Source organism: Thalassophryne amazonica, chromosome 14 (assembly GCF_902500255.1).
Source record: "Thalassophryne amazonica chromosome 14, fThaAma1.1, whole genome shotgun sequence".
Classification (NCBI taxonomy): domain Eukaryota; kingdom Metazoa; phylum Chordata; class Actinopteri; order Batrachoidiformes; family Batrachoididae; genus Thalassophryne; species Thalassophryne amazonica.
Genome location: NC_047116.1, coordinates 23,352,615 through 23,424,703, shown reverse-complemented (window position 1 = coordinate 23,424,703; position 72,089 = coordinate 23,352,615). Strand labels below are relative to the sequence as shown.

Genomic DNA, 72,089 nt, shown 5'->3' with positions numbered 1-72,089 from the left:
AGCAAGGTGGAGGGGTACTGGTATGGGCTGCTATTATTAAAGGACATGTCACACGTTATTTAATGTCCCAGTTAGCAACACAACATCAAAGTTTTCATGGTTGTAAGTCTATCCATGCACATGCGATAATAATTAGTGGTCTCTGATGTATTTTATTGTTAATTATCCCTCTCGCTCTACGTGTCAGAAGGTGGATTTCCAGAAACATATTACTCGGCATGTGGCGCACATTTTAGCAAACACAGAAACATCCCGATGGCCGACAGACAGAGTGAAACGAATGCTGCTCTGTCCGATGAAGCTTCTGAGCTTTCACTCGAAATTGATGGCTCAGATTTACATATGATGTACAGAGAGGAGATGACACACTTCAACCTGAAAAACGTAATTTTTTGAGAGCTTGTCGGATTTTGGATCCTAAAAAGTGTGCTGACTCTGCTGTCTGTGTCGACAGATGCTATTTTACTGCCACCTTGAACACGCACGTGGTACATTTCCACGATACTGTTTTGACAGACTGCCTCAACATGCAGATGTATTTCTTACATTGGTAAAATTTGAAATATGTTATTTTCAGGGGATAATGGAGTTTCTATCTAATGTGCCAGAATTGCGAGAGACCTTTGTGAGGAGTTGACGGTGGAGCTGCTGTGGTAGCATGCCAAAATAGAGTAGATGAGTGGAGACAGAGTCGCTTTTGGAAGTGGGCTGGACACGCCTGTCTTCACCAGCTGGGGTTATCCTTTTTCTTCTTATTCTAAATAAGGACCACAATGGGAAATTGTCTCATCCTGTGTCCAGCTGTGGTCAGCCCCATGCACAGAGGTGGGCTTAAACACAGCAGAAACATGAAGGACATTTGTCCACAGGAGGATGGCATGGACCTGGACATTGTTCTCCGTCTAGCAATCACCCGACATCCATGCGTGACAGTGCCAGTTGGGACCTCTTTGGTGACGTGGACCTAGACATTATTCTCCGGCTGTCAATTGTACGTGATCCTTCTTTGATGATGCTGACTTCACATGTTTAATCCTGGAAATCATTCTACAAGTGGGTGATTGCTTTGTTCAGTTTTTCCTTTTGTATTTTGTTCTTCTCAGTGGAACTGGTAGGCTTTGTTAATTTTATTTTACTTTGAGAAAGTCTGTCGGGTTCTGGTCTCTGTACAGGAGCAGCATGCTGCTTTAACTTTGTTATAGCTACCGCCATGAACATGCATGCGGACCTCTCCGCTGCTTTTCAGGCTGCTTGATCACACAGAGGTATTTCTTAGATTTTTCACAGTTATATCAATGACAACACTTACAAGCGTACACAAAGCTAAGCCTCTAGCAGACTTTTTAACAGGCTGCATTCATGACTAATGGACGTGCACAAGCACTGTCTTCTCACAGTGGAGAGCAGCTGCTGCTTTTACCGTGACTGCATCAAAATGAGCAGTTATCACTTGAAACGAGCCATCATAACATGACACACTTATGTAAACTTTGCAGTTAATCTGCAGCTCCATTCTTAGCATTAACAGCGACATTCCATTCAACAACGCACTGGGATATTTCCTCAAAGCGACATAAATACTGTCAGAAACACACCAAAAAATAAGTGCTCAGGAGTACTTTGTTTTCGGCAGTCTCCTTAGCTGTTTGTTGTGGAAACTTGAGACTGGTCACGGAAGTGCACAAACTAATCCCAGTGTATCATTGGATGGTCACTAACAGCCTAAATCTAAATTGTTATGACTTCTGTGTGACGTCCTTTAAAGATGAGCTAGGTGGATCTTTTCTGGTTGACGATGGGCATAAAATCAACTCCCAAACCTACTGTCAGTTTTTAAAAGATACTTTTTTCAGTACAGGAAAAAGTCTGCATTATTCAAGAAGGCCATGATTCTTATGCAGGACAATGCTCCGCCACATGCATCCAAGGACCAACAAAGGCCTCCGAGATGACAAAATAATGATATGCCCACCTTCCTCACCTGGTTTTAAACCTGAATGAGAACTTGTGGGCCCCTCTTATACTGAGGGAAAACAGTACACTACTTTGAACAGCATTTGGAAGGCTTTGGTTGCTGTTGCATGAAAAGTTGATCATCTTCCATAAAGACGGTCAACAGTTAATGAAAGAAGGTTGGCTATATTGATAACTGAATATTTTTGAAATGTAAAATGATTTATTCATTAATTTTGAGTTATTTGTTACACTTACTTGAATGTATTAAAATAAAGTGACATGGGAAAATTTTAGTTTCGCATTTACTTGCCGAATCGTGCACATTGATAGTTGGCTAATAATTGTGCACAAATATATATTCCCCCGAGAAACCCAAAACTCATCCTTCCTTTGCTAAACATTCAGGATTGTGGTTTATTAACATTTCGGACTGACTGAGACTGCTGAATTTGGTCAATGATAAAAATTAATCTTCAGGAATACAACTTGCTTATTTGTTTACAGTGTGTAGCAGAGTGTTGTTCCTTGCTGTGATAGCCCGACGGCCTTTCTAGGGTGTATCCTGTCTTTCATTCAATGACCAATCTATTTTGTGCAAAATAAATGTATTTTTGTCTTTGTTATTAGCCACATAAACTGTCAGCGTCAATCTCAATTTAGTGCGGAATAATGTGCATGTTCAGCTCAGCAACAATGCACAAACTAGACAAATGTGGAATCAAATTGAACCTAAATTGTATTTTAGTACAACAAATAACTGAAACAATACGTCACATGGTGATACAAGCACAAAATCCAGCACAAATTCTCCTTAGACATTGCTCTTTTGAATAAATTGACGGGCCACTTGAATTTTCAATAGGCAGCCACGTAGGGGTCAATTGAAGAATTACACAGGGGTTAAAATATATGAATGCTCCAATCATATTGAAAACGATACCATATTATTTGTCTGATCATAAAGATTCCAAAAAGGTATAGTTTGGTCTGTCTATGACTGAATGTTATGGAGTTATGGGGTAAAAAAAAAAACAAGAATGGTGACAAAGGTCAATTTCAGTTTGTACAGGGGTCAAAATTAAAAGTTGCTCCAATTTTAGTAAAAAAAAAAAAAATGGTGCAAATTGTTGATTGAGCTACTTGGATTAATAAATTGAATAGTTTTGGCTGTGTTGAATGCTTGGTCTCTAAGGTAAAGGTCAAATAATGTTGACAGCCATTGAATTCTATGACATGTGGCATATGTTACCCCATAACATGATAACTAAACATGATACATGGTGCAAACTATTCCTTTTTGAAACCCTATTAACTCAACCAATAATTTGCATCACCTTTGAACAAAATTGGAGCAACTAACTTTTGACCCCTGTACAAACTGAAACTGAACTTTGTCACCATTTTTGTTGTTTTTACCCCATAACTCTATAGAATTCAGTCATAGATAGTCCAAACTATACCTTTTTGGAATCTTTACAATCAGACAAATAATGTGGTATAATTTTCAATATGACTGGAGCAATTTTATATTTTGACCCCTATGTAATTCTTCAATTGACCCCTACATGGCCACCTATTGAAAATTCAAGTGGCCCGTTGGTTTTTTCAAAAGAGTAGTATCTAAGGTGTACTTTTGCCAAATTTGGTGCTTGTATCACCATTTGAAGGATTCCTCTGTAAATATTCTGTTATCTGCTGCACTATTTTGTGCACACACAGTAGTGTTTGGAGCACTATAAATTGTGGCCTCGTAACATATATTTTGTTTCTCACTATGGACCAACCTGTTCTCCACCTCTTGGCGTCCTCATCCTCCCCTGCACAAAGCGGATAGAGGCACACAGCGTGACGCTATTATTCCGTAGCTCTGCAATACCGTTTTGCAGTACATTGATAAGTTTTTCATCATCTCATGTTGTGGGGTCAACATAACTTTCCTTCCTCGCCTGCTTTGAATTCCATCTTCTGTAGGAGCCGCCTGCCTGCATCTCATATTCAACATGTCATCAACTATATTGCAAGATGGCAGATTCTTATCACTGGGATAATTTCGACTGGTACATCGAAAACAGTTCGGATGGCCCATCTCTAATTGACACGGAGATGATTGAAAGTGGCCCCTTGGGAAGACAGATCATGTCTTCAAAATATGTGTTTGAAAGAACCTATCTGTGGCTTATGTCTGAATAAATTTCAGTTCTCTGCAGGTTCTTTAATAGTTTTTAATGTGCCAAACAAAAGCTGGATCACAACAATATGTGACGCTGAAGTCAAACCTTTACTAACTCTGTCAAACAAGATTACATCTTCTTTACACGAAGCAGGGCTTGATTGTTTTTTCTGGCCCATACTGTTTAGATAAAAATGCACAAATTGGACCGGGTTGTGCGATGCTGTGGCGCTCTGCTGTGATTCCAAAGGCAGACGCAAAGATGAAAAGCTTCTTCCAGAAAAACCATAATCAAGTCATGTAAATACTCCTAATTTTTTCTGGTCACACAGAAGAAAATATTTACTGTACAATAGAAGTCTCAGGGGGGAATTATGGCCAAGATGTTGTGTGACAGAGAAAGTGTCCCGACACAAAGGAATGACGGAGTTTCCAAGTCCAGCCAGGCCACAAAGACATGCCTGAGACTGTAATTAGGTTTGAGCCATCCTGATGTGAAGGAATCCACTGTGAGAGTCACGCAAAGTGCCTGCACACCTTCATTCAATCCCGGAGACTAATAAACAGCATCGTGGTCGTCATCACAACACCAGATCGTTTGACAGATTCTTGGTCGCTCTCAACAAAGGAGACGCCGGCTTCAGACGGAGTTCTTAAAAGAAAATATTTTTCTGTTGCCACTTTATTAGGTACACTTGCTTGTTAGTGCAAGTGATTAATGGCGTCGTGGCAAACAATTCGCTGAATAAAAGCATGCAGACATGGTCAAAAACATGCAGACCAAACATCAGAAATGTGAGTTTTACTGTGGAATTACTGATGGTGCCAAAACCCACAGATATCCCACGACTCTCATGCAAAAGTCTCAACAGAGTATAAAGAGCAAATAAGATGGAAAAGGCAAAAGGCATCCAGTGAACAGCAGGCATCAGAGTGGAACAGCCTTGATTTGGCATTGGTCACATTATTCAGAACAGATCTGGTCACATGACCAGATTCAAACATACTGCGTTCACAGTACCTGATAAACTGACCTTAATCTGAGGATTGTGCCTGAACACGACATGGATCCGTTCATTTTGTGTGACGTGAACATCCAGTGCAAACACTCAGATTAGAGAAAGAAAAAATGAGTATAAATCACAGGGTCCTGCAATTTATACTCCAGTGCAATTTATATACCGGGAAATCACTTATTTCTTATTCATATCAATAATTAGAATGACTATTTCCCAGGAATCAAAACATTAAACATAATAAAGTCTAAAAATAGTAATAAAGTACATTGCAATGCACAAAAATCCCAAATTAAAGAGCTGATAATACAGAAAAAAGGTGCGACTTATACTCCAGTGCAACTTATATATGGGTTTTTTCCTCTTCAAGAGCCATTTTTTTAAAAGGTGCGACTTATACTCCTGAAAATACAGTAATTATGGTGCAATGATGCAGTTTGCCATTTACACACAGTTGTTCTACTGCAAAAGACGCTGAGGGTTTGAAGATGCCCAAAACCCCATGGCGGAACCCGAACACTCCGATATTAGGTCTATAGAGCATTGTGTTATACTAACACATACCAAACGGTACAACACTGACCAGATATTCCATCATATCAGCTTAATTTTGTGTCAAGTTGTCCCATATGACATCACTTCAACAAAACAGTCGGTGTGTCAAATGTGTACTGGATACGCAAAATACAAAATAGATGGCAGGTCCGAAATTCCAAAAAAGTACAGAGTGTAGCATCTAGAGATATGTAGCATTGATCTACAAACAACAAATCTGTATCAAATCAACAAGATCTCCAAAATGTGTTTTCATCACCTGGTTGAATTCACATCACAATATTCTTTGGCAAATCAATTGTCCTATACCCAGTGCTACTGTTGTGAAAGTGTAGTGACACAGACCCACAACAGGGGGCGCAAATGAACGGCGAATAGATGAGCCAAAAAGTAACAATTTAATGTTGTGAAATGTGCACAACGAAATACAGACAATCTCAGAATATAATTACAGTCAATACACAAAGGTGATGTGTGGGCAGGCTCGAGGATAGAAGACGTCTGTCCTGAGAAGAGCCGGAACCACACGATTTCCGCCGCCACTGAACCTGGTGAATACTGGAGCCGCCAAGTCCCGAATTCCCAGGTGATCACCGTCCCCGACTGTCGGATCTGGTACTGCTGGCGAGAACAAAGACAGTCAAGTGTAGGTGTGTGCACACCCAGTAACAACAGCGGTGGGAATGCCACCTCCACCTCTCACTCAATATGTGTTGCAGCGGTCCCTCAGAGGAAAAAGAGTGCCGTCCTGCACAGCCTCCACAAACGAAGGACCGGTACTCCTGCAAACACTCACAATAGACAGATTCAGAAAATACCACAAAGGCTGAGGATATTACCTCCAATGAAGTACGATATCTCGGCGATGAGGTGGAGATGACGTCTGGGTTTTATGGAGTGTGATGATGAAGAATGAGTGACAGCTGTCAGGAGTTAATGAGTAACAGCTGTCACTCCCGGCTCTGTCTGTGGCGGCAGCGCCCTCTCGTGCCTGAAGCCCGCACTTCAGGCAGGGCGCCCTCTGGTGGTGGGCCAGCAGTACCTCCTCTTCTGGCGGCCCACACAACAGCTACAACGTTGTACCTAACCAAGTGAAATGCCTCTTGTATCTGATCAGATTTTCCTACACACATCAAAGCCTCCATTGTTACAAAGTTCAGACTGACTTTTTTCTGATCACTGACATCATTTTCAGTTCAGTGAGGACAAACAACTTCCAATTTTCTACCATATATTTGCTTTATCAGCCCCATTTGTGGCATTTATAAGTTTTAAAGTGGTCAAATAAGTATTTCCACTCTGCTGGTTACTACTTTGGGTGTAGTAATGTTTCTGCCTTGGGCTAACTTGAATTTTACATGATGACCAAATGTTAGCAGGAAAAAATAGAGCATTCAAGTTGGAGTTGGAGCCACATACGCAGCCATAAACATCGATACCCGAGAGGGAAAGGTTGGTTTACAGTGAATTAATAACAATAACAATCTTTCATAAAATGGGTTCCTTGGACATATTGGACGGCGATGTGAAATGAGACTTGGTTATTATTCTATTATGGTTTCTCGACCGCATTTAACGATCTATCCGCGTAATTATGGCAGGCGCCCAGGTTGCACTGTCACAGTAAAGTATGGCACAGAAACAGCCATTGAAGCAAAACTTTTATTGAGCTGATATTAATTGATTTGTCCTGACCTACCCTAGATCCGGCCTCCCCAGACTCGGCTTCCTCAATGGAGCCATGCCAAGGTTCTGTATTAGCTCTGCATAAAAATAAATTAGAAGCTCTGGGGTAGTCTGTAAAGCCAGAGGATATTGTTCGATTTCAAGTTAGCCCTCCAGGAGGCAATTTAAACAACCCAGCATGCTAATCAACCTGGTATAAAAAGGCCCTTCTGGAGGGTGGCCCATTTCTTGTCTCTTTGCTCTCTTCCATAGTCGCTGAGTTTCTCCCCCTCTCCTCATCTTCAACGAAGCTAAAAAGGACTGTAGCAACCCAAGGAAGGAAAGGCACTGGGCCTCCAACTGAAGGAACATATTATGCCAGTGGGACACAGTCAATGATGCAGAAATGCTACAGCCATATACATTTTGAATGTGCCCTAGCAAATCATACAAGATAGATGTATGCCAGACATGTTAAAAAAAAGCCCTGGACAAACTCAAAATTACCAGTTCCTTTTCTTAGGCAGCATAAGGCATGTACAAGTATGCTGTAAAACGGAGTGAGGCAATAAATAAATGCAGTTGGGTATTTGGACACACTCAAAAGAAATGAAATGCTACGCTCACTTAATCTAGTTATGTTGACCCGTCCCATATAACTTGCTTGTTTAAATGGGGGAAAGTAACACAATAAATCATGTTCTAGGGCCAGTTGACATAACTAGATTAAGTAGACAATGCATTTAATTTCAACCAGAAAGATGCACAAGGTAAATTAAAGTTGAACATTTTAATACATTAATCTAATGAACAGACTGTTAGTGGATTAGTGGTTAGCACTGTTGCCTCATAGCAAGACGGTCGTAAGATCACTTTTTGCATGGCATTTTTGTGTTTGAGTGGGTTCACTCCAGGTGCTTTCTCCCTCTTTCAAAGAAAGGCAGGTTAGGTGAATTGGACACTTAAATTGACTGTAGGGACCTTTCGCCCATTGTTTGCTGGACAGGCTCCAGTTCCCCCATGACTCTCAATTGTAATAAACTGATATAGGAATTTATTGAATGAATGTTAGAACAGTCTTTGGCATAGGTCCCACTACAGCAGAGAGCAAAGGTAACATGATTTCAGGTCCTGCCATTGGAAAAGGCATGTCAGAGCCTACCCCGAGCAGCAGATAGGGACCAACTGGGGTTGGTGGTGTGGAGGATGGAGTGTCTGGTTGGTGAACTGTAAACAAGAGGTAAGTAAGAACTTTGATGTTTTAAGAAACGTGTGTGTGTCCGATTGGTTGAGAGTTAATGACTAACAGGGGACACACGCTTCTCTTTGGAGATTACAGCTGTTATTAATAAACTGCTTCTGATGATTACTAAAAATCTGAGTAGAATTTATGCCACAGACAGGATTTTTGTAATTTGTCTCTCAAGACCGCCCCTTAGTAAACTCAGAACGCGCACTGTGTGTAGGGCCTCAAATTGTGATTGTGGCCTCATTTAATTTGCAAATAATTAAGCCAGCACTTGCAATACCCACACCTGACTATAGACAGCGCGGGAGCATCACAGCGGACAGTCATAATGCAATTCAAGTGTACAGCACATCAACAAAGCATACAGTGCACAACCCAGTCTCACAGATTGTCGTGATTTAGCAAGCACAAAATATACTGTACATTAATCTATTGGTTCGTCATATTGTCACAAAAAGTGCAAAATTGTCATGGGAGCAGAAATTCATTCTAATTCATTCCATGATGGCTGCACGTAATTAAAAGTGCAGCGGGGGTGGGTGGTTATGGTTAAGGTTAGGGTTGGGGGTAGGAGTAGCGTTAGTAATAGTGAGTTAAAAAAAAAAACCTGTCACGAAGATTTGAATCATTTAGTGACGGGAGGATGAAAAAAAAAAACGTGAGACTGGGCTGACAGTGCATCAACAAAGTATTGAGTAAAGAATGTGAATACTTACGTCTATGTGATTTCTTAGGTTTTGTTTTTAATAAATTTACAAAAATTTTAAAAAATGTCATTATGGGGTGTTGTGAGGATAATTTTGAGGTAGAAAATGAATTTACTCTATTTTGGAGTAACAAAATGTGGAAAATGTGAAGTGCTGTCAATACTTTCCAGATGCACTGTAGACTTTCAGGTTTGGGTCAAGGGGTTTAATGAAGATATGGCATTAACCATTTAGGAATTACAGCCATTTCTATACACAGTCCTTCCATTTTCAGATGACAAACATAATTGGACAAACTAACACGTATGAATCTCAGGATTACTGTTTATACTTGGATGGAAATCCATTGCAGTCAATTAATATCTGAAATCTGGCGCTCATGGACATCATCAAACGCTGGGTTTCCTCCCTTGAGGTACTTTGCCAGGCCTTTAATACAGCCTCCTTCAGCTGGTGCTTGTTTTGTAGAACTTTCTGACCTGACTTAGTCAAAAACATGTCATTGGGTTAAGGTCAGGTGACTAACTTGGCCAATGAAGACTTATTGCATTTCTTTGCATTGAGAAGCCCTCGAGCTGCTTTGTGTCATTATCTAACTGCGCTGTGAAGCCCCGTTCTATCGGTTTGGCAGCGTTTGACAGAATCTGATTGAACTGTATAGCTGTAAATTCATTACGCTGCTTCCATCAGCAGTCACATCATCAATAAATACCAGTGACCCAGTTCCACTGGCAGCCATACATGTCCATGACATAACACTGACTCCACCATGTTTGATGGATGATGTGGTGTACTTCAGATCATGAACTGTTCCTTTACTCCTCCATACCCTTCTATTCCCATCATTCTGGTACAAGTTATCTTGGCTTCATCTATCCACAGAATCTTGTGAGCAGGTGTTATACTTTTTGTTTTCTGGCAAAGTTGGGGCAGGGTGGTGGACAAGTGTTTAGTGTGCTTGTTCCAGGGGAAAAGGTTCCTGGTTCAAGACCATCTCTGCCCATTCTCCACGTAATGTGTGAAGGCATCCAATGTAAAACTTGCAGATCCATCTCAGGTATGTTATGGTGACCTCACAGTGGAAAAAAGGGAGAAGCCAAGGGGACGTCTGGCAAACTCTAGTCTGGCCTTCCTGTTTTTAAGTGTTACCAGTGGTTTGCGCCTCGTTACTAATTGACAATATGTCTATCTCCACCAAAGTGTTCTTCACTTGGCTGGATGTTGTGAAGGGCTTCTAACCTTCATGAAGAAACCTGTCTGTTCCACTTTCGTTGTCAGTCAGAACTTCTGGTGTTGCTTAGCTCGCAAGTGCATTCAATCTTTTTGACTGATTATTTTGTTGTTTTCCAGCCTAATTATGGTTGCCATCACTTGCATAAACTCCTCTTTGGACCTCATAGAGAGTTCCAAAATTAGCCAAATAATGAGGGAGGTGGCTACACCTGAACACAAAACTGTCCAGTTACTAACAACTGTCCAGAACAACATCAAATTGATGAAATAGCTTCAAGTGGTAATGAACGGGAGAGGAAAAAATAAGTTGCATCTGGTAGGATACTGCAGGGGATTAAAGGAGAACTGACATTTTTCCACCTGGGCTTTTAGGGTTCATCTCTTAACCCAGGACAAACATGATTAGAATTGGTACACTATCAATTCAGAATGCAGATATACTGTCAGGAATTAACTGGTTCTAGATAATTGCACAGAGAAAGCTATAAACACCAGAGTAAAGTGCTTCTTGTCACCACTGAACATGCAGAAATAGTGTCTAGAAGTATGGAGAGGATCCCTGCAGACATGCATATTTACTTGACTAAATGTAACAAAACTTTTTAAAATGACCTTAACCTAATACAGTTAGCCGCTTACCTTAACCTCCGGCATGTTCAGTGGTGCTGCACTCAACTTAATCATTACATTAGTTATGGATCAGGGGCTCGTTCCTCTGCATGAAATAGGAATTCACCCAACAGTCCCCGTTAACTTGTAATGAATCAGTGGACAGTAGTGCAGCCAAATGCAGTGCAGGTTAAGGTAAGCTGCAAACTGTATGTTGCTTTCAAATTTCTTTTCATTTAGTGAGGCAAAACATGCATATTTACCCTCAGAGAGATCCTCTCCATGCAAGTAGTGATATTTTTTGCTATTCAAAGCCAGTTTACTGCTTTTTAGTTTACCCCCATGTAGTTACATTATGTAGCCAGTTAGCCTGGTGTTTGCGTTCTAAATCAACGCTTCTTCTCGACTTAAAAAAGAAACCAAAAACATCTAATTACATCTCAAAAAATGAAGTGTAGCTTTAAGAAGATGGCGTGAGGGAACTAAGCGGGACTCAATGAGAAGCGTCGTATCACAATCGACACACCAACACTATCCGAGTGGAACCACGCTGTGACCCTCGGCAGAGGCAGAGCGCTGGTCCTCACAAATAATTCAGTCCTCTTAATATCCCCTTGGTATTTATTGTGACCGCAAGAAATACGATAGCGTTCATTCTCCGCTTGTGTCCTGAACCCACAGGTCAGGTGGTAGCAGATCACAGGCTTCTCTGTGACTCAGAGGTTAAACTCATCATGCGTGACTTTTTCACATGGCCTATTATGTCCTCTTAGAAACCTACACCAGTTTGTCATACAGCTACAGGTCAACCCGCACCCCAGGCCTTTACATCACTGAGAGCTGCTTTACCGTCGTGCACGTGTTCTTGCCTCAATGCATCATTCCTGTCTGTGAACTATAATGCAGGTTATCGCAGAGAATTATGCAAGCTTCTGTACAATTCATCACCAACACACAATATTATGTGGTATTTTCTCCAGGACATGCTTTCATAAATCAAAACCTTTTTTAAATGAGGTCACATGTTTCATTTCTGCATTTGTTTTTTTTTCTACTGAAACTCAGTTTGTCCTTCAATCAACAACAAATGTCTCAGACATTTATCCAGTACTGTAAAGGTGATTTTAAAAAAAAAAATAAAAAATCCAGTTTTTAAGTGAAGTTAAGCGCTGATAAACGCTGCCCCCTTCTGACAGAAAAATATTCCTGCAGTTCCAGCCCCATAAACCCCCAAACAAAACAGCACCTTATCATAAACATAATCAATATTTCACATTTGTATAATTTAAGGAATCACACACACACATCAGTGAGTTCCATTAAAAAAAACCCATCATGACTTCCGGCTGACATTCAGAGTTTCAACCAACAAACATTCAACTATTATTTATTATTACCAATTTAAAGATATTAGAATATGCACTTTTGCTACAGCATAAATAAAAGCATAAGTTAGGGATCATACATATGCTTTTATTTATTTTTATTTTATTTAAGCGCTGTGCTCTAGTTGGATTATTAAACACTTTGGACTAAAATTTTAATTTAACATTCTCCAAGTTCTGTCCACTTATGTCAGAATCCCTTTCAATAATAATCAACACTATTTTTAAATAATCTATAAAAAACTACTCTCATTTTAAAGGCAATATTAGGCGCTATATTAAATCATTTAAAATAATTTTAAAAAGCTTTTAAAAAGCCTAATCTGTACAAGACAAAAACATTACTTTTTTCCCGTTCAAATATTTTTGATTGTTCAAGGGTAATTTGAGAATTTCTCTTGGTCAAACTGACTTAAAAAAAAAAAAAAAAATCATTATTTACACCTGAATATGTGCTATTTACATGCTAATATTCTAAAAGGCAGTGTACTCTAAGGAGTCAATCTGTCTGGAAAAGCTGCTCATAGTTTCATCTGTTCCACTGCTCATCTCCTAATGTTTTTTTTATTTTTTATTTATGTTACTTTAGTAACTCTGGCCATCTATCTTTCTATGGCTCCACCTCATTTCTTTCACCATTTGCAGTTGTTCCCTGCCCATTTTATCCAGTTGTGAGTCTACACCACAACTTCAGCTTTGTTTTGTCTTTCTTTATCGTCTGTCAAGGTCTCTGGCTCCTTTTCAGGGGGGCCTGTCTGGGCTTCGTTCCTATCTTCACCTTTATCTCCCTCTGGTCTGCTACTGTGTGACTGAACGGTCCTCATCTGACTTGTGTGTGTTCTCGCCCTCATGCTGCTCATCTGTCATATTTTGATCTTTATGAACGATGAAAGAAGCGTCTTCAGTGTGAATACCTGGAGACGCCGATAGATTATGACCTTTACTGGTTTCTTCCAGGTCAACTACTGTATGTGATTTACTTTCATCTTGGGAAACTGATGTGTGTGTCTCTGGAGTCAGCCCTGTTGTGTTTTGGTGGGTGTTTGCGTCCTTCTCAGATGGTTCATGTACGCTGGACGGCGGCAGATCTGAGTGTTTCTCCTCCAGAGAATCACCAGAACGGTCCAATAAATGAGACTCTCTGACATTTCGCTCTTCGTCAGTGACCTTATCAGAGGCCGCTTCTTCACTGTATTCACTCGAAGCGTCCTCGGGCTCTGTGCTTGGATCGTCTCCGGTCTGAAGGGAATAAGGCTCAGTTACCTTAAGTGTGCTGACCTCATTCTCTGACCCTGAAAGAGACAGAACAGACATCACACACATTCATACACATCATCGCCAAGTGTAGATCTGGTCGAGCTCGGTCAGTTGCAGTGTCCCTATGGTAGTGACACATTAGCACCGCACCAGTCTCCACCCTCATATGGTTTTGATCTGGGTACATTTGTCTTTAATAGTTACAACACATCAAATTCTGCTTTCTGGTTCTGCCACATATTGTCCACAACTATACAAAACCTGAAAACTGGTATCATCGGGGTAGATAACAAAATAACTGCAGGCGACAAAGTAAAGCCCCATGTTCATATAGTGTTTTTCTTCCCCTGATGGAAAAGCACAGAGAATGGCCAGGAATATTTCAGCCCCAAAAAGGTCCAATGAGGTCCTCCTTACACCCCGTCACACATAGCTCGAATGAGGCCGAATGGCGCCCGAATGAAAAGTCAACCCCTAGCCAGGAAGCATCGAGGTGCATTTGGAAAATGTCAGACAGCATTCTCAGAGAGGTCTAAACAGTCAGGCACAGTTGTGCGGCCGCCTTGAATGTTTTGCTTATGTTCAAAACAGTGGTGGCTCAGTCAAGGTGGAACGACTATTGAACGGCAGTCGAACTGCCGTCTGACCACAGTCTGATTGCATTTTAAACAATCGTACGGTAGGAAAACAGCATTTGTGACACTGTGATTGCATTTGGGGTGACGTTTGGCATGCTTCTGCACTGGCCGAATTTCCTGAATGTGCCTGAACGGACCATAGTGGTGTGAAATTCGAGTGCACCTTGAGTGCTGCTGGAACATATTCTGCTGAACTGCATTTGTACGGCTTGTAAGTACATTCTTATTGTTCTTACTGTATCCTGGCAGCTGTCCAGGTACTCTTACTGTCTACCACCTACATGTGTACTGCGTTCAGAGGCTCATGGGGACAGTACATGCGTGAATCAGTCAGGGCAGGTCGGAGCACAGTCTGGATATTCGGACGCCTTCTTATTCCCTCTTCAATGTGACATGAATAGTTTTTTTTTTTTTGACATTCTGCCTGATTCGGCTTGGCTCGTGTGCATTCGTATTGTGTGAATAGCAGCCCAAATGAGTACCCCTCCTCCACCTTGCTCAAAGTGATGGTGTGTGTCCATTGGTGGTCCAGCCATGGACCCGTTCACCTGGTCCATCAAGAGTCACTCATTTTATCTGTCCATAAAACCTTTAAAAAAATCTTTTCAGATGTTTCTTGGCCAATCCTGATGTTTCAACTTAAGATTCTTTGTCAGTGGTGGTCGTGCTTTGAGTTCTTTTTCTTCTTCTCTTTATTATTTAAACTATTACATCATTACCTCTGTTTCTTCTTTATGCTACGTCTTTGGAATAAGTACAAGAAGAAGACAGCCTCTGCTAACATGTTAGCAGAAATGTTTGGGATGACTTTGATGTGTGATTGGACAAAAGGCTGGATCTTATTTGAGTGTACTTTTTGAGAAAAATCCAGTTTGACATTTAATAATTGAGGATGGATTATTACACGTCGACGGAACGCTTTGAGCCCATTAACACAGAGAAACCAGAGAAAAGAGCACACGACGGTCTCGTATCCACAGAGCCATCCGTTTAGAAATGGTCCGGTGGCTTGTGCCGCATCATCGCAGCTCGAAGCGCGGCGCGCCGAGCGTCCTTAAAGCTGTAGTAACAGACCTTATTCTCTGTGAAGCCCGTAAAATTTTCACCGAAAGCCAGATAAATTTTTCTAATGGTTTCCAGGTGCCAGTCTCTAACAGCTTCTGAAAAAATTCTGATGGAAAAAAGTCCTTTTCATTCCGCCATTTCCAGACAATGAAAATCCGAGGAGGGGGCGGGACCACTCCTTCCCAAGGCGTGCTCACATGCGAATGACGTCACCGACAGGTGTGGAAAAACTCACGCATGCGCATGAAGGTTCAAGCATGTCTGACGTAAAAACATATGAATGAAATCCATATAGTTTTTGAAAAAAATAAAAAGGACCGTTACTTTATCGACAGACCTCATAATGTGGGGCCATTTTAATATAAAATTGCAGAAGGGAAAAGATTTGCTTCATGCTTTAAAGATCAAAAAGCAGTCCATCCATGGCTTGCTTGTTAGAGTCTCCTGAGTTTGGCTCCATCTACTTCAGATGGTATCATTACTGGACTTTGCTCTTCAGCAGTGGTGGATGATTTACAGCTGTGGGTGTTGTCTCACCAGAATGAATCAGCTTGACGTCTGACTTCGTTTCAGAATCCAAAAGTTGTTTCTGGTCTGATTCTGCAGCACTGTGTTTGCGTGCAGGATACTCGGACTCCAATTCCTGATCCATTTGAGCAACATGAGGCTGAGGAAAAAGTAGCTTGTTCTCCTCTTTTTCATCATGATTCTGGTCCAATTCTAAAACAGAGACAATTTCAATTTATTTCATTTTATACAGCACCAAATCACAACAAAGCTGCCTCAAGGGGCTTCACACAAGTGAGATCTAACCTTACCAACCACTACAGCAAGCACACAGGTGACAGTGGTAAGGAAAAACTGCTTCTGATGACACTGAGGAAGAAACCTCAAGCAGACCAGACACAGAGGGGTGAACCCCTGCCTCGGCCACTCTAACAGTTACAAGGATTTTCGCAAAGATTTACAATGCTGAAGAAACAGAAAATAGGAAATCAAACATCTGCTGCATCAGCTTCACGCATCGCATCTCGCGGTCAGTCCAGCATCAGGTTAATCCGCAGACGCCAATCCTGTGCATTGCCCTCCGTGCCTTGGACAAGGAGAAAAAAGAGCAGAATCAATCAGCCAGAAAAAAACGACACCTAAGGTATAATTCATCAGCATTAAATTGACAGGAAAGCAGAGAAAATACTACGGTGATTGCCGGCCGCTAGCCCTAAGCTTCACTAAGAGACAGACTAAATGTAATCTCAACTCATCTCTAAGAATAAAAACCAAAGATCAAACACATCTGAGATAACAGGAGTTTGAATGACTAAAGGTAGCTACTTTGCAAATGAGGAACTCCACAAAATGGAGCAATGACACTATAATGTGAGTAAAATTTGTCTGTCTGCCTGTCTGACCAATAGAGGTTAATATGAGTACTGAAGTCCGCGCCCCCAATGTTGCCTACTAAATGCAAATGTCCCTTCATGGACAGCGACATGACACCTCCTAACTGGGCAAAATATTGACGACGTGCTCAGATGTTAATGCATTTTCTATGCGGAAACACGAGTGAACAAACACAGGAAAAAACTCGCAATATGCGTGTTAAAATGCCATTCTGACCTGGATATCGAGCCAGTAAAATTAATTTACATTAAATTATGTAAGGAAACTATCAAACTTACTCTGACACCCACACATTCCCAAATATTAGTGATGAAAGTTACATAGATCTGATCTGTTCCAGCTGCGATGTTGCTGTGTTCATCGCTGCATGACTCACCTAACTACCTATCTATTATATATATATATATATATATATATATATATAAATAAAAGGCATGTGAATCATCACTGACAACGACTTGATACACTACCAGCGATATGATACATACTGCGATATATGACGATGCGATACGATATGTATTTGATGGTGATTCAATTCCTCACAATGCGATTTGGTGCGATACGATTTGGGATGGGTATTGATAAAATTTTATCTATCGATTCTGCTTATCAATCCGATTCTTTAACGTTTCCCATATCAATACCTCTTGTGAGTTTTCTGTGTACTAAAAGTAGGCTTTACAGGTTTTCTATGTCAACAACATTTATTGAGTCTTAAAGTAAACAAATATGAAATTGGTCACTGGATCCTTGATCTCTGGACATAAATAGAAATAAACAAAATCTATTTTCAAAAGCATTTCCTTTCAGATATTGACACAAATGTAACTCCATAGACTGAGCTGAGCTCTTCAGCCAGCTGTGCTGCACGTCAGGATGTAATTCATAAGAAAAGCAGGACATCTCATTTTGGGAAAAAACCACCCGGGTTTGGTCAGTTGTAGTTTACTGTTTGCATTATAACGTTTGGAAAGAGGTATCATTTGATTTAAAACAGTGATTCGCTCTCAAGTATTAATTTTGACCAAAATCTGTGCAGCTCTTTGGAGCTGTGCACTTAGTCCCACAAAACAGAGGACACTATTATTAGTAGTATTTCCTTTAGCTGATGGACAACTTCAGTTTACACATCGGCTGGTGTTCACGCCAGTGGACTTGCCGCTTCTGAAAACCAGCGAAGCAGAGAAACAGCAAACAGCGAGTCGAAGCTCTGCTGAGTTGCTTCAAGCAGACCCGCTGCAGTCTGCAATCACCTTAGAGAAATAATCCTTTTCCCGATAAACACCCTCAAAACAATGGCCGCTCCGGTGTCCCGAACCATCCATGGTGCATTCAATGTGCCTTGGAAAAATCGATGCAAGCAGGCAGCAAGTGATGCCACATGATTCAACCTGTCAACTTAATCGATGCACTCTCATCGCGCACGTTTGTATCTAGATACTGATTTGTATCAATTAATCTCCACATGCCTAATATATACAGCGAGGAAAATAAGTATCTGAACACCCTGCGGTTTTGCAAGTTCTCCCACTTAGAAATCATGGAGGGGTCTGAAATTTTCATCTTAGGTGCATGTCCACTGTGAGAGACATCCATCCATCCATCCATTTTCTTCCGCTTTATCCGGAGTAATCAAAAAAAAAAAAAAAAAAAAAAAAAATCCGGAAATCACAATGTATGACTTTTTAATAATTTATTTGTATGTTACTGCTGCAAAAAACACCTACCAACCAGCAAGAATTCTGGCTCTCACAGACCTGCTAATTTTTCTTTAAGAAGCCCTCTTATTCTGCACTCTTTACCTGTATTAACTGCACCTGTTTGAACTTGTTACCTGTATAAAAGACACCTGTTCACACACTCACTCAATCAATCACACTCCAACCTGTCCACCATAGCCAAGACCAAAGAGCTGTCTAAGGACACCAGGGACAAAACTGTAGACCTGCACAAGGCTGGGATGGACTACAGGACAAGAGGCAAGCAGCTTGGTAAAAGACAACAACTGATTATTTATTAGAAAGTGGAAGAAACACAAGATGACTGTCAATCTCCCTCGGTCTGGGATTCCATGCAAGATCTCACTTTGTGGGGGTAAGGATGATTCTGAGAAAGCTCAGAACTACACAGGAGGACCTGGTCAATGACCTGAAGAGAGCTGGGACCACAGTCACAAAGATTACATTAGTAAAACATGATGCTGTCATGGTTTAAAATCCTGCAGGGCAGCAAGGTCCCCCTACTCAAGTCAGGACATGTCCAGGCCCGTTTGAAGTTCACCAGTGACCATCTGGATGATCCAGAGGAGGCATGGGAGAAGGTCATGTGGTCAGATGAGACCAGAATAGAGCTTTTAAGAATCAACTCCACTTACCATGTTTAGCGGATGAGAACAACCCCAAGAAAACCCTCCCAACCGTGAAGCATAGGGGTGGAAACATCATACTCTGGGGGTGCTCTTCTGCAAAGGGGACAGGACGACTGCACCGTATTGAAGGGAGGATGGATGGGGCAATGTATTGCGAGATTTTGGCACCCAACCTCCTTCCCTCAGTAAGAGCATTGAAGATGGGTCATGGCTGGGTCTTCCAGCATGACAATGACCCCAAATACACAGAAACATAAGCGTAAAAAGCATTTCAAGGTCCTGGAGTGGCCTGGCCAGTCTCCAGACCTGAACTCAATAGAAAATCTTTGGAGGGAGCTGAAACTCCAAACCTGGCTGATCTAGAGAAGATCTGTATGGAGGAATGGACCAAAATCCCTGCCGCAGTGTGCGCAAACCTGGTGAAAATCTACAAGAAACGTTTGACCTCTGTAATTACAAACAAAGGCAACTGTACCAAATATTAACATTGATTTTCACAGGTGTTCAAATACTTATTTGCAGCAGTAACACAAATAAATTATAAAAAAAAAAAAAAAAAATCATACATTGTGATTTACGGATTTTTTTTTTTTTTTTTTTTAGATTATGTCTCTCATAGTGGACATGGACCTGAGATGAAAATTTCAGACCCCTCCATGATTTCTAAGTGGGAGAACTTGCAAAACCGCAGGGTGTTCAAATACTTATTTTCCTCGCTATAATATATATATATATATATATATATATACACACACACACAAATTATTAACTTTGACAGGATTCCAAAAAAGGTCTCCACCGTGCGACGTAAACAATCCACACAATCCAGACGGACATAAAGGCCACATTAATTAATTCCACATGGTCCGCATCAATTAAATCCATTTTTGTATAGTACGGACTAAATTCAGTCATGGAAAAAATAACAATAATAACCAAAACTGCTTAATTATGAAAGGAAATATTGCCTCCCTTCTTCCTCTGTTTGCGGACTCTAGTTCTCATATTAACCTCTGTGGTCTGACCCCTGACCCTCCCAGGTCTTTTGTCTGAATTCCCCAAACTTGATATGTGGATGAAGGTCAATACTGGAATTGCCCTTGAAGAGTGACTTTTCACAAAGATCAAAGGTTACTGGAATTAAAGTTCAAAATTATTATTTTTTTTACTCTGATATCCACCAAACCTAGCACACATATGCAGCTGGGTTCTGGAATTGCTCAGGTGAGATCAAATCTACAGAAGGTCACTTGCTGGGGTCGAAATAGTTGAAATTTTACATTTTTTCACCATGATTTGCACAAAAATAAAGGTGCATTCTGGAATTGTCCATCAAGGTGAATTTTACCAAAAGTCAGTAATTGGGTCCAAGGTTTTAAGGATTAAAATTGAAGTTTTTCACTCCAATTTGATAGTTCCTCTATTTTTGTTGGTTTACTCCTCCTAAAGTCCTTGGTGCTGAGTACCACTAAATGTGGCTTGGACCCCAAGGCGTTCCCAAGCCAGCCGAGAGATGCAGTCCCTCCTGTATAATTACATTCTGAAGTTGCCAATATCTTAAACAGAAGCATTCATAGACTGTGCAACTTTTTTAAACCACCATAAAATAACAGAATAACACAAAACATATGGCATATCAACGTGACAAATAATGACATTTTCTGTCAAGATCTTCTAAAAACTTGCCTGTTCTCTTTTTTTCTGAATATTTTCTTGGCTGGCCATCGTTCTGTCCTGTATTCTTTGAGTTGGGTGATAAAGACTCAAAAAGCTGTATATTCCTTTTGGCATGGCCTGTCAACAGTGAACAATCACAACCAGTAAGATCCATTTGCTTCAATCTGTTTACTCCTGTATACATAGATTTGATAAAATCCACTTGTGTAACCTTTTTCTGGCATGCCTTCTTGTGTGTCTGCATTAGGGTCATTTACAATCCCTTCATTCCATGTAAAGACAAAGAAAAAGGAACAGAACACAGCATTTAGTATTTTAAGGACATTAATGGACCTGCTTCAAAGCATCGCATATGAGGGTATTGTATTCAGCTCCATGTGTTTTGATAGAGTGAGGAAAACAAGTATTTGAACACCCTGCGATTTTGCAAGTTCTCCCACTTAGAAATCATGGAGGGGTCTGAAATTTTCATCTTAGGTGCACGTCCACTGTGAGAGACATAACCTTAAAAAAAAAAAAAAAAAAAAAAAAAAATCCGGAAATCACAATGTATGATTTTTTTTTAATAATTTATTTGTATGTTACTGCTGCAAATAAGTATTTGAACACCTGTGAAAATCAATGTTAATATTTGGTACAGTAGCCTTTGTTTGCAATTACAGAGGTCAAACTTTTCCTGTAGTTTTTCACCAGGTTCGCACACTGCAGCAGGGATTTTGGTCCACTCCTCCATACAGATCTTCTCCAAATCTTTCAGGTTTGGAGTTTCAGCTCCCTCCAAAGATTTTCTATTGAGTTCAGGTCTAGAGACTGGCCAGGACACTCCAGGACCTTGCAATGCTTCTTACGGAGCCCTGGCTGTATGTTTGGGGTCATTGTCATGCTGGAAGACCCAGCCATGACCCATCTTCAATGCTCTTACTGAGGGAAGGAGGTTGTTTGCCAAAATCTTGCAATACATGACCCCATCTGTCCTCCCTGCAATACGGTGCAGTCGTCCTGTCCCCTTTGCAGAAGAGCACCCCCAGAGTATGATGTTTCCACCCCCATGCTTCACAGTTGGGATGGTTTTCTTGGGGTTGTTCTCATCCTCTAAACTTGGTAAGTGGAGTTGATTCCAAAAAGCTCTATTCTGGTCTCATCTGATCACATGACCTTCTCCCATGCCTCCTCTGGATCATCCAGATGGTCACTGGTGAACTTCAAACAGGCCTGGACATGTGCTGGCTTGAGCAGGGGGACCTTGCTGCCCTGCAGGATTTTAAACCATGACAGCATCATGTGTTACTAATGTAATCTTTGTGACTGTGATCCCAGCTCTCTTCAGATCATTGACCAGGGCCTCCCGTGTAGTTCTGAGCATTTTCAGAATCATCCTTACCCCACAAAGTGAGATCTTGCATGGAATCCCAGACTGAGGGAGATTGACAGTCATCTTGTGTTTCTTCCACTTTCTAATAAATAATCAGCTCTTTGGTCTTGGCTATGGTGGACAGGTTGGAGTGTGATTGATTGAGTGTGTGAACAGGTGTCTTTTATACAGGTAACAAGTTCAAACAGGTGCAATTAATACAGGTAAAGAGTGCAGAATAAGAGGGCTTCTTAAAGAAAAATTAACAGGTCTGTGTGAGCCAGAATTCTTGCTGGTTTGTAGGTGTTCAAATACTTATTTGCAGCAGTAACATACAAATAAATTATTTAAAAAAAAAAAAAAAAAATCATACATTGTGTTTTACGGATTTTTTTTTTTTTTTTTTTTTTTTTTTTTTTTTTAAGATTACGTCTCTCACAGTGGACATGCACCTAAGATGAAAATTTCAGACCCCTCCATGATTTCTAAGTGGGAGAACTTGCAAAATCGCATAGTGTTCAAATACTTATTTTCCTCACTGTATATACCAAAATAAGTGAACAGACTGAGATCAAACCGAGTGGAATGGCCAAGGGTCAGCAATCGACGAAGCGGTGAGATTTTGACAAAAATCGGTTTAAAATCAAGGTCAAAGGCTAAGGTCAAAATAATGGCCCAATGTTGATATTCAGAATGACTATTCCGATGAAGTAGTAAAATTTACATCTATGTTATTATTAACTACAAATATGAAGTCATATATCACCCTTCAGTTGGTCACATATTTAATCTCAGATGATCTTGAAAGGTCAAACTCAAGAGCATAAGGTTATTATGTAGGGCATGGATGATCTTAGTTTGTTTTTCATGCTTTTGTAATTTCTGGGTGTTCATAGCATTTTGAGTAGTATCTCCTGGGGCTTAAAAGGTTTGGCAGCTTTTTGCTTGTTAGTCTGTGGAATTTGGCTCGGTGCACCTCACATGGCATCATGGCTGAACTTTGCTTATTGGTGGTGGATGATTTACAGCTGTGCGTTTGTCTCACCAGAATGAACATCTGACATTGTCTTGGGATCCAAAAGGTGATTCTGGTCTGATTCTGCAGCTCCGTGTTTTCTTGCAGTTGGCTTGTCCTCCTCAGTCTCACCCAAATTCTCGTCAGATTCTAAAACCACAGTGTGAGAATAAATTTAATAGCAACTCTTCTATAAGAATCAAAATTATTTTTATTTGCCTTACTGAAGACAAAGCAGAGTTATTAACCGTCTGACTGTGTACGCATCCACGTGGGCATTGTGTACATCATGACAAATACTCAGGAACTCTCAGAGTGAATTTTGGTACAAGATTACCTCACTAAGACCTCAAACACATTCAACATTCTAACTTTTTCCCATTCCATTTCCATTCTAACTGTACCTACTGGGAGGAGAATCTATGTAAACCTTATACGCTGGTCACACTTGAGGCCGAATGCCGGCTGAATTAAAATTCGACCCACATTTGGGAAGAGTCCAGGTGCATTTGAGGACATTCGACAGGAGTCTGAGAGCAGTCTAAACAGTCGGCCAACTTCCTGTAGCCGCCCCGATTGTTTTGCACATGTGCAAAACAGTCAAGGTGCAGTCGAGGTGGAAAAATATCGAACAACAGTCGAAGTGCGGGCTGACCGCAATTGGACTGCATTCTAAATATTCATACACCATGAAAACAGCATTCTGGTCACATTCCAGGGGCAGTTCAAAATGATCCGCCACGGAGCAAATGTCCCAAATGTGCCTGAACATACCATGAATGTGCCTCGAAAGCCGCTGGAATATACAGTATTTCCTCGACCCCCAATCGGACCTCACTCATATGGCAATGTAAGTGAACTCATCATTTTCTCACTGTATTCTGGCAGCTGTCTAGGTAATCCTGATGTGTTCCACCTATATTTGCCCTGCGTTTAGAGGTTTAATGTGCACGGCGTGTGCATGAATCATTCGGGGCGGGTCGCAGCACAGTCTGAGTAGTCAGATGGCTGTCTTCCACAATCCTTATTCTCCCCCCCCCAAGATGTGGCACAAATCTTGGATTTTTTGACATTCCGTCTGGGTCGGCTTAATTCTTGCCAAGTGTGACGGGGCCGTTAATATATGGAAAGTCATCTAGAGATGGGAACTGATAACATTTATCAATACTGATACCAATACCATTATTGGTTCTATTCTTTTTCAATTACATGATCAATTCTAGGTCAACTTTCTGTGTGGTTGGTAGATGCAGAGTTTGACATTATGTCTGAAATTATGACATAAAAGCTTGTCATGCAGAAATGTCAGGAAAAACATACCGCCATTGATAAGAGTGGCCTGTACATCTCACGCATTCAATTCTGAACTAAAACATTTGGGATAGATTCTCAAGTGCAATCAGTTCTGGATTCCCATCTGTATGTCTTAGTACACAAGGTCACCTCACTAACACCGTGGACTTGGGTGCATTTCAAATCTAACTATGGAGACACCAGGGGCTGAGTATCTGAAATCTATTTTATGCAATAAGACTACAAGGACTTTATGGACATTGATAAAACGTACTACCGTGCAAAGTTTCAAGGCTGGGTTTCCATGCAGGTTCTGACGTATATCACCCTGATATCAGTGTGTATCCTTCAAACTACACAACAGAATGAATAACATAACATCTCAGCCTCCACTGAATCCACAGTGGCTGCACTTGGAAGCTGTCTATGTCCAACACTGCAACATTCAAAGGCAGTGTAACATTTATAAACATCAGAAGATAACGTAATAAGACAAATATGTCAAACAAAGTGAGTCAAATGATGCCATTTGTTGTCAAGAGTCTAATCTTGCCTGTTTTCTTCTTTGCTGAATGTGTTCTAGGCTGTGAATTCATTCGCTTATTCTTTAACTCTGTAGATAAGGATGTATAGAAATCTTTATTAGCTTTGGTGATCCCTGAAAACAGTGAACAGTCACAACAAGTAAGATCAGATTGCTGCAGTCTGTTTATGAGGCAGAGTTATGTTAACTACAATAAAATCTGTGCAATGCTGTGTGTGATGCACACCTTCTTGTGTCCCTGAATTCTGGCCTTTTACAAACTTGTATTTCCCTGTTAAAAACAAAGAAACGTGGAATAAAGAAAAATGTTTTACAGTTTAAGTACATTATTCATATTTCAATTCAGTTTTGTATTGACTCATAGAATTTATGAGATAGTCCGGGTTGAAATTTGCTTTGTGGCCTGACATTCAGTACATATTCTATTCCCTGTGTATTTGGATTCATATACAGATGAAATTACATCTACATATTCTAGGCATTTATGCACAATAATAACTCATCAATATGTACAACTTGTAGTATACTGGGTCATCTCACAAATTCCTGGCTGTTACAAGTCTTTCAACAACACACACACACACACACACACACACACACACACACACACACACACACACACACACACACACACACCCACACACCAAATTAATCTACACTGACATTATTTTATAATCATATACATTTCCGAGCATTCACTGCTTGCTGCCTCATCAGAGGCCTGAAGACATATCTTACCTCTGTTTCTATCATGCGTCTTTTGGCTTTCCTCATCAGATGGTTCTTTTTTAGCAATGCATGCTGGAGCCAAACAGTTCAGGGAAATAAAACGAAAAGAGAGAGGCTTGAAACAGAGTGACTTGTGTTCAGTACAAATATTTATAAACTGTTTTCTAAGGTAGTCCTGAAAGAAGAAACTGATCATGTATTTTATGCAAGATAAAATTAACTGCCAAGTCTTTATTGACCATAAAAACTTCAGGGCATCAGTGAACACATGAGCGAACATATGCTGAAATAAATTAATAGTGCTGCTAAGTTACTGAATATTACAGTATATGTATGAAGAAAAAAAACTTTGATTCACTTTCTCTGCTGAATTTATATTTTGAAAAAAAACTTTTCTTTTTAACTGTACCTTTCAGTCGCTTTCGGAAAACCAAGACCAAGACCACCAAGACAATAAATATGGCTATGATTACTGGGATAAGCCAAAGTACAGAGGTGTCTTTGTCTGCAGGAAAAAAGCACAAAAAAGTCTTAAGTTTTTCATGCCACTGCACAGGTCCAGTACCCCCAAAACAACCTTTGTACTGTATACAGTACGTATACACTTAATGTATATATTCTCTCTTCTTTATACCAGATATCTGACAAAGTTATGGATGACTTTTATGGCTTTTTATGTGTTTGGGTGAAACAACAACTCAACTGATTGTAAAGGTTGTCAAACAATTAACCAGATGGCTAGCAGTTTATATATCCTTTAAGCCCCCGTCACAAATAGCAAGAAAACGCCGGAACGAGCCCGACACAGCAAATATGGTCATAATCTGGACGCAGTCGGGAAGGAAAGAGGTCACACTGTCGCTTGTCGTCTCCTTCCCAGCTCTACTGACCTCACGTGCGTGCCAAGATGCTGAAGAACAGATGCTGAAATGCTCACTCAGATGTGTGTTCATAACGGCTGAATGAGCCACTAAGTGTGTACTGTTGCCAGCCACTGCACACCTTTGCTGGCAGTGGGCCAAGCAGTCACACCATGCGTCAGATGGAGCCTTTTCAGTAAACTTTAACTTCTTTTTCTTTTTTGCTCACTTAAGCAGCACAACGCAACTCTGTACACTGTGATGTTGGTTGGATTATCACATGGTATTTATTTTTTGCCGTGGTTGTTTGCAGCACACAGCAGCCGGGTGAGAGGCTTTTCACCACAGGCTATGGTTCCTGTGTGCCCTGTGCTGTGAAACAATTCCGTGCTGGAGGTGAGTTTCATGTTTAATAATGTTGTCATGGCCTGGTGATACAGTTCCACGTCATAACTCCTACAAAGTTTAGATGGTGATCAGGTAATAATATGTATATTACAGCAGTGAGATCCGTTCAGCTCAAACATATGCAATGATGCATTACTGCGCATGAGACCACGGAGAGGTGCAGCGGCCAATGGTACTTTCGATTTGATTGTTAACACCCACTACACATGATGTATGCGTGGCACATACATGTTATTACATATCAGTATTTTCCTTTGCCCTCCCTGGCCGGGGTCCAGTGGAGGTGGATATACATGGCACAACATGCTGGCATGCTTTGCCGTGACTGATCCATGTCAGAGCTCAATCAACCGCAATCAGATTGTTTCAAATGCTGTTATGATGCCGTCATGTAGATTGAGATCAGATGACGCAGAAACTAGACACAGACCACTGTCAGATGTGCATCCCATCTCGATGGCGCCAAGAGTGTTTTGAACATGTACAACACACTCGGGACAACCGAGCGAATGGGACCACATACTGTATGTAGACTGCTCAGAGACTGCAGTCCATTGGTCTTCAAACCGCACCTCAATACTTCCTGATTGTGGCCGGATGTGTCATTCTGATGTCATCCGTCTCATTCGGCGTATGTGTGACGGGGGGTGTTACTTTCATCACTGTTTTGAAGTGTCCTTGAGCAAGTCAAATGACTACAACACCTGGCAAAAATTATGGAATCACCGGCCTCAGAGGATGTTCATTCAGTTGTTTAATTTTGTAGAAAAAAAGCAAATCACAGACATGACACAAAACTAAAGTCATTTCAAATGGCAACTTTCTGGCTTTAAGAAACACTATATGAAATCAAGAAAAAAAGATTGTCAGTAACGGTTACTTTTTTAGACCAAGCAGAGGAAAAAAATATGGAATCACTCAATTCTGAGGAAAAAAAATTATGGAATCACCCTGTGAATTTTCATCCCCCAAATTAACACCTGCATCAAATCAGATCTGCTCATTGACATTGACCCTATGCCATGACATTGACCCTATGTGTTTTTTTGCAAGGAATGTTTTTGCAGTTTTTGCTCTATGGCAAGATGCATTATCATCTTGAAAAATGATATCATCCCCAAACATCCTTTCAATTGTCCAAAATATCAACATAAACTTGTGCATTTATTGATGATGTAATGACAGCCATCTCCCCAGTGCCTTTACCTGGCATGCAGCCCCATATCATCAATGACTGTGGAAATTTACATGTTCTCTTCAGGCAGTCATCTTTATAAATCTCATTGGAAAGGCACCAAACAAAAGTTCCAGCATCATCACCTTGCCCAATGCAGATTCGAGATTCATCACTGAATATGACTTTCATCCAGTCATCCACAGTCCACAATTGCTTTTCCTTAGCCCATTGTAACCTTGTTTTTTTCTGTTTAGGTGTTAATGATGCCTGTCATTTAGCTTTTCTGTATGTAAATCCCATTTCCTTTAGGCGGTTTCTTACAGTTCGGTCACACACGTTGACTCCAGTTTCCTCCCATTCATTCCTCATTTGTTCTGTTGTACATTTTTCGATTTTTGAGACATATTGCTTTGAATTTTCTGTCTTGACGCTTTGATGTCTTCCTTGATCTACCAGTATGTTTGCCTTTAACAACCTTCCCATGTTGTTTGTATTTGGTCCAGAGTTTAGACACAGCTGACTGTGAACAACCAACATCTTTTGCAACATTGCATGATGATTTAGTCTCTTTTAAGAGTTTGATAATCCTCTCCTTTGTTTCAATTGACATCTCTCGTGTTGGAGCCATGATTCATGTCAGTCCACTTGGTGCAACAGCTCTCCAAGGTGTGTTCACTCCTTTTTAGATGCAGACTAACGAGCAGATCTGATATGATGCAGGTGTTAGTTTTGGGGACGAAAATTTACAGGGTGATTCCATAATTTTTTCCTCAGAATTGAGTGATTCCATATTTTTTTTCCTCTGCTTGGTCTAAAAAAGTAACCGTTACTGACTGCCACAATCTTTTTTTCTTGATTTCTTATAGTGTTTCTTCAAGCCAGAAAGTTGCCATTTGAAATGACTTTAGTTTTGTGTCATGTCTGTGATCTGCTTTTTTTCTACAAAATTAAACAACTGAATGAACATCCTCCGAGGCCGGTGATTCCATAATTTTTGCCAGGGATTGTATACCTGATGAATGCTTTAAAAAGAAAATAATTTAAGCAGGCATACAGAATTGACAGAATTGTGAGGCTTGGCCCGAAGATAAACTATGTCGATTTTTGTGATGTTTGGACAAAATTTGCCTCTTCTATGAAATTTATTATGGCATAAACTGCTGTCATAGAGTGCAATGAATGTGGTTTGAGCCAACGGTACCTGAGTTTTGAAAATGAGACATATAATTTAAAGTCTACATGTACAAACACACCCCCAAATCTGATCCATTGCTGTCGCTAGACTGCAGGAGGTGCAGATATGGAACTGAAAAGAGTAACAGGACTATTCCCAGTAAGTGTACCAAATTACGGAACTTTTATGAAACCATACAGTTGTAACGTTGACAGGAAACTAGACAGGCGGTTGTTCAGACGCATGTATTGACAGATGGAATGCGTTTCTGTATCTCTCATTCTGAGCCTATCGGCCTGCAGAGGACAACAACACAAATGTGGAATATTTTGTAAAACTGTTGATAAATTCACATACAAGGTTGTCTGAGTCTGGCCTTGGATTTAGACCCTGTGCTTGTTTATCGGACTCTTAACCATATACACTAGATACTTTTACTGCTCTCACCAGCAGTAAGAGAGCTCCTGAGGTGGAAAAAGTAAGTGACGACCCCACTACAAACCTCTAACACTCTGTTTGAAATAATCTGCATTAAATAATTTATCTGGATCTTGTTGCAAAAATGTGTTTCGGCAGGTGCCATATTAGTCCTGTTGGGAATTGTGGCTGTAAAATACCTCCAACTGAAGTTGCTCTAGAAAGTTGTAAACATACTGAGCTCATAAAGATAATCAGAAGCAGCTATAAACACAAAGTCTGAAATAAAAGTCTGTTCTTCAGATTTCATAGTGGTAGTGCAGATTTTTCTCAATGGGGGATTTTCAAGTTGCGATAGAGCAGCGCCTACGCACATGCATGATGACGTCACAACTCTGTTCGGTTAGGGAGACGTGGTTTCGTTCAACAACAAGAACTGTCAAGAAACTTTCTTGTGTGTGGAGGTAGGAACAGCCTTTTGAATGCTTGAATAACGATGCCAGTCACACAAAGAAATCAAATAATAGTGAAAACATGTTCATTTCCAGAATGTTGGTATTTTGGTCACTGAACTTTCCTAGCAATCAGTCACACGGCACTAATGAAGGACACCAAAGTCAAAAACGAAACAAGAAATCTGGACTCACGTTGACTTTTGGAGCATTGTTTAACCGGCGTCCAGCTTCGGTCGGTTAGCCGCTCCGTGAGGCGTCATAACAAGCTGTTGTTTCTAATGATGCCAAATACGCAAGCGAGACGATCCCTAACCGGAATTCTCAGTTTCAAGTGGCAGCGCAACTTGAAAATTGTCCATTAAAACCTCAAAAGTATTCTAATTGCAAAGATAAATTTAATTGAAATATTCCGTGAATATATGTTTGAAATGACAGCAGTATAATGTACAGCGGAAAGTCAGTATTTGTGTGAAGTCTTACTTGGGTAGCAATTCTTTGCGGTGAATGTTGCTGTATCTTCACTCAGAGGGTTGCTCACTGAACAGTTATACACATCCTCATTATGTTTTTCCCCCAAAGGTATCATTAACTCTGGACCAGGCTGCACCTTACCAACCGACCTCCATTCAAAGTTTAATAAAAATGGAAATGGTCCGGTTTCAGCAGAGCAGACCAGCACTGCCTGCTTCTCAGATATGGTTGATCTGTTGCTGTCGTTCAGCTTACAGGTTATGGTCAGCTTGGAAACTCTGTCTATATGAACACAAAAATACATTAATGAACACCCAAATTACTTAAAAACAACTGATCAAGATGTTGCAATGTGATACTTAATTCCCAAACAAACAAAATAGTGTCTTCTTGATCTTGGTTTTACATTGTGATGTCGTATCAGTGAAGTAGTTTTGACATAATCCTTAAAAGTCTACAAAATGAAATCCTGATCCAGAATTCGGATCTGGATCCAGATCACCTCCAAAAATGAATGGAGTTTGAAAAGGCCTAACACCAACACGTGGTGAAAAGTTAGAGGGGGGGAAAAAAAAAAAAAAAAAAAAAAAAAAAAAAATCTATGAAGTAGTTTTGACGTAATCCATAAAAGTCTACAAAATAAAATCCTGATACAGAATTTGGATCCGGATCCAGATCACCTCGAAAAATTAATGGAGTCTTAAAAGGCCACACCAATGGTGAAAATTTTGTGAAAATCCATGAAGTAGTTTTGGCATAATCCTCAAAATCTGACAAAGTGAAGCATACAAATTAAAATTGTGATCCAGAATCTGGATCTGGATCACCTCCAAAATTCAATGGAGTCTTCCATGGCCTAATATCTACAACCCCTGGAAAAAATTATGGAATCACCGGCCTCGGAGGATGTTCATTCAGTTGTTTAATTTTGTAGAAAAAAAGCAGATCACAGACATGACAAAACTAAAGTCATTTCAAATGGCAACTTTCTGGCTTTAAGAAACACTATAAGAAATCAGGAAAAAAAAAATTGCGGCAGTCAGTAACGGTTACTTTTTTAGACCAAGCAGAGGGAAAAAATATGGAATCACTCAATTCTGAGGAAAAAATTATGGAATCATGAAAAACAAAAGAACGCTCCAACACATCACTAGTATTTTGTTGCACCACCTCTGGCTTTTATAACAGCTTGAGGCATGGACTTAATGAGTGACAAACAGTACTCTTCATCAATCTGGCTCCAACTTTCTCTGATTGCTGTTGCCAGATCAACTGTGCAGGTTGGAGCCTTGTCATGGACCATTTTCTTCAACTTCCAAAGATTTTCAATTGGATTAAGATGCGGACTATTTGCAGGCCATGACACTGACCCTATGTGTCTTTTTTGCAAAGAATGTTTTCACAGTTTTTGCTCTATGGCAAGATGCATTATCATCTTGAAAAATGATTTCATCATCCCCAAACATCCTTTCAATTGATGGGATAAGAAAAGTGTCCAAAATATCAACGTAAACTTGTGCATTTATTGATGATGTAATGACAGCCATCTCCCCAGTGCCTTTACCTGACATGCAGCCCCATATCATCAATGACTGTGGAAATTTACATGTTCTCTTCATGCAGTCATCTTTATAAATCTCATTGGAACGGCACCAAACAAAAGTTCCAGCATCATCACCTTGCCCAAAGCAGATTAGAGATTCATCACTGAATATGACTTTCATCCAGTCATCCACAGTCCAAAATTGCTTTTCCTTAGCCCATTGTAACCTTGTTTTTTTCTGTTTAGGTGTTAATGATGGCTTTCATTTAGCTTTTCTGTATGTAAATCCCATTTCCTTTAGGCGGTTTCTTACAGTTCAGTCACAGACGTTGACTCCAGTTTCCTCCCATTCGTTCCTCATTTGTTTTGTTGTGCATTTTCGATTTTTCAGACATACTGCTTTAAGTTTTCTGTCTTGATGCTTTGATGTCTTCCTTGGTCTACCAGTATGTTTGCCTTTAACAACCTTCCCATGTTGTTTGTATTTGGTCCAGAGTTTAGACACAGATGACTGTGAACAACCAACATCTTTTGCAACATTGTGTGATGATTTACCCTCTTAAGAGTTTGATAATCCTCTCCTTTGTTTCAATTGACATCTCTCGTGTTGGAGCCATGATTCATGTCAGTCCACTTGGTGCAACAGCTCTCCAAGGTGTGATCACTCCTATTTAGATGCAGACTAACGAGCAGATCTGATTTGATGCAGGTGTTAGTTTTGGGGATGAAAATTTACAGGGTGATTTCATAATTTATTCCTCAGAACTGAGTGAGTCCATATTTTTTTCCCTCTGGTTGGTCTAAAAAGTAACCGTTACTGACTGCCACAATTTTTTTTTCTTGATTTCTTATAGTGTTTCTTAAAGCCAGAAAGTTGCCATTTGAAATTACTTTAGTTTTGTGTCAATTAAACAACTGAATGAACATCCTCCGAGGCCGGTGATTCCATAATTATTGCCAGGGGTTGTATGTGTGGTGAAAATTTTGTCAAAATCCGTGCAGTAGTTTGACGTAATCCTGCTAACAGACAGAGACAAATAAAATTCTAAACGCTGACAATTTTATTGTCCTTGGCGGACATAAAAAGTCTAAATTTTGCAGTTCTATCAAACAATGTCACAGATGATACAAGTTTTAAGGGAGTATGTACTGGTATGCTGACTGAAGGAATGCCCACTAGAGCTGTTGTCTATGAACTGAATGCTCGTTTTAATCACTTAAGACGTCTTCAACATTGTTTTCACAACTACAACTACCACATGGAAGCACATAGCCCAGGACTGCAATATCTGGCTTCTTTGTCAAACAGGTTTTTTGACATTCGACTGCACATTTTAGAGTGACTTTTTATTGTGACTACTCCAAGGTACATCTGTGCGATAATCATGCTGTTTAATCATCATGTTGCTATTCCACACCAACCATGGAAATGGATTAAGTTAAATGCTCGGTAATAAATTTTAACAAATTTGTGAATAAAATTCCGAGGAAAATAAGCTTTTGTGTGCACAGAGAAAGCGTGAATTTTATTTATTTATTTTTACTTCAACTTTTTGTTGCGTATATTTGGATTTTCTTCCAGTTTCTTTGGTTTCACATCGAATTGTCCGAGCATTCCAAAGATGTTGACACAGACATGTGCATGTCCTGGGTGCAGCCCTGTATAGATGCAAATGGTTGGTTTACACATGAACGAGCACCTGACAGAAATTTTCAATTCCAAGTTTATATAGCATGAATCAATAAAGGAAAATCATTGTAGATTAATATATTAATATTCTATTGTTGTAACTATTATGGCATTATTACCAGCACCAGCAACTTCATGTGCAAAAGTAGGTCCATGATGTGCAAAAACTGCATTAATACAAACTAATGCAAATAATCTTAGCAGTGGTGAGCCTTAAGTGAGTCTCCACTCCAGACCGAACCTCCACTAGCTCTACACTCTGAGCCAGATCAACTGTGTTATTGTTTCAGTTTTGGTTAAGATTAAAGTTAATGGAGGTTAGGGTTTTTGGTTTTCTCCACATTTCACCATGTGTATGGCTAACTTTAGTGGTTATCCACAAGTTATGAAACTCACACAAGTCTAACCACCATGGCAGTCCCGTTTTGAGACAGACCAATAAGATGAGAGATGTCAGACTTGGCTGAATCTTCTTGAAATTGGTCTAAAAGGCAGACTCACCCCCCCCACCCCCACCCCAAAAAAACTTTACACTGATAGTTTTCTTTCTTCTGATTTTTTATTTTTTTGTGCCTTGTGCAGTGCTGATATCAGAGACACAACAGCACTGCTACTATGCAAAACCACTGACGGTCCTTGTCAAGTTGCTGACACAAGTGCAATTATGCAATCCTCCTCTTTGCACTTCACAGTCACTGACAGAATGTTTCCATTTTGATAGATTGCACACAAAGTTCAATTCTTTTGAGATTCAGTTGGTGTGTGACATACCACATTAGTTTTTTTGTGTTTGTTTGAAAGGTTTTGTTATCAAGGAGTTTCAGAATTATGTAGCTTTTTATTACCTGAGGCCAAAATATGGCCATTGTGTATTTTTAAGGCTTTGCGTCCGTCCGTCTGTCTGTGTACAGCATGAGTCCAGTCCTATTACTGCCAGGGTCTTCAAATTCACAGGGAGCATTCTTGGGACACAGACCTTGTACAAGTTCAAAGTTGTTTAACCTTGACCTATTTTAAGAGGTCAAAAGGTCACATTCTGTTTCCTATTTTTATGCTCATACAGCCGAGGGTATTTTAGCATTGCGTTATATTTATTACTTTAGATTGAAGATGATTCAGTCACAGTATAACAATCCTAAGACTACAAAGACATATAGCTTGCATAACTATGAAGTTTATGTGTGGTTTTCATCATTTACTTGAAGAACTTTAAAATGTATAGTTTTGCTTTAATTAGGTAGAGACTGAAACTGTACCACCCACTTTATTACGATGTTTGCGTACAGCAATTTTAGGCAACTATTTAGTTTTTTTGGGGGGGAATTGTGATCAAAAATCAATTTTTACTGCATGGTATACGACAGATACGGGATTCAGCACTCAAAAAAAAAAAAAAAAAAAAAATCACATCGACACAACACACTAAATATATTTTCCCCCAAAATGCCTAACGCATTTTATTCTCAGGAATTTTCCCATTTTCTATCTTCGGAGTCTTGGTGGGACTAAAAACTGCACCTAAAACAGAGACTGATGGTCATCTTAACAGAGCTGGTGCACACTGGGTATATGGTACATCAAGCTTATGGATGGGAAAAACTGATTTGATTTTGGATAGGCTCAAATCAATGATAAAGGTCAAATTTCTGGCATCATGCTAACATACAGCACAATAGCAAATTTCCAGAAATGACTTCAGTTATTTTATTGTTGATTATTATAACCCTCTGGGGTCCGAGGGCATTTTTTGGACAGTTCACTCGCCTGGCATAAATTTTTTTATTATTGCTGTTAACAGCTCTCCCTGCATCCCACAATCAAGTTTTATGTCTCTTTTTTCAGGACAACCTGTGCTTTCATAATATATATGCTTTTGTTGTGTTTTATAAGTGTAATAAAGGTTTACAATCAAAAATATGGAAGGAAAAAGTAAAGCGGAAAATAATTTTCCACACATTTATTCAAAACACACAGCAAACTATAATAAACAACTGTTTTGACACTTTATAAAAGGTAATTTGAGGTCTTGTGTGAAAGCCTGTACAACAAAAAGGTTCAAACAATAAACACAAATGCACATTTTGAACAATATATACAAAATGGTCTATGCTTTTTTTTTTTGTCTTCATGGTAAAGGCAACAGAGTTATCCAGTAACATTCACATGCAAACTAGTGGAGCAATCCTGATAGTTACACACTCTGTTTGAGCATGTGAGATTGTCAGAGGCTCTCTGTCTGCTTTCACTGATCGCTGTGCGTAATGGCGCAGGGCGCATTTGGAGCCCAGTAGTACGTACTTATTGGAGCACCCAGGGGGCTATTCAAACGGGCCAACTAGTAACATATCACTCCTGAAAATGATCTTTGGCTTTTCACGAGGTAAATCTGCCCTACGATTGGATTTTGGAAAACCATGTGACGGTGAACCAATTCCGACTGGACACTCGTATTGCGCATGTCATCACACAGCTTCTATGAGGAGTACAAAGATGGCTGATGGCTGGCTCGAAAGTCCGCGGAGTTAACTTTTGTTTCAAAAAACAAACAACAAAAAACAAAGTAGGTTTCTATATCATATCATTAAAAGGTTATTTATAATTTAGTAAAGCTTGGTCTTAGGCGTCGTATACGACGGCATTGGCCCCAGAGGGTTAACTGTTTAATAGTCCATGTAAGCTTTTCTCTGTATACCTGACACACTGAAATGTGGGCATGATGTCGCTGTGCTCTCAGAGCACTTCTGATCTTGTTAATTTATTCACTTATATTACATATTTAGAAACATCTCATTACTGTTAAAGTTTTGGACATTTTTTCCTTAGGAATCTGATTCAGGAAAAAGCTCCATGGTCTCAATGGTCTCCCAAATGTGTGGCTGAAAAAAATGAACCCGTTCTTCACCATCTTGCTTTAAAGGCGCCTGGAATGAGCCAGAGGTTTTGCGCTTCAGGATAAATGAAGACATCAACAGCAGTCACACATTTGACTTTATGGGTTCTGTTAGGGTGTGTTCTATTGTGGGTGAAACCTGCTCAGCAGCCTCAACAACACGCACTGTCAGTTACAACGCTGCTAATCTCCACCTAAACAACACTCGCTCAGATGCTATCCTACTGGCACTCACAGGCCATTTACAAGATACATCGGCTTGTGCAAATTTCAGATCAACCAATCATGCGGTAGAAAGGCATGTAAAGGTATGCAGACACAATCAAAGCTGAGTTGTTGCCATTTCCTGACTGACTTGAAATGTGTAAAGACTCTGCACATTGAGATGTTATGAGTATTTCAAAAACTGCTGTTTCCCTGGAAACTGTGTACACCACAGCATGATTTAGAGCAGGGTTCAGCAACGGTGTGTCTGTGGCATGAAGGGCCAAGGCAGTGCACGTTTTCATTGAAAATGATCACCTCATCAGGGGGTTTTTAAATCAATGAACTCCTCTCCTCAACTTAAAGTCCTGATCCTCTATGAAATCACCTACTGAGTAGCAAGGAAAACCTTCCACTGTCTTGGTCCTTCATGCCCACCCCTGGGTTACAGTTCCAATCTGAAAAGCTAAAAACAAAAACAAACAATTATCACTAGTTCTGTGGAGGAAAATATTATACAAATAATGAGTGTTTATGAGTTGAATGAATGAAAAAAAACATTCATTATTTGTTTTACATAATGGCTAAAAATAGATCCTTGTTTGATATTTTATTAATTTATAAACATCAGAAAAGGGACTTACATTTTGGTGTTTGTCACTGGTGCTTTGACATCAACAGGTTCCAAACAGTCCAACACAAACTTTAAATAGGAGTCCAAAATTGTTCTCAGTCAGCTTGCCAAAACATGTAACGATGTAATCCCTGACGCAGTGCACTGACTTTGTGTACAAACTGCTGCCTGCTTTCCTCAGTCCAATGAAAATTCACCTCAGAAATTTGTCCAGCTTTTCATCCTAACGGCTATTCATGTCTCTAGATGGCTTACGGTGTAGTGGAGTTGGTGTTTTTTGTGTTAGAATTAGCACCGTCAATTAGCCGGTTCAAATCGTCGCCCATCAGAAAAACAAACTTCGCCATGTTTACCTAAACAGCATCCCAGTAGTGTGAGCACACGCGGTGATCGGGCAATGTAATAGCACATTTCATATAGAACCAAAATTGCACAGTAAATGAAACACAATGGCAAATGGTACGAATACTCCATGTCACGTGACATACAAACCACCAAATGACAAGCATCTACTCAGCCATTATATTTTCTGTTGTTTATAAATTAATAAAATATCAAATGACAAGGATCTTTTTCAGCCGTTATATAAAACAAATAATGAATGTTTTTACATTCTTTCAATAGAACGAATATTTACCATTCACCTCATGAAATTTTCGTACCATTGAACTCAAACATTCATTATTTGTATATTGTTCCACGCCACAGTAAATTGGATGAATGAACTATGAGGGCCGATTGAGAAGTTTTAGCCTGGCCCACAAAAAAAAGTAGGGTGTGGTTCTCCATCACATTCTGAGAAACCAATATTTCTCAACATGGCATCCAGTGAGTCAAAATTTCATACATTCTCGAAAAATGCTGGTTTCTCAGAATGCAAGAGATGGAGAACCATGTCCTACTTTTTTGTGGCTCAGGCTTAAAAACATCTCAACTGCTCCTCATATTAGCTAAAGAAAAAGCCATTCAAAAAATGGAGTTGTACTAATGTGTAATGATCATGATTTATGTTTTTAAATACAGGAAAAAAACATATATTTATGACCTGCAGAATAATAAAAAATATCTTGTATAAAACATGTCACACACAAAACTTACCTATGACCATCAGTTTATGAGATGAGTGCTTCAACATGTTGCCATCATCCACTTCCAATTCATACACCCCACTGTCATTTAGGCGTAAGTCTTTGATACTGAGCTCTGCAGATTCCCAGTCCAGAGTGATTCTATTTTCATATGGGCTGTAAACGTCTTCCACACTACCAGTAAACTCCACCACTTTGTTTCCATCGTGCTTCCACAGAATATTTTCAGGCCGTCCAAAATAAGGTGGAATCAATATGGCCTCCTTCCCCTTGAGTTTGTATTGTGGGGAAGTCTGCATAGCAACTGAATAGAAAGAATGATAAAATGCAAACACAGACATCAAAACTAGTCAAACAACTCACTGTGACTGGGTTATAAAACGTGAGCATACAGTGAAAAAATTAAAGTATTAAAAATATTAACACTTTTGTACATACTATCATTTTTAGAGCATAAAGTTAAACATATCTCAGTCAAATAGTTATGATACTTAAGTATGTGTACCATATAATTTAACTTTAGACATACCAGGGATGCATAAATAAACTTTTCATAGTTGAAGTGATGAATTAACCTGATCAGACAACAAACTGACAATGTCCATAGGCGGTCCATATAACAATTATTTTTATTATAAATTAATCTGTTGATTATTTTCTCAAATATTCAGTTTACTGTCAGAGATGAGTAAAGAAACCAGACAATACCCACATTTAGGAAGCTGAAATTAGAGAATTTGTACCTTGAACCCCTTTGCCCCCGTTTGTGTCCCATCGTTAAATGTCATTTTGTTCTGTCTGTTTCTTGTCCCTTCTGTCCGGGTCTCTGTGTTTTGTCATTTGTCTCTTTGTTGTCCCAGGTGGCATTCCCCCTGTTCACACTTTATCCACCTCTGAGTTCCACATTAGTTTTCTGCTTTTTGTTTATGAATTTAGTTTTGGTCATTGTTTAGTTCTTGTTGTAGTTTGTGTATTATGTACTTGCTTTCTTATATTGTTCTAAGACTTTACATTTGTTTTCTGCTGTTTCACTTTGTACACTGTTGAGCCCCATGTTTGTTTTTGCATTATGTATTGTAGTTTTGTGAGTCCGTTGTCTCTCTGTGTTTTTGGTTATTGTTATGTTTTATTTTTTCACTCACTCCTATGTTAAGTGCCGTATTACTTCTTGTATCTTTGTTCTCACATGTGTTCGGTACCGCCCCCCCTTAGTTCCGCACGTGTCCGTCACACCTGTCACTCATTTCCTTCATTATGTTGCCTGCTTTTTCCTGTGTCATTTGTCGGTTCATTCTGCTGGGTTTGCGCCATGACTATGTGTATACTTTTTGGATGTTTATTTTTAGCTGTCTCTGGACTTATTGTTTGTTCTTGCCGTGATTTTTTTCTCTGTGTTTTGCCACCTGTTTCCATCCTGTAGTCATCCAATTTGTTTGTTGCCACCCTGCCTGCATCTTGGTTTGTGGTTTGTAAATTGTAGCTGGGTTTTCCATTGTTTGGACTGGGTTTTTTCTGCTGTTTGGACTGTTTTCACATGTGTCTGGAGAAGAGTAAATCACCTGTCTTTTTTCACTACTCCCTGTTCTGGTTACTACCTGCATTTGTGGGTTAATTTGCTTCGAAACGGTCATCACAACAAATAACAAGAAGAACTGGAGATTTCTGACATCCACCAAGGGTTGACAAGGACTCAAAATAAAAGATGTGATTCACATCATGACCCGGACTTTACCTGGATCCGGATTCCACAACACAATGCAATAATTGCATACTGATCTAGAATGGTCCAACTGATCAAGATGTTGCAATATGATACTTAATTCACAAGCTGAAACAAAATGGTGTCTTCCTGATCTTGGTTGTACATCGTGATGTCATATGTTTCTGCTGCAGACCCTGCATATTGATCCGGATCACTCCCAACATCCAACAAGAAAAGGGTCTTCATTTGTACAATAACCACGTGACATAAATTTTGTCAAGATCCATCAAGCAGATTTGAGATGATCCTCGAAATGGTGAAAATTGAAGAAATGATCCCGAACCGGGCTCTTGATTCCGATGGCCTAATAGCTATCTGTAGTGAAAATTTCGTCTAAATTGGTGCAGTAGTTTTGACGTAATCCTTAAAAGCCTATAAAGAGAAATCCTGAGCCAGAATCCGGATCCAGATCACCTCCAAAATTCAGTGGGAGTCTTCCATGCCCTCATATCTATCTGTGGTGCAAATCTGGTCAGAATCTGTGAAGTAGTTTTGAAGTAATCATTCAAAGCCTACATAAAGTGAAATCTTGATCCAGACTCCGGATTCGGATCTGGATCATCTCCAAAGTTTTATGGAGTCTTTCATGGCCTAATATCTATCTGTGGTTAAAAATTGTCAAAATCCATGCAATAGTTTTGATGTAATCCTGCTAGCAGACAAACGCCGATGATTTTATTACTCAAATATCCAAATAGTTACAGACTGAAAAATTGACTGCTTGTTTTGCAGTAATTTATTGTGTAGGCAACGTCCTACGAGGACCCTATTGTAATTGCGCTGTTTATTATTATTATTATTATTCTCACTCTTGAAATCGAAATTTCGGCCTCTTCCCATGCTCAAAAACTCACCAAACTTTCCAAAGTCGTCCGGCCGGATCCGAAATTCGATATTTTGGGGGCGTCGCACATGGTCGCAGAAAAATCGCGAAATAGCGCCCCCTACAAATTTTCAAAAACCCCTCCGCATTGGGCTTTTTTTGTCGTAGCCTCAAAATTCGGTACACATATTTATCATGCCAGGACGCACGAAAAAGTCTCTTACTGTCATGGTGACATATCAACAGGAAGTCGGCCATTTTGATTTTGAGCAAATTTTTGCCATTTTTGGCCATTTCCACTACTTACATTTGAACGATTTCATCCGATCGTCTTCAAATTTGGTCAAAATCATCACAACACAATGCTGATCAAAAGCTATCCAAAGATTCCAATTAAGTCAAAAGGCATGGCTGCTAGGGGTCGTCAAACTTTGGCGAGCTTTTTGGAGCACGACATTTCACTTTGAACGGCTGTCATGCCCACATACTTAATCATGGATCCTTCAAACTTGCTGGACATGATGAGGGCTCCGCCCTGAACGTCTACATATCTTAAGTTCTCACCTGCGCCATAGCACCGCCCGGTGGTGGCGGGAAATGTCCTATTTTTACTTTAAGAGGTCCTGGTGTCACATACTTAACACAATCAACTTCATTCCACTTCTAAAACATGCAGAACAAGTTGGTGAACGTAGGCGATGAACGCCGTGAAGTTACGAGTAACGGCGTCCGTGTGGCGGCGTGCCGAATATTGCCCATTCGCCATGAAATTACGTTCTTCCTTTTGACGGCTTTAATTTTGTCACATCATCATGAAAATTGATATACAGGTCGAACACGACAACCTCTTACAATTCATGGGGCGTCGCCCATGGGCGGGCCAAAATGCCTCAATAGCACCCCTTGAAACTATCAAAAACCCCTCCCCATAGGGGTTTTTTTGGAGTAGAGAGATGAAAATTGGTACACATGTGTGACTTGCATAGACGTACAAAAAAGTCTCTTGCACCATGAGTCTACTCCAAACAGGAAGTCGGCCATTTTTAATTTTCTTCTCATTTTGAAATGATTTCCACATGTTGTATTTGAACGAACTCCTCCTAGGGATTTTGTCCAATGCACTTCAAATTTCTTTGACAACATCCAAAGATGATACTGACCAAAAGTTATCGAAAGCTTTTCTTTATGTTGAAGGGTGTGGCCGCTATGGTGCCGCCATTTTGACCCTTTGCCATGGAACATCAAGTCATGATAACTCCTTCATGCTTTGCCTGATTGACTTGAAACTTCACATGTATGATGATGGTTGGCCCCTGAACACACCCGGCCCCTCCGTTTGTACACTGAGCGCCCCCTAGTGGATGAACAATCAACATGTCATAACTCCTTGATGCACTGTGTGATTTGTTTAAAATTTTACCTATGTGATGAGTGGTTGCCCCTGTATGCACATGCCCACATGTGGTCACAAGGGCACCCACTGGCCTGGGTAGGCGGTTGCGTGGAACGAGGGCCCGTATATGACTGCTTGCAGTCCTAGTTATAATTGTTATGGTTTATGTCATTTTAGTGTATATGATGTTTTAATCATAACTGTGGTTCTTAACTTCGGATGTGGGATTAATATTTAACTTGACAACTGGTTCGGTTTAGACTAGAGGTGGGTGATACCAGGAATTTTGGTATTGATCCGATACCAAGTAAATACAGGCCCAGTATCGCCGGTATCAATACAGATACTTTTTCATATTTAAGCTTCATAGATCCAAAGGATCCAAAAGACCTAGGATAGCATTTCACCAAACATTGTACATGACAACAAAATACTTTATTATCACAAGCAACATTTTTGTTTAAAAAATATCAGTCAACACAACTTAAAACGAAATCTCCTGAGGTAGAGGGCTAACAAACCACAATACAAGGGTGCGCTGCTCCGTGTTGTGTGACACAGAGCAGCACTGCTCTTACAGACAGAAAGTAGACTCTGGTGAATCTGCGTGCAGCAGTCAGTGCGTGTGGGAGAGAAAAAAGCTTGAGTATCGATCTTTTTGCATGAGGATCGTTCAATAACAATACCAGCGTTGGTATCGATATTAGGATCGATCCGCCCACCTCTAGTTTAGACCAGTTATGCGCACATAAAGTGTTAAATCACAGACAGACTCACCACAGGAGCAGGTCCAAACCAAACAGAAGAGAAAGTGACGATATTCCATGACACCGACGGCGATGTTGCGAGAAAAACAGACATTTACTTTCACTTTCCCCCCAAACAGGTGCATAAACACAAAACGATAATGACTGACCGCCTTCCCCACACAAAAACCAGCACCACCACGTCAAAACACTATATTGCTTGGCTTTTGTTGTTTTAAAATAAGTTAACAAAAAAACGCTAACTTAACTACCTGCTCAGGTAAAGCCAGGGTGCTTCTGTATAAAAGACAGAGAGATTAGGCAGAAGGAGGGGCGGCGGGCAGGAAAAACTTCCAACGGGAATGTTCTCTGAGGCATACGGCCCTTCACAATAAAAGCCATATTTTGTAAAATGCTTTTACAACCCAACATGCTTTGTGTGACAAACCCTATTTGGATTGCGATTCGTTTTGTATGGGGAACTGAGGAAAAGAAATATTGGTGTAGATGTCAGAGACTGGAGTGGCTACTCAATAAACCCTTGAGAGGAATAAATAAATTAAACTTCAGCCCTTCAAATTAAAAAATGTTGTACAACTCAGCATGCTACACACACACACACACACACTATCTATCTATCTAGCTAGCTAGCTAGCTAGCTATACACAAAGTTGCTCAAATAAGTATTGACTGTCATCATTTTTCTCAGTAAATATATTTCTAAAGGTGCTATTGAAGTGAAATTTTCACCAGATGTCAAGAACTCAAGTAATCCACACATGTACAGATTTTTTTTTTTATAGTGCATCTGTTATTTTATATATTGATCTTTCCACACTGCAATTTGCACACACATATCTTTTTTTGTGTGGTATATTTGCTATTTTAATTTAATTCATCTTTGCTTTTTACAACAGCATTTTAGGGCCACATAGAATTTTTTTTTTAGACCTCGAGAATAAAGTCATAATATTACAAGAATAAAGTAATATTATGACAAAAAGTCGTAATTTTACGAGAATAAAGTTGTAATATTACGAGAACAAATTCATAATTTTCATATTATTACGAGAATAAAGTCATAATATAATATTTAGACTTTTTTTTTTGTAATATTACGACTTTTTTCTCATAATATTACGACTTTATTCTCGAAGTCCAAAAAAAAAAAAAAAAAAAATTCAATGTGGCCCTAAAACTGTCGTAGTTTTTGCATGCAGACAGTGGTAACGAAATTTCGTTACACTTTGACCCTTCACAAGTGATCTATCTTGTCGCCAATCTTTGATACATATGACGCATGCGCACAGTTGCTACGGCAGATACTTTCGCAATATTAATTAGCTAATCATTTTACACTTGATTCTATTTAATACTTAAGTTGCAGTCTTGCTTATTTTCCAAAATGTCACGTTTAAAAAAGTAACTCAGTGCCGTGTCAGCATGTGGACAAATGGGGATTTTATTTCGATATTTATGGTTTTTATGGAAGTGACGCCCATAGATGAGGTGAGTTCCAGCTCAAACTTTCGAAAAACTTGTGAAAATGAAGCGCTTGGGAAAAACAATTATACCCGTATTGTGACCTCACGAGTTTGTTAACGCTGTGACAGTTTTGTCTGAAGATGAAACGTTTTGTTTTCTCCGCACTGATTTATGGAGGTTTAGTACCTCGCCAGCAGTGACGTAACCAGGTGTTTCAGATGAACTGGTGACATTTTATTTGGTGACCGTCAGGGGTATGTGCAGTCTGTGAAGAGAACTCGCAACTGTGTTATTTTATTTTATTTAAGAGTACTCGAGTAAAAATAGATCTACACACAGTTAACAGTATTTTATAAATGAGTCGTTTCTTCATGAAAAAATAGTTTGTGCCTCTCCTGTGTTTAATTCCACAAAGTGACCAACAGGGGGAGCCATTGTAATAGACCTATCAAGCAGTCAGGTCTCTGTGTTGACTGAAAACATGATTCATTGGCTCATCAGTCACACATTCCACTCATTTCTTATGTTTTGCACGACACTCTTGGCACTTAAAATGTGTCCCTCACCATATGATCTTAGAAACATTTTAATTATTAAAAAATTCATCACTTGCATAGCTAAAATGTCTCCTTGTCAATGTGCACTTATTACTAGTACTAATATTTCACATTTGCTACCACTCTTCTTTGTGTGAGCCTGATCCTGTCCGATCTCAGAAGCAAGATAGTTCCATATGAGTACTTGATGGGAGATCTGTTAGGAAGGCTGTGTGTTTTCCAGCTGAAACTGGAGGTAAATTTGGCGTAAAGCTTGTGCCAAATTCCAGTGTGGATCTGAACTGAATCTGCTGTAGTGACCCTGAACAAATAACAAATACAGTGCATCTGGAAAGTATTCACAGCACTTCACTGTGTCCACATTTTATGTTGCAGCCTTATTCTAAAATGGAATAAATAATTTTTTTTTCGTAAAAATTCTACTCACAGAACCCCATAATGACAACATAAATTTTTTTTTTCAAATTTATTAAAAAAACAAAGAAATCACATTTACATAAGCATGCATGCACTTTCCTCAATACTTTGTTGATGTACCTTTAGCAGCAATTACGATCTCAAGTCTTATTGAATATGATGCCACAAGGTTAGCGCACCTGTGTTTGGACAGTTTTGCCCATTTAATTGAATTTACCCTAGGTGGACTCCAATTAAGCTGTACAAACATCTCAAGGATGATCAGTGGAAACAGGATGCACCTGAGCTCAAATTTGAGCTTCATGGCAAAGGCTTTGAATACTTATGCACCTGTGATTTCTTAGTTGTTTTTTTTTTTATTTAAATTTTTTAATAAATTTGCAAAAATCTCAAAAAAAAACCTTTTTTCATGTTGTCATTATGTGGTGTTGGCGTGTATAATTTTGAGGAAAAAATACATTTATCTATTTTGGAATAAGGCTGTAATGTAACAAAATGTGGAAAAAATGAAGTGCTGTAAATACTTTCCTTATGCACTGTATTTTGCATTTACCTTATATAATTTACATATAAAATTAGTGATTGAGTGATTGAGTGAGAAACTTTTCATCTTGCCATTATGGGGTATTGTGTGTATGATTTTGAGGGAAAAATAAATTTAATCTGTTTTGGGATAAGGCTGTAACATAAAATGTGCAAAAAGTGAAGCGCTGTAAATACTTTCCATATGCACTGTTTTGCATTTATCTTATAGAATTCACTTATAAAATTAGTGCTGTTAAAGGATAAGTTGACTTTTCTGTAACTCTGTTCATACTACAAAACTGTTGCCAATCAAGTAGTCTACTCACTTTTGACAACTGGATTGTTTTCAAGAATACAGTTTGGAAACATTACTTTAGAAAGAAATTCGAGAGACTGAAATCACAGGGCAACTGGCACAAGAGATAATAACTCCAGACATGTCTGTTTGCAGACAGCGGAGATAGCGAAGCTGCTACAGTACCAGCTACTTTTTTAAAAAACAGTGAACTGGACCTTTAATACAACAAAGCCGTATCTCAGAAATATAACAAGCGCTGTTAAGCACACAGAAGCATTTCTATCAGTCCAGTCACATCTGATTTTGCTTCTGATAACGTCCTGTGTTACCGTTGCTCTGACGGTGGTGGAATTTTGTGTATATGAGTGTAGGACTTCATGAGTGTCACACTGCCGTGGTGCGAGACACCCAAAGGTAGAACACACTCCTCAGTCAGCAGTCCTCTGTCCACATCCCAGCACATCACGGTGGAGATGATTTGGTTCTTGTTGTCCCGTCCCCCCGTGATGAAGAGTTTGTTGTTACATCCAGCAATGGCACAGCTTGCCCTTTCACCCAGAGGAGTCACAAGAGTCCAGGAGTCAATCAGAGGGGAGTAGCAGTACATGGCATGCATGGCGCCACCTGGTGGTAGAGAGAGAGTATTGGAGATTGACCATTTTAATGTGACGCACCTCCTTGTTCAGTACATCAGAACATATTTTTGATCAGAACATATTTTTGATAAGTCATTCTATCAGCAGAGATGATCTACAAAATAATAATAACAACAATAATAATAGTGTATCTCTGTGTTACTGACCTTTTACTGAAATGCAGTACATGCTCATTTTTATCAGGGTCAAAGGTCAAAACAGGAATTTCTTTTTATTTTCAGGGATAAAATGTTCAAATTGGTCAAACAGAGAGTTTTTGAGCAGCATAAGATCAAAATCTGCTGTCTTTCTGGCCTCAGTGGTTACTGAGGCGTAAGTAGCCGGTCAAGGTTGTTATGCTTGGTTGTTACCATGGTAACGCCTTAGTTTCTGATAGTAAGTTCTATTTGAGCATATACGTAGAAACTTGTCTATTACATGTAAGTTGACTTTAAGATTAAGACTGTGCAGCCATCAATTCCTGACATATGATGAAATGATAGGAAGGATGAAAAAATAACAGAAGTATAAAATCAATTAATAATGCATAAATAATTTCATTTTAAGAAAACAGCCATAAATCTCTTAAGTTTATTTCTATATTGCCACATATCAAGTATTATTTACTATGTTTATACATTTCTTCATTTATTTTTTCTTTATTACTGCATTTATTCATTTATTTCTTTTTGTATGCTGCTAAGGTAGGCAAGCCAAACCGCACCCAGTGCAAGATTGGGAGATGTCAACAACCCCCCCCCACCCAACTTTAGCGGTGACATCAGTGTGTGTCTGCGCGCGCGAGTGGGTGAATGTGAGGCATCATTGAAAAGCGCTTTGATCTTCTGATACATATAGAAAAGTGCAATATAAATGCAGTCCAGTCCATAGTGGTTATGAGTTGGGTGGAAATAGAGAACTAAATTCAAGATATTATTTTAATTCTAAATGAATTTTGAATGAATTTATTTATTTAGCACACACAGACCCAAAAATAACAAAGTGAACTCACAAAAAAAAAAAACAATCTAACAATGCACCCATGTGCCCGAAAAGGTGTAGGCAGAAGCAAAAACTTATAAATTATGCAGGCAGCACAGTGGCTGTTTGATTTGCACTGTTGCCTCACAGCAAGAAGTGCTTGGGATCGCTTCCCGCCTGTGCCTTTCTGTTTGGTTTGCATGTTCTCCCTGTGTTTGTGGTGTGCGCGTGTGAATCAGTTTGTCTGTCTAAATGTGGCCCTGTGACAAACTGGCATATCCCGCCTGATGCCCTATGACTGCTGGGAAAGGCTCCAGCCCTCGTGACCAAAGATTGGAGTAAACGGGTATAGAGAATGACTTTAATTATGCTCCTTTTTATGACTAAAATGTATTTATTTATATAGATTTATGCATTTATTTGTTGATTGGTTTATTTGTGTAATTTTCCATCCTACGTGTAACACCCATCGACTTGAGCAGGGATGAGTCATAGATGGACAGCTGGAAATGGGTGCGCTACACATGAGTTTTGTGATTAGCACACAAGTCGTGCAGGGTTGTGCCTATGTTGTCACACTGTGGTCGTCTCATTCTTGGATGAAAGTTTTCATAAATTAAAGCACATTCATGCATGTACAGCAAACATAACTAAATTTAAGAGGCAGCACTTTTAAACTCACCAACCACATATATGCACTTTCTGAATGTGACTGCATTGGTGCATTTGGTTTCAATGGGAATTGGTGCGCGTAGTTCCCAAGATTGTGTCTCTGGTTCCCAGCATTGAACTGTATCAGTGGCCAGCTTCCCATTGGGTCCTCCCCCAATTACGTAGATCCATCTCTCAAAGCTTGTGGCCGCAAAAGAGCTTACACCTAGCACAAGTGGTACCTCCTACAAAAAAAAAAAAAGAAAACCCAGAAGAGAATCGACATATGTGAAAAACATGGGGGTAAGTGTATATGAGATGATAATGATAATATCAAACAGCAGTGTGGTTCATAAGATTTGCTTCCTGAAAAAAAAATAGAAAATGTAGACACTTTTAAGGTTAGTACAAAATTAGTTTTAAATTTGCTGTATCATGTAGGAATTTGGAGAAATATTACTTTAATATTGTTAAAGTGCATTATATTTAATTGTATAATGATGCTAACACCTTGTGTTAGTTCAAATAAATCATATTTTTAATTATACTTGAACAGAACAAGATGTTACAAAATAACATCTGTAAATGCGAGCAGGTTTTATAGATTGTCTGAAAGCATCGAACCAGAGTAGTATGTGATAATATTTGCATCGCTCGTACGCGGATTGAGTATCCAGGCTGTCTGTGAGAGTAATGTACTCGTAAACTTAATGTCGTGGTCAGGACTGCCTTGGGCCCAAGATGGTAATAACCTTGACAGACAACTAGTATATCCCCACCTTTCGAAAGTAGCCATTTGTCTGCTGCAACCAGGTGAAACATGGGCATCCCCTTGGCCTCCTCCAGCCACTGGGGTCCTCAACACTGAAGAACCTACGTGTTGGATCGTGCCCAGAGAAATGCACCACACAGTCAAAATGTTGTAGCTAACGTTCCCTCACATTGGAAGTGATTAGTCATTTCAGTGGTAGACGAAGGATCCTATTCAGAGCTATAGACACTTCTCCACATTCAGATACACTTTTGATGGCCGAGTCCATAAAGTCATTGAAAGGCCAGATCTTGGTGTCGGTCAAAAACAATCACCAACGCAGACACTCTGCTTTTGAGGTGTTGCAATCAGGATATCATTGATTCTGCAAAGATCACAGCTTCGTCTGTGAAGTCAGAGTCTGTAAACTTGTCCTCGTCAACACAGGTGCTAAGCTCCTGGTTTCCACAATCCTAACCAACATCCAGGCCATGTCATGGGGCGGCACAAAAGTAGATTATACTGTAGCTACAAAACGGTGCATGTACACAGTTTTTTTTTTTGTTTTTTTTTTTTTTTAAAGTGTGGTGGAAACATGGTTTCCACTTCTGAAGAAGAGAACAGGTTTCAACATACTGAGTGTTTGCATCACAGTAAATTCCTGTTTACCTGAGTCCAGCGATTGTGAAAAGGATCATAAGCCTCTACGCTTGTCAGTCTGTGAATGCCATCAAATCCACCCAGTGCATAGACCTTTCCTGCGTGGACTGCCATTTTGTGTCTCCAGCGGCCTATTTTCATGGGTTCTATTGCAATCCATTTGTCCAGAGCACCGTTATATTTCCAAACCTCGTGCTGTGTCTCTTTGCCTCCTGTAACAACAGAACTTTTAGATCATTCTCACAAGCAATTTAAGTTTTTTCTTTTTTTTTTTAGATGAGATTAGAAATAGATTTGTGGCTGAAGTAAAACTTTACAACAGCAAAATTCTGAAACATCCTTTATATCACTATTTTTTTACTGCCAGCCACAACAAGGCATTACTTAAACATTAGTGACACAAAGGAGTGAGACTTCGCCTGGTCTCTACATGGTGACACTGATTGCTCTCAGTAAGGTGTGAAAACCATGGACTCATTCTGAACTTTCACAGTGTACTTTGGGAAACACCTGAAATAACATGACATATAAATGATGTCACATTTTCCTTTTCATTCTCTCACGTTGTGCTTTAAACATTCTCAGTTTCAGTGACCAAAGGTCTGATCATTTGTCAAAGTAATGATCTAACTGAGAAGATTCAAAGGGGGAACCAACAAACCAAAAATAAAAACGGTTGACAAAACATACAAGAAATAAAATTTATTAGAAACATAACCAGTAGATCAGATCCCAGAATGTGGGCTACAGTCTCCTAATTGGCTGTGAAGGTACTACAGGTGGCCATGAGAAGAAGGAAAAGCAAGTTCTACGTAGGCTCTGAGGCCCGCTGGTGCCAGTGGGTAGTTCTGGATGCCGTAGCGTGAACTGCATGAAAGTTGTTTACTACCCCTGAACAGGACACCAGTAGGCTGGTTTCCATTACCCTCCAAATTGCGTGAACTGAAGGAAGGAATCTGAAATATGCTTAATGGACAAACATGTATTTTGAAAAAAATCAGATATTGTAAAAATGCTTTTATGCTCTTATGAGGTGGAACTTCAGGTGATTGGAGAAAGCCATATTTTGAAAGTTGAATCAAAACACTTTTTTTCACTATTCCTGGTAACAAGACGTACAGAACGCATCAGATGACATTCGAAAATACATCATAGTATGTGCGGACAAAGCTTTGCGAGATAATGTTGTGGCAGTAATGGATTTCAAAAAACAATGAAATGGTGATATTTAGGGGAATTACCCTTCCATCTCTCCATAACTTATGGATTTTACAGCTCTCATCATGAGAGGATAAAACCCAGCAGTGGCATTCAGTAACGCATTTGCACAACTGTTTTTTTTTTTTTGGTCAACATTCAGAAATTATTGTGAAACCTTTATGCAGATATGTAATGGAAACACAGCTAGTCTGACTCAGGTTACTTTCACAGCCAAGTTCTTTAACCATTTACAGCTGGGTGGACTGAGACAATGTGGATTGTCTTGTCTAAGGACACAGACAGGTAGAGTAAGAAGGAAAACCTGGTGTCGCAGACCAAATGGTCCACCCTAAAAATTGGTGCGCCCTGCCTTCACTGCGCATGCATCATTTGGGACCACAGCAGCTTGTCTGAGACTGAGTCTCTACACCCAACGCGATCAAAGGGAATAATGTGATTATTAACCATCACATGACAAATTAAAACCTCTTAAATCATTCTAAAGTCAGTTTTAAGTAGAAATGAAACAATTTTAAGCAGAAATGAGACGATAATCAGTGAGTCAATACTGACACTTTGAAATGATGGAGGCGTAGTAAACGCAGCAGTAACAGCTCCTCTGGCTGTTGTGACGCTCTGATCACTTCCTCTGTCTTTTGTTATGAAGTAATGCTGAATTATGAGGAAATGATTGTTGCACAAAAGCTTCAGATATCTGTCAGTGAGATAGATGATGACTGGAGTGCAGTTTTAAGCAGAAACGAGGTGATAATCAGTGAACCGCAGCTGACGCACAGAAATGATGCATGTACAGTGAAGGCAGTGGGGACCAAGTTTTAGGGGGGACCATACGGTCGGCGACACCAGATCTACAAATTGGTAACCCAACTTCTTCACCACTCAGCTACCTGTTCTACAGGTAGTCAAGAGGGGGAGGGTCCACCGGTCCTAACCTCTTTATATTATTTGATGGTGTATATTACCACCCCAAACTGATTTTAAAGTTCCAAAATAAATGTAACACTTTCAAATAGCTAACAAACCAGATCCAGTTTTGTTCAGTTTACAAAAATAAAACATAAGATTCTGTTAACATACACAATTAATCACCTTTAATTGTACTGCTGTCTATAAAAATGTTGAATTGAAAATCAACAAATAATGGTAACTCACCATAATTGTTTTTTTTTTTTTTTTTTTCACACTTTTGTAGCATTACTTAACCTACTTAGTGCAACATATAGCCTACCATAAATGTAAAAACAACTTCAACATGGTCTCTTTAATATTAGGAGTAGGACCAGTGAACCCTGAGACTAGTGGAAAGTTCCCGTCAAGAGAGGCCATTAAGAATAACTAAATATGTCTGATTTTTAAAATGGAAAAAGTGTTTAAAAATTACAGAAATATATTTGATTTTAAAAATGCAATTATAAGTATTAAAGCCATGGGATTAAAATGATTTGTTATTATTCACATGTCTGACCCATCTTTACACCTTGGAATACTTCATTTTAGCTTCATGTCAATCAAAAGTGTGATTAAAGGTTTGGGTGGGCCACAGAAGGTTTTCAGAATTTAACCTCTTAAACCTGACAGTCCCCAAATTTGGGGAATTGCCCCCTTTTGGAACATTTGAACGCTCATAACTAACCAATGCTGACACCGACATACACTTAATCATACATCAAAATGTCAAGTGAAGTCTCCTCTACAAAAGTATCCACTTCAATCACATATCAACTAACCACAGCTGAAACGCCAAGCAAATAAAGACATAAATCGGAATAAATTTTTTGGGCTAAAAACCTCATTTACTCCTATGATGTATTATTTACTTTCAATTTTTTTGCATCCACAACATCCCATCCCCTAGGACCTGTCTTTTAGCTGATCCAAAGTTTTGCATTTTTGACCTTGTACAAGCTGAGAAATAAATCATAATGTATGGATATGTGATTTTGGTGAAATAGGCCCTAGGGCTTATTAAAGTGGTCCTTGGAGGGGTTTTTTTTATGTTTGAGAATGGCTGCCATGGATGACATCTATAAACCCGGAGTTTAGATCTGACCCAAGGTCCAAATCAGGTTCTTGTAATTTTACCAACTGCAGTGCCCACGTTCAGTGCAGAGTTTGGACCACATTTAAAGGAGGTGATTTTAAAAGAACAGAATGTAACAGAGTCAACCCAGGACATAAGCAGTTCCTTTAACTGCCAATGGCAGAGAAAGATGACAGCTTCTGATATGACTGGCAGAGGGTCAGTTCTACAGAAACAGAATTACGATCAGGCCAAATTTGTAGTTGCGAGATAAAATATGGCCAGATTTTGCTGTTATTGTAACTCTATTACCATAGAACTGCCCCTTTTGTTTTTTTCCCTCTTTCATAACATATTAAGAAGTCAGTGCCTGCTTCTGATAATTTGGTGGATCAAGGACAGATTTGAATTCGTCAAGCCCCTGCAGTTGACAAGCAGTGCGTCTTTCACTTCTCAGATGAAGTGTTAAGTTTCCAAATGAAGTGGGTGGTGCTTTGTAAATATAGAACCGTAACTCTTACCAGATATGTAAACTTCATTGCGGAATGTGATGCAGGCAAACTCCACCCATTTTCTGTTTTGCAACTCATCTTCCATCTCTGTGATTGGCAGTTTGGCAACCTCCAGCCTGCTGCGTCTAAGAGGGTCGAAACAGGTGACGGTGGCAATGAAGTGTTCGTCTTTCGTGCAGCCTCCAATGATCAGGAACACCTCAGACAGGAAGTGCTGCACGCGGGGTTTGGTCCGTTCATTTACCACCTTAAACAAACAAAAAGTGTCACAGGCAGTATGTGAATTGCGAGAACATGCGACTGGATGTTTTTGGGTGACACCAACCTCTACGCCGGAGAGGTGATAAGCTCGAGCCTCCTGCAGCAGTGGGAACACCTCATTGCAACTGCGAATCAGCTCATCCGTCTCCACTTTTTCCACAAAGTATGCTGGCTCCAGTAACGGCAGTCGTACATGTGAGAGCAGCCTCGCCAATAAAGAGCAGCGTTCTTCCTGCTGCGCTCTCATCCAGCGCATCAGCGCCTCAAAAACATGTTCCTCACACGACACATTCAAGTCGTCCCTCTGGAGGATGTTCTCCAGAGCATCTGCTGGCAACTCCAGGAAGTCCTGCTGCTGGACTACCTGAGAGAACTGTGAGATAATGTATTCCTGAACCTGGGTCTTCAGGCCATTCAGGGCGTGACTGTCAGCTAGATTGAGGATGCTGATGCAGCTTTCTAAATGCAGAGACTTGCTCAGGAAGCCAGTACATGCATCCACCACTCGCATGAACTAGAAAAGATGAGGTCAGGATATCTGCCATCAGATTTCAGGTGGAAATTGTGCAAATGCAACGATATGCACAGACAGACAAACATAGACACATGCTGGTGCAGAGTTTCTTAGTCATGTGTTTGACAGTTCGATGTTTACGCCAAGAAGTGAGTGAACTTCAGCAAACAGAAAATCAGTGAAATAGTTTTCTTATATTGTACTACTGTGCTGGGACTATATTTGGATGGTAACACTATTTTTTTTTTTTCATTTTGCCTCTGTTTATCATCACAGTGGACTTGAAATGAAACAGTCAAAATGTGCTTGTAGTGTAGACTTTCAGCTTTAAGGGGTTTTACCAAAAATTTTTGCATTAACCATTTGGAAATTTAAGCAATTTGTATAGGACGTCCATAGATACATGAACATTGTCTTATTACTTACGGCCTCTGAAAATGGAGTGAATGTCGATTAAAACAGCTGTAATTACTAAATACTCAATACAATGTTTGAAGACGTAAATCCTATAATATATAGTCCCCATTTGTGCCAGTACTTATTCCTAGATACCGTAGTGTGAAGCAAATGAGGGTCTAAAACTTCCCCTGGATGGAAAACTTGTCCATCACTAAGCCTGTTACCCAATTGTAGTTGGGTGGACTGGGATAACACAGATGATGCTTTTTGTCCAAGGTCACAGGTAGGTATCATGACCATGAATCAACCCCGGGGTCTGTATGTTCGTAGCCCAACACCTGTCCCATTGTGCTGTCTGCATTAACAAGCACATCTTGATGGGTTCACTTCAACAACATTCTGATGGTGTGCACACACAAAATTACAAAAATTATTACTGCCTAATTGCTTATGTACCTAACTGGTATACAACCCCTGGCAATAATTATGGAATCACCGGCCTCGGAGGATGTTCATTCAGTTGTTTAATTTTGTAGAAACAAAGCAGATCACAGACATGACACAAAACTAAAGTCATTTCAAATGGCAACTTTCTGGCTTTAAGAAACACTATAAGAAATCAAGAAAAAAAGATTGTGGCAGTCAGTAACGGTTACTTTTTTAGACCAAGCAGAGGAAAAAAAATATGGAATCACTCAATTCTGAGGAAAAAATTATGGAATCACCCTGTAAATTTTCGTCCCCAAAACTAACACCTGCATCAAATCAGATCTTCTCGTTAGTCTGCATCTAAAAAGGAGTGATCACACCTTGGAGAGCTGTTGCACCAAGTGGACTGACATGAATCATGGCTCCAACACAAGAGATGTCAATTGAAACAAAGGAGAGGATTAGCAAACTCTTAAAAGAGGGTAAATCATCACGCAGTGTTGCAAAAGATGTTGGTTGTTTACAGTCAGCTGTGTCTAAACTCTGGACCAAATACAAACAACATGGGAAGGTTGTTAAAGGCAAACATACTGGTAGACCAAGGAAGACATCAAAGCGTCAAGACAGAAAACTTAAAGCAATATGTCTCAAAAATCAAAAATGCACAACAAAACAAATGAGGAACGAATGGGAGGAAACTGGAGTCAACGTCTGTGACCGAACTGTAAGAAACCGCCTAAAGGAAATGGGATTTACATACAGAAAAGCTAAACGAAAGCCATCATTAACACCTAAAGAGAAAAAAACAAGGTTACAATGGGCTAAGGAAAAGCAATCGTGGACTGTGGATGACTGGATGAAAGTAATATTCAGTGATGAATCTCGAATCTGCATTGGGCAAGGTGATGATGCTGGAACTTTTGTTTGGTGCCGTTCCAATGAGATTTATAAAGATGACTGCCTGAAGAGAACATGTAAATTTCCACAGTCATTGATGATATGGGGCTGCATGTCAGGTAAAGGCACTGGGGAGATGGCTGTCATTACATCATCAATAAATGCACAAGTTTACATTGATATTTTGGACACTTTTCTTATCCCATGAATTGAAAGGATGTTTGGGGATGATTAAATCATTTTTCAAGATGATAATGCATCTTGCCATAGAGCAAAAACTGTGAAAACTTTCCTTGCAAAAAGACACATAGGGTCAATGTCATGGCCTGCAAATAGTCCGGATCTTAATCCAATTGAAAATCTTTGGTGGAAGTTGAAGAAAATGGTCCATGACAAGGCTCCAACCTGCAAAGCTGATCTGGCAACAGCAATCAGAGAAAGTTGGAGCTAGATTGATGAAGAGTACTGTTTGTCACTCATTAAGTCCATGCCTCAGAGACTGCAAGCTGTTATAAAAGCCAGAGGTGGTGCAACAAAATACTAGTGATGTGTTGGAGCGTTCTTTTGTTTTTCATGATTCCATAATTTTTTCCTCAGAATTGAGTGAGTCCATATTTTTTTCCCTCTGCTTGGTCTAAAAAAGTAACCATTACTGACTGCCACAATTTTTTTTTTCTTGATTTCTTATAGTGTTTCTTAAAGCCAGAAAGTTGCCATTTGAAATGACTTTAGTTTTGTGTCATGTCTGTGATCTGCTTTTTTTTATACAAAATTAAACAACTGAATGAACATCCTCCGAGGCCGGTGATTCCATAATTTTTGCCAGGGGTTGTATTATATACTAGCTAAGTGAAGGTAGGTGAGCTGCACTTTGATTTAAGTTAACATGAAATGATCAAAGAGAGCAAACACAGTACTAGTTTCTGCACCTAATTTATTTATTATTTTTGTTTTAAGATCATTTATTCAAATATAGTAAGTAAAATGTATTTATATAGCAGAGACACAAAGTGTTTTACAATAAAATATAATGCATGCAAGAGAAAGCCATAACAAACAGTAAAACATGCACAAAAATCATAGAAAATATGAAAGATGGAAAGGATAAAAATAATTTTTAAAAAGTCCCAGCTTTTCTCTATGTCGTGGGTAAGGAAACTTTGGGAATCCCAAATGATATCATATGGAAACCAAAACAACAAAAATGAATATGGCTGCCCTTGGTGATGAATCTTATGTGGCTAGAAGACTGAACATTTTTCTGTTTTACTACAAACCCTCCCTAGTGTGGCAATATCTGCAAAATTTATTTGGGCCCTATGAGCTGTTGGAACAGGCTTCAAATTATGAATATAGCTATCACATGCTTGCTAAATTTTAGGTGCAATTTTATTATCGTGTGCCCCACGTGCCTAATATCAGATATTGATGAGTGAGACTGGTTTTCTTCTCCTGTCTTTAGTCTTGACCCTAAGACTAACCCTGTCAACTGTTCCAAAATAATTTTGTCCATTAAAATGTAACACAAGAAATTTTAAAATTTTTCATATTCCAAATGGCGTGATGACATAAACATTCGATGTAAACCCCAAAATTCGGACATCGGACATGCTGTACATGTTGGTAAAAGACTTTCCCTCCTAAGCAGATCTTCACCTCTAAAAGTTCTATCTGTGAAATAGTTTCCTGGAGAAATGAGGTTGTCCACATCGCCATTTTGCAGTAAATCGGGTCAAAATGTCAAATTTCTTCTCAAAAACATAAAAATGTTGGAACAGACATGTATGTACACATACACAACAAATGCACTCAGCTACACAGCTGTGCTGTTATTTTAAACCTGTATGGAAAATTGATCCTGAGTGTAAACAACTGAGTGTAACTTTCACTTCCCCCTCTGCGGATGTGTCATGAGTGTCTGATTACAAGAAAACGATCTGAATGAAGATATGAACAAACAGTTGACTCTTAAATGTCTCTGCATAACTGCAGTAAACGTCACTGAAATATCAGCTGCCACGTTGAATGTATAAATAAATGAATTATGTTAAAAATAGTAAACTCATTCAATCTATTCTTGTGTTTTGGTAATATCTGACCGTACAGAGAACTGAAAATTAAATTACCACCAGTTACACAGAACACACACAAACTATTGTTATGGGTGAGAACTGTGACCCTATTTTTTATCATTTTGTTAGTTTTGCTTCATTCATGTTTTTACATGGTTGAGAAAGTTGCGAAAACCTGATGCCGATCGGTTTTCTTTCAAACCTTTTAGATTTCTTAAATAAATTAAATTCAGTGCCATATTTTGAGGACATAAGTTGATAATTGTGAGCCAAATTTACCAGGGGTGATTAAGAATTTTTGAGCCTGTCCCAGGAAAAGTAGTTTGTAGTTCTCTATCTTTTGCATTCTGAGAAACCAACATTTCTCAAGAATGTGTGTTGACTCACTCCGTACAATGTTGAGAATTGTTGGTTTTTCAGAAGGCAAAATATCAAGAACCACAAACAACGTTTTCTGCATCAGGCTCAAAACCTCTCAGTAAGCCTTCATATACGTTTGGCGTTAATGTTGTCAATAAGAGACTTGGAAAAACAAATGGTGATTGATAAGGGCACCCAGATATTTTTATCTACAGCTGAAGTAATCTACAAATTGAGAAGTGTTTTTTTTTTTTTCAGAAAACTATAAACTACTTTGAAAATTAATTAATCGTTTGTCATTTATTGCATAAAAGCAGAATGTGATGCCCATTATTGTCCCATGTTTTCTGTTACTGTAATTTAAATGCATGTGGATTTTAGACTATGATTAAAAAGTAAATAATAATTTAAACTTACTTCCTGTGATTGTGGGGAAATTGAAACAGGCATGTTTTATTCTTCTGTCATTTAATACAATACAAAATGAATTAATGAATATTAATTAATATTGCAAGTAATCAACAGTTGTGACTTTATTCATCTGTTTCATTAACTTTAGTTTGAGTTACTGGTTGACTGGAACATTTTGTAAGCTTGGTTTAGCAGCATCTAGTTGTAAAAAACAAATAACCAAAAAAAATTTTTTTAAATGAGTCTTAGCATCAAAGAAGAGCCCATAAACTTGAAGATATTCATTCATTTTCATTCAAGCAAAAAACAATTAGATGAAGAAAGAAAGATGGAAAGAAAGGGGGAATGCACCTACAAATCCTGATATGAGGTCATTAGTTTGTTTTGAAATGGTAAAAGTGCACATTTAAAAAATAATATTGTCAAGTGCCTGAGATGTAGGATTTTGGAGGGGATGATTGACGATTGAGTAGTTATGAACCATTTAAATGATTAGTGACTAAATGAAGATGTAAAGTAAATAACAGTGTCATCAACATATAAATGCACATTACATTCAATAAGAGCCTCGGTGAACAGCAGATGTAGGTTGTTCAAAGCAGACTAATCAGCTACATTAATTTTTTTTCCCCACAATTTAAAGAGAACAGTAATTCACCTGGAATTGACTGGCAGCCTCCAGTATTCTCTGAACGTTTGCGTGTGTGATGGTGACTTGGCTGGTGTATGTATAATCCAGGAGGGCGCGCATTGTCCCACTGTCCAAACCCTTTATTTCCACACGCTCTTCACGGCTCTCCTTCAGACCGCTGCAAAACATGGCCCTAAAGAGGAACGCAGTTATTCAGACAAATCTCCTGTGGACATCCAGATCTATGACATGTTGCTAAATAATTTATTTATTTTACCTGAAATACTGACTGGCAGCGGCGATTATGGCTCTGTGACAGAGGAAGTCTTGTCCTTGAACACACAGCGTCACGTCAGTCAGCTCTCCATTCACTCGCAGAGCCTCGATCCCTCTCTGTAGCTCCAGAGGTAGGCCTCCGTCCTCCCACCGGAGCTCATTTTCACCTGTCAGCTGCCCTTTGTCATCTTGTCTGGAGTCCTCTTTAAGAAGAGGCAAGGGACAGTCGGTGGTCCTCTCCAGTGATTCGCTCATCATTACATTGGCAGCACTTCAGCAACTCTCCACTAACAGTGTTGCTTCTACAGGATGCAGCTTCAGCTACACCAGAAAAATATAGAAAAGAGACCCATGTGGTTTATGCTTGCAGCTGCTCTGTAGCGCTGAGATGTGGATTTGTTTTTTCCTGTCGTCTTCATACTTCCTATTCTTCTTGTATGAGGAACAAGTGTCTGTACCAGCATTCGTTTGACAGTACTTCCTCTTCTGATGAATAAATATCCTTTACCCTGTTTTACTTTTTTTTTTCAGTGTGATAACACCAAGCATCAATGACTGAATAGAACATTTAATGTCCACAACTTTTGATTAGACTTACTGAAAGTGTTAATACAAGTGTTTTAATATCTTTCACCACCAGGGGGCTAAATCAAAAAGAATGAGTAGAAATTTTAGTTTCAAAACAGTTGAGTCCACATTTAGCACAACTCCTGATGTCTTCCTTGTGATAGACACCGGAACGCATTTGAAACATTCATGTTCCACTGCCTCTAAAACATTTCAAAGCAGTAATTTGTAGTATTAATGAAACATGTTTGGCACCATCTCCAGCGATACATTCTATTCACTCTTTAATTGTGGTTTTGCTTTCCTGTTGTGATGTCTGTTTTGTTCCATATTCCTTGTGGTCACTAGCTTGTTAGCTGGGCAAAGCATATTGTTTTTGTCCCTACGTTTGCTAGCTCGTTAGTTAGACAGAGCACAGCAGTGAGCACACGTGTCCAGTATGCAGGAGAAAAGACAAACTAAATGCGAGTTCAGCCAGAGCTCTGAATTTTTGATTTATTCCGATTCCGCTAACCATACACCAGGTGACAGACACTTTTATATAACGGCTGAGTGGATCCTTGTCATTTGATTGGTGGGTTATATGTCACGTGACATGGATTATTTTTACCATTTGCCATTGTGTTTCACTGACCGTGCAATACTGTAGTTCTTTTTTAGCATGCCATTTTGGTGCTATATGAAATGTGCTATTGCACGCCCCGACCACCGCGCACTACTGGGGGCGACGTTTAGCTAGACATTGCAGAGTTTGTCTTGCTGGCGGATGATGATTTGAAGGAGCTAATTGATGCTGCTAATTCTTCTAGCACAAAAAAACCCTCCCAAATCCACCATGCCATAAGCCATCTGGAGGTATGAAGAGCTGTTAGGATGAAGAGGATAAAGTTAGGATGAAAAGCTGCACAAATTTCTGATGTAATTTTTCGGTGGAGTGAGGAAAGCAGACGGCAGTCTGTACTCGAAGTCAGCACATGGCATCACGGATTATTGAGAACAATTTTGGACTCCAATTTAAAGTTCGTGTTGGACTGTTGAGCACCAAAATGTAAGTCCCTTCTCTGTTTATAAATTAATCAAATGACAAAGATCTGTTTTCGCTGTTAATATAAAACAAATAATGAATGTTTTTACATTCCTTCAAATATTTTATATTTACCAACTAAATATTTAAGAATATTTAATTTGGTGAAAGCTTGAATGTCTTTCACCTCATGAAATATTCGTACCATTGAACTCATAAACATTCATTAATTGTATACTATTGGATAGTACATAGGCAAAACAGAGTTGCTCTTTCAATTAATGTGGTGCATCAGTGCTCAACAGATCTAACATCGTTTGTCCTCTTTATGTTTTTTTAACTTGGAGAGTTGCAAGATGAAAGCATTTATTGTTTGAGTTATTGTCTATGCAACCTGGCTGGGTGAACTCACTCACCCACACATCTACACTCAACAAAAATATAAACGCAACACTTTTGGTTTTGCTCCCATTTTGTATGAGATGAACTCAAAGATCTAAAACTTTTTCCACATACACAATATCACCATTTCCCTCAAATATTGTTCACAAACCAGTCTAAATCTGTGATAGTGAGCACTTCTCCTTTGCTGAGATAATCCATCCCACCTCACAGGTGTGCCATATCAAGATGCTGATTAGACATCATGATTAGTGCACAGGTGTGCCTTAGACTGCCCACAATAAAAGGCCACTCTGAAAGGTGCAGTTTTGTTTTATTGGGGGGGATACCAGTCAGTATCTGGTGTGACCACCATTTGCCTCATGCAGTGCAACACATCTCCTTTGCATAGAGTTGATCAGGTTGTCAATTGTGGCCTGTGGAATGTTGGTCCACTCCTCTTCAATGGCTATGTGAAGTTGCTGGATATTGGCAGGAACTGGTACACGCTGTCGTATATGCCGGTCCAGAGCATCCCAAACATGCTCAATGGGTGACATGTCCGGTGAGTATGCCGGCCATGCAAGAACTGGGACATTTTCAGCTTCCAAGAATTGTGTACAGATCCTTGCAACATGGGGCCGTGCATTATCCTGCTGCAACATGAGGTGATGTTCTTGGATGTATGGCACAACAATGGGCCTCAAGATCTCATCACGGTATCTCTGTGCATTCAAAATGCCATCAATAAAATGCACCCGTGTTCTTCGTCCATAACAGACGCCTGCCCATACCATAACCCCACCGCCACCATGGGCCACTCGATCCACAACATTGACATCAGAAAACCGCTCACCCACATGACGCCACACACGCTGTCTGCCATCTGCCCTGAACAGTGTGAACCGGGATTCATCCGTGAAGAGAACACCTCTCCAACGTGCCAAACGCCAGCGAATGTGAGCATTTGCCCACTCAAGTCGGTTACGACGACGAACTGGAGTCAGGTCGAGACCCCGATGAGGACGACGAGCATGCAGATGAGCTTCCCTGAGATGGTTTCTGACAGTTTGTGCAGAAATTCTTTGGTTATGCAAACCGATTGTTTCAGCAGCTGTCCGAGTGGCTGGTCTCAGACGATCTTGGAGGTGAACAATGCTGGATGTGGAGGTCCTGGGTTGGTGTGGTTACACGTGGTCTGCGGTTGTGAGGCTGGTTGGATGTACTGCCAAATTCTCTGAAACGCTTTTGGAGACGGCTTATGGTAGAGAAATGAACATTCAATACACGAGCAACAGCTCTGGTTGACATTCCTGCTGTCAGCATGCCAATTGCACACTCCCTCAGATCTTGCGACATCTGTGGCATTGTGCTGTGTGATAAAACTGCACCTTTCAGAGTGGCCTTTTATTGTGGACAATCTAAGGCACACCTGTGCACTAATCATGGTGTCTAATCAGCATCTTGATATGGCACACCTGTGAGGTGGGATGGATTATCTCAGCAAAGGAGAAGTGCTCACTATCACAGATTTAGACTGGTTTGTGAACAATATTTGAGGGAAATGGTGATATTGTGTATGTGGAAAAAGTTTTAGATCTTTGAGTTCATCTCATACAAAATGGGAGCAAAACCAAAAGTGTTGTGTTTATATTTTTGTTGAGTGTACATTTCTGCTGTCCAAGCCCTATGGTTCCCTATACCAGTGTTGGGAATGACATACGATTTCAGCTATGTTTTAGTGTACATCAACACATATATTTTCCCAGTCAGTAAATCATTGAATTTTCTTTTGGTACAGGTTTTATTCCCAGAATGAACATGAAGCCAACCGTGGATTCCTGGGTTTCCTCTCATCTCTGCACAAACAAGAGACATGATCTGTCTGTTTGTGTACCTCTGTGCATCACACAGTGTTAAATGCTGTTACCCTCCTTATCGGTAGGTACTGAAGATTGACGATCAACAAACAATCAAAATATCTGAGCTTTGCCACAAATCTAATTTTCTCCAGTTGTGGCCTACTCAAAGCATAAACTGTTCAAAACACAGACTGTCATTTACAATAAGTTATAAGACAACTAATTGTAGTACAACTACATTTTTCTCGCAAAATTGTTTGTATTATTGTTTTATTATGTGGTTTGTGGCAGCGCTAGCTAGCTACAATGGGTCTCCATGCTAACCTGGTTAGCATGTAGCTCCATTGATGATCTTTATCTCAAACTTTTGGGAATGTAAGAACACGAGTATTATTGTCATCTACTTGGTATAACATCATCATTGTTGTACTTCAGAATATTAAATACCAAAAACTGGGCAGTATAAAATGGTTCGGCTTTGTGTCCATCCTGACAAATGCTGATTTATTCATCATGTTGGAAAATCCATCTTGGAGAGTCTTGGAGTATTTGAGCTACTTTTGACTTTTTGATCCAGTTTATCCGGTGACTGTGCTCACTTAAAGCCAGACATGTGTGAAAGAGAAGAGTACTGTAAAGAATTGCTTCACTTAGATTTTATAACCACAGTCACATTACACCCTCCACCCCATACTGTACTTATAGGAAAATACTGTGAAAGCTCCAGTGGCACGCTGTATACATGTTGACACTGCAACTGTGAATACCCCAAGTGTCTTAATTAGATTACTGCATACTCTGATTATTGTATTCAGGTTAAGGTAATCAGAATATACTGTTTTCATGGCAGCATCGTATTCATAGTATTTTCTTAATTGGGTTAATATCAGAATACTGCTGTCCGCGTAAACATAGTTACTGATTCTCCATGTTGATTGGAGCTGTGCAGCAGTTATTTCCAACAAAATCCTTGTATGTGACGATGTGTGTTCGTCTTGTTCGTCAAATCTCATTCTGGTTGCTAGAGAACCTTTCTCTGTCTCAGCTGGTGTAAAATGAGCTGGATGGAAAGCTGAAAAACAGTCAACTGTTCACTGCCAGGAAGGGGGTGTCTTCAGGAGAAAGATGGAGAAACAAATTCCCTTTGTTCCCCTTTGTGAACGTGAAGCTTCATTTATTTAACGCAAGAATATCTTACAATACATGAATGCTTTTTGTTAGATGTCCCAACAGTTTGTGTTGTCTGGAGGTAGGAAACTTTTATAATTTCATCTTCTTCTCCAGCGGAGAACACCTGCCCTGCATGTTTTCCATCTCTACCTGCTATCACACTCCAGCCTGTCCACCATAGCCAAGACCAAAGAGCTGTCTAAGGACACCAGGGACAAAACAGTAGACCTGCACAAGGTTGGGATGGACTACAGACAACAGGCAAGCAGCTTGGTAGAAGACAACAACTGTTCTGATTATTTATTAGAAAGTGGAAGAAACACAAGATGACTGTCAATCTCCCTCGGTCTGGGATTCCATGCAAGATCTCACTTTGTGGGGTAAGGATGATTCTGAGAAAGCTCAGAACTACACAGGAGGACCTGGTCATTGACCAGGTCCTAAATGGGTTTGGATACACACACACCTGATTAATCAGCTCTGGTGTTTCACCATCTTGCAGTTGAAGAGATGGAAAACATGCAGGGCATGTGTTTTCCAGCAACAGGGTTGCAGATCCCTGTTCTACACTAAGCCTCCACTAAGAGGCGCAATTGCCTCACTGTTTGACATCATGTCAAAATCTGGATATTTGAAGTAGTCCACTGTGTTGTGTTATTGTTCAGTATTTAAAATTATGCATCTTAGGTTTGGATCCTTGAAAAAAAACTGACATACTGATTATTGTAGGTTCAGCTTATATATGGAGAAAATTAATTCTGGGAAAACATTAGTGTAAATAAATGTTCAAAAAGATTAAAATGAGAGTAAGTGTGGATCACCTCAATGACAGATGCACAGAGAATGTCACATTTTATTTTGGAACTATGGAGTGCTTCGAGGGTGCATACGTACCTCCGCCAACACTTCAAACGTATTTGTGTAACTATTAGAGATATGCTTTAGCAGGATTACGCAAAAACTACTATACCGACCTTCTTGAAATTTGCTGAAAGGATGAGACGTGGGCCAAAGAAGAAACCATGAACTTTTGTTAATCTGATTATTTATTTTTTTAATTAATTTCTTAAGATAATCCAGGTATTAGCACTCTACATATCCCTGATTATTTTCACAAACATCTGTGCATTATCTCTTGAGAAATTCACAAAAAATGGAAAAAGTGAAATGAAGAAAACAAATAATTCCAGCCAGTATCCAACCCTTTCACCAAGTTTCAAGAAAATCAGTTTGGTACGGTAGTTTTGTGTAATTCTGCTAAAAGGCAGACAAAGGTCCTCAAAAAACATTACCTCTTTGCACAATGAGCAAACATCACCTTTATTCTGCAGTTGTAGTGTTTTTGTCTATCTGAAATGAACAACAGTCAGTGATGTAACAGATTGGAGACATATCTGAGAACAACATGCTCTTGTGTAACTCGTGTGTATGTGATGCTGACTTCAGTTTTGAAATTTCAGGAAACATTTCAGACTTCCTCTTGATACACCTACAGGAAGCAAAAAAAAAAAACAACCCCACTTCGTGTAATTGTCTGTAATAAGACAGATGGGTTCTCATGAGCCCAGTCACATCTGCTGATGTGTGAGCATCGTGAAGGTTCAGGATGAGGAGTTGGCTGCGATCCGTCCAGAGGCTGACGTTGCTCTTTTGTTTGTGTTTTGAGCTACTTTTGCACTGTGGTAAGTCCAGAATTCCTACAACTTCATTGCATCCTGATGAATGATTATCATATTGAATGAGAATGTAAAAATGTATGTATATATATATATATATATATATATATATATATATATATATATATATATATATATATTGAGATAAGTGCAAAAATATATTCTAAGAAACATTTGTAAAGTTTATATATTGCATCCCAATCCATGTATATAATTATATGCTTTCCACATACATAGTTACTTAATTAAAAAGTCAGTTACAGCATTTAAACAGCCTCTGACTTTGTCTCTCTGTCAATAAGAGATCAAAAACAAGCAAACAAAAAGATTTCAGGGAGGCTTCATGCAGGTGTGTGGGCCTTGGGTTAAGGATTCATTCTCATTTTGTTTGTGTTAAATTCCAAACACATACCTCTGCCATTAACACAAGGCCAATGCCTTCACAAACCATTAGAGAAATCTATTCTGAACTTTTTGAAATATATTGCATGCACCGAGTGTGTACCTGTTCTTTGAGCAGATACACACACGGTGCATGCACTGTAGTTGAATGTGAAAATGATCTGAGAACTTCAGCGTTAATACACACAATTTCACTTAACAGTTTCGCTTTACACAGTAAGTTTACGTATGTGTAGAGTGCAAACTGTCTCATTGCTGTGGACATACATCGTTATTTCAATAATTGTAAAGACTCTAAAACAGTGCTGAGTAATGTGTGAAATGGTTAATCATAATTATGTTTTTGTGACAGCTAATTTTTTACACTTCCAAACAGAATATACAGTACTATGAAAATATTTCTGCCCTCTTGAAATTTTATTATGACATGAAATTTATTTATTTATTTTACTTTTGGTGGCTTTCCTCACTAGTCTCTATCTTGCACAGTTGCTCGGTTACTTACTCCAGGCAGGTTTACGATACAGCTCCATACTGTTTGTATTTCTTGGAACTGTTAATATATCCATCCCTTGATACGTGTAACTAAAACAGGCTCTAAAAGTGATAATTTAGTTGTGCTATGCTACAGTAGCTTATGCATGCCATTGTTTTGCATTGATATTTTTTATTTCATTTATCATGTTGTATAGCTTTGTTTCTGTGGGTTTAAAGGGCATCATTTTAGATATTTTAATAGAAAGAAGGCCTTTTATATGAATTGGATATCACAAATTTAAAGCTATAGGTCCTTTCAAATTTCACAAGACTGAGAAAATGTAGTTTCTACAGAAATCCAAGCGTTGTAGGTTTATTGTATAACATGTTGCAAAATTACAGCTCATTTTAATGAAGAGGACATATTTATCTGGGGGGAGATATTGTCTTTTCCTTCATCTCTGTCATTGCAGACATCTGTGACCCATCCATAACATCCATAATATTTCCTGTTAATTACTTATAATCCAAATGTTGGCCATAGCGTCTGATCCCTTGAATTTCTCCCCCTCAGGGGTTGAAATTCTAGATCGTTTCCAGACAGCATTTTTTTGTTTGTTTGTTTGTTTGTTTTTTGGTTCATATTGGCAATATCATATTATGAACCCCTTATCTAAATGTTAAAGAATAAACTTGCCCAGTGGCAATTGTGTAATTGCTCAAGGAGGCACAAACTTTTTCACATCACTGTAAATGTGACATTTGATAGACTCTCAAATTATCCAGATATTGTTCAACAATAGTGAGTTAAATTTTTGTGCTTGACGTGTCTATCGTGGGCATTTTATTTCCTTCAGATTGTGATAAACCTGGAAACTCATGGTTCTCACAGTAACTTTTATACACTGTACTCTACAGTACTTCTTATTTTCAACAAACTAGGCAAGTGTACCTGTGGACTTGAAGACAGTTAGGGCCACAGCAAACTGACATGTGACTCCAGTCACCTTGACCTGCACTCAAATGATTGTCTTCTGGCTGACCTTGCCAGGGTGATTCTGTGCCACTTTTGTCTAAATGGGTTTGAAAATCTAATGATTTGATCTTTGCTATAACAATTCTTTAAGGGCAATTTTGGGGTCAACCTTCGCTGGCTTACCAGGTTTGGCAGAAATCACCAAACAGACGAGGTAGACCAACAACAGGCAGGCAGATGTGACATTGGCCCCAGTGATTAACCTTTTCCAAATTTGACCTCTTCTGGTCAATTCCAGAACCCATATGTGTGCCATGTTTGGTGCAAATCAGAGTGAAAAATATCAAATTTGACCTTTGAGCCAGTGACATTGAATCCAGTAAGTGACTTTTGGCAAATTTGACTTTGCCTGGGCAGTTCCAGAAACAGACTCCATATGAGTGGCAAATTTGTTGGACATCAGAGTTAAAAAAAGAAAAAAAAAATCAGACTTTTGACCCCATTGAGCTTGATGACTTTGACTTAATTTTTGACCAAACAAACCCTTTAAGGACAGTTCTGTGGTCAACCAACATACACAGATTAAGTTTGGTGGGAATTGATCCAAACACCTTGAAGAAGTAGTGAAACAACCAAACAATCCTTTCTTTTACTGTTTTATTTCTCCAGTACTACCTTTTGAGGGAAGACTGGAGTTTAGCACTTGAGTCCAACATGCCTGAGACTGGAAGTCACAGTAACGCTGACGTATGGATCGACCTGTTCTTTTCACAGGAGAAGCCCAAGTGCAAACAGAAATACAGCCTGGTCCTCTCTACCGGGTGATGGACTCCTACCTTTCCATCTCCTGTGACGTGAGTGGCTTTGCCAATGCCCAAGCTAATAAAGAATTTCAATTCAGTTTTTTCAGTCTTCAGAATCCATCATTTCCGATTCAAATCATCAGCACACACGATAAGGACTTCACGTACGCCATGTATGGACGACGGGTGAGGAGCAAAGATATCACTCTTGAATACGTGTCTCCAAACTCAGTCATCTTTAAGATACAAAGGCTGCAGAAGAGTGATGAAGGGGAATATGAGTGTTCTATAGTCAACTCTGAATCTGTTTATTTTGGGGCCTACAGTGATAAGACGACAGTGAAAGGTAATTATACATTTATATATTATAAAGAATCATTCACTGCCCTTAAAGTTTTAAGCTTGACCTTGGCCTGGTCCCATTCCCAAGCCATGAAATCACAACGCTTTGTCACAGCCTTCAGCAAACATAACTCTCCACGTAGCGTACGCACATAGGCGAACAGCAGCAGGGAAATGGGAGGTTCTAGCAATTTGATGGTACTGAACACAAATTGGAGTCTACAGTATTCTGTATATGTCAGTTATTGATGGAGTTTGATTCCGATAGCTTTGATTGATTCATCTAAGTACTGGTCACAATTCTTTCTCACAAAATTTTAAATTTTGTGGAAAATATAGGTTCTTTGTTGGGAAATTCACCCAAAATGCTTCTTGTCCTCCTTCAGTTCCTGATATATTTTATTACTGATGGTTTTATTTGATTCATCCAGGCCCTCATCACAATTCTTCCTTGCAGAATTTTGTAATTTTGAGTTTTGAGAAGAAGAGAATACATCCAAAATAGGATGTGTTCCCATGTTGCATGATTGTTGAGAAAAAAAAATCAACAAAATCAGACATCATTCAAGAAAATTTATACTTTGTCATAACGATTTTGGAATAAAACCACAACTACCAGCAAAAATATTTACAGCTGTGTGTAAATTGCTGTTCCTCAAGACCTTTGACACGTTGCTGTAAACATTTCACCTGGTAGTTCAGGTTTCATTCAGAGCTATTTACACAATAGTGTAATTGCTCAAATGAAATTATTTACAGCATGCCATCATTTTCTTTAACTGCATTATGTGGGGAAATAGTTTGGAGAATAAACCCGGATGAACTGTACGTCATTGATGCTCTGGTAAACCTTTGACAACAAGAAGTGCCATCGTTGTGCACAAGTGGCGTGCTCACAGCCAGAGTTAGCGTAATTTTCCCTCAACGTCTCACTGAAAATAATGAAAGGTCAAGTTCGGTTTACTGTCTGCCGCTTACTGCCAACATGTGAAGACAGCTTAACCGTTACCCTGGTGGTCTCAGAATGGATCCAGAAAGGATCAGTAGGCTGTGGTTTTTCACTATAACAAGTTTCTACTTTCTACCAAATCATTTCATTGGTTAACATCAGTCAGCAATTCAATCACCTGCCTTTTTAGTCAGGAATAAAAAGCCTGACTCTCAACTGTTTCTGGAATCAGTTTGAGAAAACCACCCTAACTCTAATAATTATTTTAACTTTTAAATTTAATTTCCCCTTAGTTATTTCTGGCTCAGGCACCTGTTAGCAAACCAGCAGCAGGTGCACCTCTTGTGGTCCAACCCCCGCCTTCCTAATGTTTCTATATCTGAGTGTGGCGCGCCCACATGGCACGCTATACATTGATAGACTGACTCAAGGGCTGTGACAAAGCGTCAGAGCATTTGATGCCATAACATGTTGTAACTGAAGATGAACTCTATAATTTGTGTTCTTGATTCTAATGCCACAGTGATTGACAACTCCTTGAGAGTATCATCACCTGTCTCCACCACTCTGCGACACAATGAAGGTGACGCCCTCACTTTAAAATGCCAAGCCTCCAGCAACACCATCCAACACACCCACCTGTCTCTTGCCTGGTATCTCCAAAAAGATGGTGAAGACAATGCTCAGACTATCATTTCCCTGGACAGGGATTTCTCATTGAGACCTGGAGATGGGTTTGAAGGGCGTTACCAAGCTGGACTCATTGGATTAGATAAAATAGGAGAAGCCACATACAGGCTGACGATCGCTCAACTGGAGCTGTCAGACCAAGGCAGGATTTACTGTCAAGCTCAGGAGTGGATCCAAGATCCTGACCAC

The 72,089-nt window shown here is 39.4% G+C and overlaps 3 protein-coding genes across 9 annotated transcripts in view; 1 reads left to right on the top strand and 2 right to left on the bottom strand.

Annotated features, from left to right (window-relative positions):
- Positions 1-12,123: 12,123 nt before the first annotated feature.
- LOC117524733 lies at positions 12,124-44,211 on the bottom strand. Of its 7 annotated transcripts, none has more exons than XM_034186550.1 (12): positions 43,650-44,208; positions 38,905-39,198; positions 30,855-31,127; positions 26,293-26,388; positions 25,893-25,955; positions 25,381-25,425; positions 25,164-25,268; positions 23,348-23,467; positions 21,163-21,213; positions 20,961-21,068; positions 16,043-16,225; positions 12,124-13,837 (listed from the first exon to the last, which is right to left on the bottom strand). In XM_034186550.1, the coding sequence occupies exons 1-12, from the start codon at positions 43,762-43,764 to the stop codon at positions 13,344-13,346; spliced, it is 1,947 nt and encodes a 648-aa protein (XP_034042441.1). In that variant the 5' UTR covers positions 43,765-44,208; the 3' UTR covers positions 12,124-13,343. The 7 variants fall into 7 exon arrangements, with proteins under 7 accessions (XP_034042441.1, XP_034042443.1, XP_034042447.1 ...); XM_034186552.1 differs by having other exon boundaries at positions 25,164-25,223; positions 43,650-44,207; XM_034186556.1 differs by lacking the exon at positions 30,855-31,127 and having other exon boundaries at positions 43,650-44,211.
- A 2,614-nt stretch (positions 44,212-46,825) lies between these two features.
- On the bottom strand, positions 46,826-61,021 carry klhl6 (kelch-like family member 6). Its single transcript, XM_034186910.1, has 7 exons — positions 60,583-61,021; positions 60,333-60,498; positions 54,657-55,106; positions 54,341-54,578; positions 50,588-50,790; positions 49,199-49,412; positions 46,826-47,524 (listed from the first exon to the last, which is right to left on the bottom strand). Exons 1-7 carry the CDS (start codon positions 60,837-60,839, stop codon positions 47,226-47,228), a joined length of 1,827 nt encoding a protein of 608 aa, XP_034042801.1. The 5' UTR covers positions 60,840-61,021; the 3' UTR covers positions 46,826-47,225.
- A 5,982-nt stretch (positions 61,022-67,003) lies between these two features.
- LOC117525072 (immunoglobulin superfamily member 3-like) overlaps positions 67,004-72,089 on the top strand; it is a 25,330-nt gene continuing 20,244 nt past the window's right edge. The window contains exons 1-3 of the mRNA XM_034186904.1: positions 67,004-67,267; positions 69,891-70,265; positions 71,734-72,089. The exon at positions 71,734-72,089 is cut by the window's right edge and continues 55 nt beyond it. Coding sequence (XP_034042795.1) covers positions 67,192-67,267; positions 69,891-70,265; positions 71,734-72,089 — 807 coding nt within the window. The 5' untranslated portion in view covers positions 67,004-67,191. The remainder of the gene's footprint in view (positions 67,268-69,890; positions 70,266-71,733) is intronic.

What these genes read in the sequence shown, in the direction of transcription:
- LOC117524733 (XM_034186550.1), bottom strand. Translation starts at nt 43,764, where the DNA reads ATGCACCTGTTTGGGGGGAAAGTGAAAGTAAATGTCTGTTTTTCTCGC. An exon ending in GGTTTGGACCTGCTCCTGTG is followed by an intron (nt 39,199 to 43,649) that starts GTGAGTCTGTCT and finishes CTTTCTATTCAG; the next exon opens with TTGCTATGCAGACTTCCCCA. An exon ending in TTCAGAAAAAAAGAGAACAG is followed by an intron (nt 16,226 to 20,960) that starts GCAAGTTTTTAG and finishes TCTCTGTTTTAG; the next exon opens with AATTGGACCAGAATCATGAT.
- klhl6 (XM_034186910.1), bottom strand. Translation starts at nt 60,839, where the DNA reads ATGATGAGCGAATCACTGGAGAGGACCACCGACTGTCCCTTGCCTCTT. An exon ending in AGGCTGCCAGTCAATTCCAG is followed by an intron (nt 55,107 to 60,332) that starts GTGAATTACTGT and finishes CATCTTTTCTAG; the next exon opens with TTCATGCGAGTGGTGGATGC. An exon ending in TTCACAATCGCTGGACTCAG is followed by an intron (nt 49,413 to 50,587) that starts GTAAACAGGAAT and finishes TTTTTTTTGTAG; the next exon opens with GAGGTACCACTTGTGCTAGG.